We start from the raw sequence: 69,364 nt of genomic DNA on the forward strand, positions 1-69,364 counted from the left end.
TCCATAGGGCACTTGCGGTAACCCAGGTGAGACTCCAGGGCTCAGTTCAGCAGGAACTGGCCATTTATTAACCTGGGTATATTATGAAAAACAGCCAACGGAATTTCCTATTAGCCTAGACAGAAATAGAAAGTCGAGGATCACTCAAGCGTTCGAAGCCCAAGCTAGAAAAACCTTTAAGTACCCACAGGTGCTTTACATGTTGTCACATTTACCCTCACCCCCACAAATACGGGAAGATGGAAACCCTTCCCCCCACCAAAGGCAAGGCTCAAAGACACACACCTGAACCCTTGCTGTTCCCCTTCCTACGAGCCGCCGTCCCGATCTTACGAGTTCTCTTTCTTTTTTCCCCGGTTAGAAAAGAAACCCTGGTTTTCTTAGAGCCCACATTACCCCCGCTGCCGCACCCCGCTCCCCGTTTTTACTCTTCTTGGCGTCTCAGATTTCTGAAAAAGTTTTGAGACCTCAGGCCCAGCACACCACCATCCCTAAGGTCCCTACTGCTAGCAGCTATTTCCGAGAAACGGCGACTCCCCTTCTGTTATACTTTTCAAAAAAGGAAAAGGCACTCCCAGGTTTGCAAATCCCGAGCTTCTGCAAACACGGGGCGCCGAGAGGGCGGGAAGCGAGCGGCTTGGGCACGCCCGCTACGCAAACACGGGCACAAAAAAGGCTTCCCTCGCCCCTCCACCCCAGAGCGCTGGTGCCCTCAGCGCCCCCAAAGCTTCAGCAAACGGCAGCCGCCAGCAGCCCACGCTGCACCGCCCCCAGGACGCAAGGAAACCGTCCCCACTCACTCCCAAGACCCTTCTGACCGCGGGAGCGGCCCGCGCCGCCTTTTCACGGGCCCGCGTGGTGGCGTCACTTCCGGGGGCGGGGCGTCCGGGGCGGGGCCGCGCAGGCTCGCGGGGGCCGCTGCGCCGAGCCGAGCGCTTGACTATATATGGTCAAAGCTGGGGGCGAGCCGCGCGCGGGGCCGCGCTTCCGGGTTCGGCGCGTCCGCAGCGGCAGCGCGCAGGGCAGGGCGCGAGCGGACCTTGGGCCCCGGCCTCGGACCGCCCCCTCCGCGCCCGGCACGCCCGGCGCCGCCTCTCGGTCCCTATCCCCGGCTCGGCCTCGGCCAGGTCTGGTTGGCGGCGCGGGCGGCCCGGAAGGTCTCGGAGAGCGCGGCGCGGTAACAAGTGGGCGAGGATGCCGTACGAGATCAGTAAGCGCCGCGGCCCGCCGCCCCCGGGGTGGGCGTCTGCGCTGCCGGACCCCTCGGCATCCGCGGGGCGTGGGCGGCTCTAGGGGCGCCCGGGCGCGGGGGAGGGGTGCGGGCTCAGGCCAGCGAGCGCCGCGTCGCCCTCGGGGTCGCCCAGCGGGCACTCCAGCCCGCGGGGCCCCCAAAGTTGGCGTTGCGGGCCGGGCGCGGCGCACCCTTTACGTCCCCGAAGAGCCCCGGCGGAGACCGTGGACCAGGAAGTCGCGCGGTCCGTTGCGCTCCTTCAAAGTGGCGGCCGCCCCTCCCGGTGGAGGCAACAGGTGACCGGCTGAGACCGGTCCTGGGTCCCTGCTCTCCTTCTTCTCCTCGATTCCGTCCTCAGCGCGGCGGGGGACCGAGGCGGGGACCGCCCCTAACGTGCCCCGCCGGGTTTGTGTCTCCGCAGAGAAGGTGTTCGCCAGCCTCCCCCAGGTGGAGAGGGGCGTCTCCAAAATTATCGGCGGCGACCCCACAGGCAACACTTTTATTTACACCAATGGAAAGTGCGTTATCATAAGGAACATCAACGTGAGTACCCCCCTTCCCCCTCCCCCACCGGGAGCCGGTTCCGTCCTTGCGCAGTTCTTGGTTTAACTCTTCCCCATCCACCGGTTCTTCTCCGGCCCTGTGGCCTGGGCAGGGACAGGACACCATGCACCCTCAGCCTGATGACCACAGCTCAGCAGCCCAGGAAGACCGTTTCAGGTTTATCCAGGTCCGATTCTCTTCATAGGGAAACTGAGGCTCAGATCGGTTCAGTCCGTGGCATAAAGGCTCTGGATTTGAGGGATCAGACAGGCCGGTCAGCTGCTGCGTGACCTTGGGGTGGCTGGTTACTTGGGCCTCTCTGAGCCCCAGTTTCCTCATCTATAAAATGGAGATGATGAAATGAGGCTCCCCCTACTTCCCCTGGCTGCCTGGCCCACTGAATGAGATGATGCCTCTTTCCAGCCCAGCATGCCTGGCACACACCCAGCTCTGGGTAAATGGCCCTTACTTTAATCATTACTGACAGCCGGGGTCTCCCAGTGTGGCTGAGACCCAGTGCAAAACCAGGAACTGGTTAATTCCCATGAATCATTGGCACAGGCATCCTGTTCCCAGACTGAGCGTGCTTCTAGAGCCAATTCCTAGGGAACAACTTGCAGATTCCTGTTACTCCTCTGTGATTATTGAAATGACTCAGTCTGCTTGTCAGTCTTCCCACTGCGGGCATTGGGGATTGCAGGCCGAAATCATCTCCCTTCTTCAGTCTGAGTGACAGAATGGGGGATGGAAGTCAGACGTGTCAGCAGCACCATTGCGGGGGTTCTCCTGAGCCGGACTTGGGGTTGCGCCTTGTGCACAGTACCTAGGAAGATGATTTTGCTTGGCGATAATCCCCAGGGCTGTCAACTTAAAGTCACATCTGTCGTGGGTGATTACGCTCTCTGGGCTGGGATTGTTACTGATTAGATGCACGTGCCTTCAGGAACCTTATAGCTCGCTTTGGGAATGAAGGGGCTGTGTGGGCCTCGGCTTCCTGTCTGTAAAAGTAGAGCCCTCTGCAGAGTCTGCCGGCTGTGCCCCCCACCTCCCTGGTGAAGCCTGTGCTGGGAGACACAGCTATGTTCAGCAGCGCCTGCCCTGCCCAGGGTTGCTGGGCACCTCAGCTGAGGAGGTGGCGGGGGGGCGGGGTGTGAATGTGCTTCGAAGGTGCTAACAGCCAATCTGCTAGTCACACGGATTCCTAGAAAGTGGATCCAGTCTCACTCAGAACTGGGAAGACATTGCCAGGGACTTAGATCATGACAATTGGAGGTCTGCAGAGTGAGGGCCTGAAATTTTGAGAACAGTCGAGGTGGCCCTAAGGAGATCCTCACCTGTAGTTTGGCAAATAAGATGGACGAAGGCTTCTCGAGTACAGACCGTGGACCACGTGGGTTGGCCCTTAGGGAAGCAGGTGCATATCGTGGCCCTGCGTTCACGGCCCGATGCGGACCCCACATGAGGTACCTGCTGTGTCTGGTGCAGGGAACCACGCTTCTTACCTGCAGTCCTGCGGTGGCCATCCTGCTGAGGGGTCAGGCTCAGGAGGGAAGGAGGCCAGCAACTGGAGAAGTCATTCATGGTAATGAACAGGTGCCCCCTTTGCGGGAGGCAATCCCTGACTCGTGAAACGCGTGCCGCTGGTCCTTCCAGGGTCTTTATTTTTACCAGTATCCCAGAGTTTCCCATTCTCTTTTGAGGGTACATTCTCTTCCCTTCCCACCTGCTTGTAAGTTTCTTCAGGGCCAGGACAGCACAGGATGCCACTGATGTCCATCGGGCACGTGGCCGCTTGTCTGACTGGTGGGCCCTTGGTACATAAGTAAAAAGGTGGTACAATTATTCTGCGGGCAGAGTACTCCGGTGAGAAAGCCGGGAATCCTCGTGACCACGCAGGGACTGGGAAGGAAGGTGGTCGGTTAGCGTACAGGCTCGGGGACAGAAGAGACAGGACAGGGAGATTGGGACCAGACCCTGGAATGTCCAACAGGTGTCTGGTCGGCATCTCATACTTAACATGTTCAAACCACTTTTGGGCCTCCCACGTGTTCTCCAAGAATAGCAATGCAATTCTTCCAGCTGCTCAGGCCCCAGGCCGTGGACTTGACTCCCCCCTTCTCTGTGCCGTATTTAATTCTTCACAGAATCCTTTCTGACTCTTCATCAGAATTACTTCAGAATATGACAAGTTTTCACTGCTTGCTCTGCTTCCATCCCCATCCAAGTCCTCTCCTCTCTCCTGGATTGCTAAAAAGAAAGAAAGAAAGAACGAACCCAGGCAGGTCTCCCTGCTCATTCCCTGGCTCCTGCGGTCCGCTCTCAGCAGCTCCCTGCCTGGTTACGTTAAAGTGACATCCAGTTGCTCCTTTGCTCTCCCTTCCCGTGGCTCAGGATCTCGCCATCTAGCCTCAGTCCACACCTCATGCTCAGCTCCAGGCAAGGCCTGTGGGAATCTGTCCTCGCCATGCCTGTGGCCCAGCCGGGAAAACCAGCTCTCAGGAACTCTCGAGTCTAGACTGACACAGAAGAAGCAGAGGTGCCATGCGGTGCTTAGCACGGGAGGCTCTGAGCACCTGCGGGCTCAGGAAGAGGCCTGGAGGGTCAGGGGTGCCGCAGAGTTCAGGGTCTGGAGAGATGCTCGGGGCTGGAGGGGACCAGATGGGACAGGCAGGACAGGAGTGCAGGGCTCTGGTGGCGAGGGGTTAGGCAGCCCTAGTCCAGAGTCCAGCCCTGAGCCCTGATCTGGACTCAGCAGAACCATTAAAGGACAGTGTCCTGACTGATTCGAGAACAGAGGGCAGAGCCATCTGTGCCACAGAGAAGCGGGCCAGGCTGCTGGAGCAGGGGCACCGTGGAGTTGGGGTTTGGAGGATGAGGAAAAGCCCCCAGGAAGGGGATTGAGACAGAGACAGCAGGGATGGGGGAGAATCGAGATGGAACCCCAAGTGCACGGGGGCTGGAGGAAGTTTGACTCGTACCCCCTTGGTGCCATCGTGGCTCCCGCAGGGCGGCCTTATTAATTTCTCACCATGTTGATGGACAGGTGGGGAGATCCCAAAGCCTTTGGGGCCAGTGGAGAGGGGTCGTGTTTCGGGTTGGTTTACAGAAGTCCACCCTGCCTAGGGGTGGCTGGATGCGCTCACCCAGACCCCTGCCCATCTGGACCCTTGGAATGAGGGCCCCCCGACCCCCTGGGCCGTAACTGCAGGCGACGTGCAACATGTAGACCCCAGAGTGGAAGGGGCCCTTTTTCCTTCTAGTCTCAATGGCAGAATCTCCCCAGCTTCGTGGTGGTGTCCCCTGTAGAAAGGCCTGAAGCCTCAGCTTCGGTGGGCTGGCTTGCACCCTCTACCCACAGGTCCTACGTGCTTTCCGGAGCCTTACCTGGAAAAGGGCAGTTCTCTACCGTAGACTTGGTGCGAGCATCCTGTCACATGCTCTCCAGGCCTGCCCCGGTCTCCGGGCGCGCTGGCCGATCCAGTCTGGCACGTGATCGCGAGCACCTCCTCGGGCATCCGAGCTGGCCTTCGATGGGCGCGTCGTGTGCCGGCAGCGGCCGAGCAGTTAGTGTGCTGCTAGTTCTGTTCAGTTTCTGCATCTGTGAGAATAATGTTACGGGGTCAGTGTGAGGTTTAACGGAGTTACTGATAAGCGTCCCTGTAGGGTTGTCGGGGCTGTGACAGGTAAGTGGTCTGCCTTCATCCTCACGACCTCCCTGTTGGGCGATGCTGTACACTCTTCAGAGGTGAGGACACCGAAGCCTCAGGAGGTGCTGGGCTGTGAACCAGAGCAGCTGCCCCCAGAGTCTTCCTTCGTGACTCCTGAGTGGCCCCGGGCAGGCAGAGGGAAAGGGGAGAGAGGACAAGAAGGGAGGTGGCGGTGTCCTCTGTCCAGTGTGCTATGGCACCCCCAGGATCATGCAGGGAGCCTTCGAGGTTCCCGTTCTAAAGCTTGACTGGCTTAATTGGGAAGGGGCTGGGCTGGGAGGCAGGAAGGAAAAGGCTTTTGGGGCTAGGAGAGATTGTTTCCTGCTTGGAGCATCAGGGAAGGCTTCTGGAGGAGGTAGGCTTTTGCCTGGGTGTTAAAAGATAATTGGATGTCCCTAGGGGTTGGATAGAAGGGAAGGCATTCCAAACCAAGGGACATTAGGGGAAGCACGTCAAGTGATGTGGTGGTTCGGTAGGGGATAGATGAAGGGCATGATGGGAAGCGGGCTTTGGAGCATAGATAGGGCTACGTTCTCTGGGTGACAGGGCCTGGAAGGTGGAGCAGAGTGATGGTGCTCCTCGGAGGCTGTTCGCCCTTTATGTGAGGTCTTCGTTCACGGCTGGCCCCCGGGGCCTGTCCAGAGCAGATGTGAGGAGTGAGTGAATGGGCCTCACTTGGTGCGGCCTTGCCTTTGAGACGGTGGGTAGGGCTCAGCCTCTCTCTGGGTTCACACCTGCCCTGGAAGCACAGGGTGTGTAGCTGCTTTGGAGCTGGGTACTTGGCAGGAATTTGAGTTTGGCCTTAGTCACCAAGGGACAGGGGGCCCTGCGAGTCGTTAATACACAAGTCCACCACCAGTGGCTGCTTTCAGGAACTAGGAGTATTTAGACAGCCAGGCCACGCCCACTTTGCCTGGTCAGAGTTCGGAGGACACCCCGGGCTGTCTGGAGGCTCCTGGGGACCCTCAGCTGCTACAGAAGCGTGGAGGGCCCTGGGGTGCTGAGTGGAACAGAGTCCCACCGGCTGGTCGCCTTCGGGGTCATAGCGGGCCAGGACCTGGAGGGAAAGCTGCCGTGCCCTGTGATGCCACCGTCACTCTGACTTTACCTGTAAAATGGTGTGGTGATCTCTGACCACCTACCTCAGCACCCAGACCGAGGACAGGAGTGTGAGAGCGCGGGGGAGTGCGGGGTGGCTCAGACGCTGCCGGGCGTGGGCGGAGCTGAGTCCTTCCCCCTTCCGTGTTGTCACCAGCCTCCTCGGGCAGGACAGGCATCAGATAGGTGCCAGGGGAGTTTGGTTTGCTGATCCAGGGCAGGGTCCTGCATGGCTGGGCCCTGGACCAGCCCTCGACAGTGAGGGACATGGGCCGGAGCGCCCTTGCATCTGCTCTGTCTGCGGCTTCTCCTAGCGTCTCAGGGCCCTGAGCTCTGCCCCTCCCTCAGCTAAGTCACCAAGTGGCCCCTGGCAGGCCCTGGGCTGGGCCCTGAGCTCAACAGGGATCAGACACCTGTGGGAGGTTGTGGTGTGGGGGCAGCTCCTGGCCCCGAGGTGGGCCCGGGGAGCGGAGGGGCCACAGGGGTCTGGGAGGACTGGTGGCAGTGGGGTCAGGCCCTGCAGCTCCTGAGGGGAGGATTCCAAGGCGGGGATGAGGTGATTGGGGTTGGGACTAGAGGCTGGTGGATCGATTGGAAATAGAGATCAATCAGAAAGCTGTCATGGTCCCCGGAGGCACGGGAAGAACTGGATGAACTCTGCAGCGGGTACAGAAAGTGGGTGCGTTTGGGAGCTTCAGGAAGACGGCGGGATGGAGAGTGCGGGGCGGGGCGGGGCAGCAGGCGAGGCGGCAGGAGGTCTGGGGCTCTGTCAGCCTCTCCCACATCCGCTCGTGGCCCACAGGCTGCTGCCTCGAGTCTCTTGGCCTCTGACTGCGAGCGCTAGTGTCGCCTGCAGCAGCACAGGAAGGAAGTCCGGAGGAGGGGCTCCCCCGCCTCCGCACCCCTCGGGTGGACAACCGGAGCCCTGTTCTGGAGGTCTCGCGAGGAGCGAGGGAGGGGCCCGGCCACAGCAGCAGTGCCCCTCAGTGCTCCCGGACTCATTTCCCCGGCAAGTCAGCCCCTCACCCCAAGTCCTGCACTCCAGCCCCGAGCGGCAGGAGGCGGGTAAGTGGGGAGAGCTGCTGCCCCCCGTGAGGCTTGGGTGCGGGCACTGGGCCTGAGTCCTGGTGCCATCCGGACCTAGCTCCTGTGGAATGACTCTGACCTGTGGCAGGACATGGTGGGGACCCGGGAAGTGTCACTTCTGCCTCTAGTAGCAGGCCTCCCTGGGGAGAGCAGTGGCTGCTGACTCCGAGGCAGTCATGCTCAGCCTGGAGACTCCTGCCCCCGCCGGCCCAACTGTTTAGAAGGCAGACGACAGACAGTGACATCTTGTGCAGCCCAGGAGTCTGGTGCTGAGCCTGCCAGGGACTTCCTTGGGAGTGTCACACCCCTGCGCTGCAGATGCCACGCCCGCTTAGGGGGAGGAATCCTCAGGGCAGAGCTTGCTCCTGGGACCACCGCCTCATCTTCCCTCCCTTCCCCGTGGCAACCCCGGAGCCTGCCCTTTTTGAGGCTCTGCAGGGCGGTGACAAGGTCACCAGGCTGAGAGTGCCAGCGGGTGGGTGATTGCCTCAGGATGGCCCCCTCACCTGTGACGGTGCCAGTAGCGCTCACTGTGGGGGCTCTGAGACCCCTCCACCAGCCATGAACCAGACACCTGAGCAAGGCCCTCTGCGGGGCGGCCTGTGCACAGACCGCTTCCACCAGCCCCTCTGTGAGGGGACCTGTCCTTGTCTGGACATTAGACCACAAGGGGCCGATCCAGGCAGTGCGGATGGGCTCAGGCAGACATTTACCGGACACCAGGCGTCGTAGTTTATTGAAGTGTGATTAGGATGCAAGAAAATTCCTGTGATTTAACTCCACACAACTCGGGTTTTGACGAATGTGTGTAGCCCTGCAACCACCACCAAAACGGTGATGGAGAACATTCCAGGCTTCAGCAAAGGCCCCGCCCTGCAGTGGGTCAGCTCCCTCCACCCCGCCCCATGACAGACCTGCCTCCCGCCACTTCAGGTAGCCTTTTCCAGGGCGCATGGGAGAGGGGCCCTGCACTGTGTTGTCTTTCACTCAGCATGACGCTTTGGGGTTCACGCGTGTTGAGCGTGTGAGCGGCCGCTTCTCCTTTATGCCCGCTCAGAGCCCACCGGGCAGATTGCAGTTGGTTGCTCCTCCTGTCGGGAGACCTCTGGGCGGTGTCCAGTCGGGGCTCTTACGGGTAAAGCATCTCTGACCGTGCGTGTGACTTTTTGTGGACTTGTGCGTTTACTTCTCTCGGGTGAATACTCAGAGCTGAACGGCTGGGTTTTTGTATGGTACGTTTGACTATAAATAACCAGCTCGACTGTTTTCTGCCAGTTTCGCATTCTTCAGCAGCAGTGCATCAGCATTCCAGTATCCCGTCCCCCGCCCCCATCCTCGCCAGCATTTGGTAGGGTCTTTTAATTTTATTGGTGCTAATGAGTATGAAGTGGTATCTCATTGTAGTTTCAGTTTGCGTTTCCTAAAGGATTGATGACGTAGAACACTTTTTTATTTGCTTTTTTGCTGTTCATGAGGCCCTTTTTTTTTCTTAGATACCTGATATCTTTCTGATTTCATTAGCAAATGTTTATTCAGACATGGAATAATTTGTGAACCACATATTAAGTGCCTACTCTGTCACATAATAACGAACATTAAGTCTTAGGGGTGAACGAGAACTATGAAAATTCTTTTCGAAAACATGTATTGAGCACTTGTTATTTGCTAACTGCTGGGATGGCTGAAGAGATAAATGCACACGAAGCAGAAAAGTCACCGGGGGACTGGGCGGCGAGGGACCGCGGTGTGTGTCATCACCGCCTGTAGGTGTGCGGATGCTTGGGAAGCATGGGCGAGGGGGGACCAGCCATCACAGACAGCCTCGTGCGGGAGATGGCACTTAGCTAGACCGGAAGCGTAAGCAGGTGTTAGCAGACAGTGGGCAGTGTGGCTGGCTGACGGAACAGCATTTGCAGACTTGGGGCCACCAGGATCGGCTGGTGGCTGCTGGTTGGCGGGGCTAGGATTTAGGGTGTCCTGGTCTGGGTTGGGTGGGACGGGGGAGTGTGGCGATCCTGTGCCCGGGAGGCTGAGAAGAGCACAGACCTCCAACCTTGTCAGGGGAAGAAGGGGAGGAGCCTGCCAGCGGCCGGAGCACTTGGGGCTCAGGTTGAGGCGCCGCGGCAGCCACTCCGGAAGCTGGAACCCGATGTGCCCGCAGCCTCGCTGGCGGGAAGCTGCCTCTTTCCAGAGAGACTTGGTTCACAGAAAGCTGACAGCGAGTGTCAGGGTTCGTGGCCGAGTCTCTGTTCCCTCCTGGAGGCCAGCTCGGCTGCGGAGGTGAATCCTGAGCCCCTCGGTGTGTCTCAGGTCTGCTGGGCCTCGCAGCAGGGAAGGCGCTGTGCGCCCGATCCCCAGTGCTGGCCCCAGTTCTCATCGGAGTCCATCAACCTACCCATGATCTGTGCTGCGAAAGGGCGTTTCCTAGGTGGGGGTTTTGACAGGAGACGCTCCCAGCCACACTCTCCTCTCTCCCGCTGTGCCTCAGAGCCAGAGGCTCTGTGTCGGGTCATCCCTGCGGGGCAGCTGGGGACGGAGCTGCCTCTGAGCAGGGGAGGCCCGCTCTGGTGGAGTTGGAAGGCAGCTGCCCACAAACAGGAGAAAATCAGAGTCCCGGGTTTTTGTCATGAAAATTATGATTCCTGTACATATTTCACAAATAATGGGAAAGAAAATCAACTCAAATTTGATAATCGTAGACTAAAGAGAAAGAGTTAAAATTATCTGGAAGCCTATCACTGGAAGGCAGGCAGGCAGTAGGTATGTAGGCGGGTAGGTATACTTCTGGGATTTTCCTTAGGAAGGTTTTGACCTGTGTGTCTGTGTGTCATCCCCCGCCCCCCAGGTCCATTAGTTGGGCAGGCAGGAGGCAGTTGCGAGTGCTTCTGGGGGCTCGTGTTCACTTGGGTCTCCTCCCCACAGTACCCAGCCCTGGCTGACATCTACACAGAGCACGCCCATCAAGTGGTGGTGGCCAAGTACGCGCCCAGCGGATTCTACATCGCCTCTGGAGGTACCTGTGTGCGTGCACGCGTGTGTGGCTGCCGTAGCCCTGGGGCTGGGCTGGGCTCCGGCCTGGGAGGCTGTGGGGTAAAGGGAGGTGGCTCTGGAGGGGTTGGGGACGGCTCGTGGAACTGATGTGCTCAGTTTTGTTTGGGGCCGACAAGAAAAAGTATAAGCCACTGAAAAGCTCCATTCCGGAAGTTCGTAGTTTACAGCGTTCCAGCCAGTTCCAGCCTCAGAGGTCAGCAGAACTGCTCCCGTGAGGCCTTCGTGGGTGGCTGTGTCATGTTTGGCGCTCTGTGTGTGTGTGTGTGGGTGTGTGTGTGTGTGTTTCTGAATTGTAGCTTTGTCTTGTGTCACCTTTATCCGTCGCTCCATCCTGGTACCTAGCACAGTGCCAGTCTCCGCCTCGAGACCACTCACCTCGTTGGTGCGAGCCTTTGCACTCCAGCGGGCCGTGTGGCTCAGTAGGAGGCTGGGCAGCAGCCGGGGCACAAAGGTCTGTCTTGACCTCGTAGGCTGCTTTCTTTGTTCCCCTGATCCCGTGAGGCAGGTCGTCTGCCATTTACAGGCGAGAACGGGAGGCCCAGAAGTTAGCACCTTACCTTGCGTCCTATTCATTCATTCATTCATTCACTCACTCATTCATTGAAACATATTTATGGGCTGCTTTGCCTGTGCCCAGCCAGGTCTCAGGCCCCGGGGAGAGCCGGGCGAGTGAGCTGATGCCGGGATTCGTACACGCTGGTGGCTGCGTGGCCCGCAGCGCAGCGACGTGTCCCTCAGCAGCTCCCCCTCACTTGCCACGCAGCCTTCCTGGTAACCACCTTCCTGGGCCTTCGTTTTCTCCTCTGTAAATGCGGGTCGCTGGTGCCTGTCAGGTCGGCTTGGGGAGGACCCAGCATGTAAAATGCCTAGGACGGCCCTGCATAGTGGACAACTGATAACAGGTAACCACAGTGTGTCAAAACCAGGACACACCAGGGCAGCAGATGTGCTGGCTGACGGCTAATGCCGCCAGCTGGGCCTGCACACGGAGGGGCTGGCCAGCGGTTTGGCCCGACATGAGCATTAAACGATTTTGGGGTTTAGACCTACTCCAACTCCATCTGTAAAACTCTTGCTAATTTATATCCTATGATTTGTTTTAGCGCTGTGAATATTTTTTCGTGGCCTTGCTTGCCAACAAAATGCCTCTTTATTTAAAGCCCCAAGATTTGGCCCTGGTGCCTTTTAAAATTGTGTCTTCTGAGGAGGAGAAGAATGTATTTGGTGAGGGTGCCCACAGCCTGCTTGGCACAGCTTCCCTGCCCTGGTGCCTTGAGCCGGGAACCCAGCTGCTGAATCACCGGTGAGGCCAGGCCTGCCCTCTGCCATGGCTCCAGGCAAGGGCGTTCCATGGGCGAAGTCGGTGCCCTCGGATTGTGATGCAGAGTCCATCCAGAATCCGTGAGGAGTGCTGTGCTGGCTGTCACAGGGGAGCCCACACCAGTAAAGGATCAACGTGGTGTCTTACTTCGATGGAGGAACCGAGGGGGATCTGGGCTACGTGCAGTCTCAGGATTTGTGGGTCGGGGTCACCCTGTACATTTCCAGGACGCTGGTCCTTGCGCTAGAGCGAGACCACAGAACATTTACTGCAGAGCTGAGAGCCTTGAGCTAGAAAATAGTGCGGTGTGTAAGATCCAGGGCGAGGTGGGCTGAGAAAGTGCGGTGCCCTCTGGTTGAGTGGGTTCCAGGTCCCTTGAGTCTTGGGGTCCCCGTGCAATGCTGGATCTTTAGGTCTCTGTGAGTCTGGCTGGTCCGTGTCTGCTGAATGAGTGAAGCTTCCAGAAGGCCTGTTGCGTGAGGAAGCCCATGCCAGGGCCTGGGGCCCCAAGCCCAGAGAGGGTGTGAGGGTGCGAGGGTGCCCTGGTGGGGAATGTGGGCGGGGAGACCCTGCGCGGCCGCGTGAGCAGCTGTGTGAGCAGATGCCACCCTGGGCTGTGTGTCCTCTTGCACCGTGGCGCTCTCTCCCTAGTCCCGTGTCCACCGACACGAGTGGATGTGTGTGTGTGTCGTGTGTGCCCCTCATGACCCCAGGCAGGCGCTTGTCTGCTGTGCCCCCAACACATTGCACGGGGCTAGGTGCCCATGGCACTCCGTCACTCCGTGACTATACCAGGGCTGCTGCCCTATCCAGGCGGGCTGAGCACCTGGCCTCGAGCCCCCGTGTTCTGGCTGCTTCTGAAAAGAACGATGAGCGAGCTGGGCCCTGTGGAGGAGGCCCGGGGAGCCCACGGCAGTGCCCGGCCTGCGGTGGAGCCTGAGCCCTGGAGCAACCCGCAGGCCCCCCGCAGAGCCCCTGGGGATGCGGAAGCCAGGTGCCTATGGCTGGTCTAGACTGACAAGGAGCCTCGTCCCCACAGCAGCCCTCCAGCATCCCCGAAGGTGGCAGGGAGGCACTTACTCCTTGTAGGTGTGAGGCCTGCAGAGGCCAGGGGGCAGGGCCCGCTTCTGGAGGATGCTGCCTTAGGGCGCAGCCCTGTGCACCTGGGCCTCTTCCTCCCTCGGCTCCACCTGCACAGGATGAAAGTTGTCCTCACGGGAGCCAGCTGTAGAGTTCGGGTTAAATGCTTAAGTTGAGAGGGTCGTGGAAACACTGCACCATCTTGCCTGCTGGGAGGGCGTCCCCAGACCTCTGGGCCGAGGGTTTAATCTAAGAGTTAGTGTGTGTAAAGTGTTCCATTTTTCGTGCTAATCTGAGATTTCAGTGCTCGTGTGGGAAGGGGCGCATGGGGGTTGGTGCTTGGAACTTGGTGACAGGGTGGTGGCAGGGAGGGAAAGGGGCTGTTACTTTATCACTAATCTGAGGCGGATGCAAGGCCTGGCACTAGGTTCTGTCTGTAGTCTGATCCTCCCAGATCCACCCCGTGTGTGTGTCTCAGAGGCTCAGCCATGCGGGTGGGACTGTGCTGTGCCGTAATGAGTGGGGGGCTCTGGGCGCCTGAGGCGTTGGCGCAGAGCTGTGTGGGAGCAGGGTCTGTAGACCCCGATGGGGTCCACCGTGCGCTCCCCTGCAGACTGCACAGCCAGGCACCTGGCTTCTGTTAGTGACATAGCAGCTGTGCAGGAGGGGTGGGTGACAGTAGAATTGTCACTTTGTTCAAACGAAGAGCTTTGGATCTCAAGGAAGTTGCCCGAGGCCCATTTAGATGGAAAGAAATCCATCTACAAGGAAAGAAACGCAGACGTCAAATGAGGCTGCATCCTGATACCTTGATGGCCACCGTGCGTCCGGGCTTTCCACCACCATGCAGGCCTTGGAACTGGTCCCCGTTGGAGGGCACAGACCCAGCAGCGGCCCTCATGGGGGCAGCAGGCTCTGATCACAAGTGCTGGTGGTTATTTACCTAAAACACGTCCCTCCTCCTAGCCACGGCCTGGGTCATCTCCAGCGAGCACGAGCGGGCCCGCGCCCCCAGGCGGTGCTGCGTGACATTGCTCTGTGTCCGCACGGCCCTGGCCCAGTGGTGACCGTGGCTCCCACTGCCCCGTTTTGTCCACAGACGTGTCTGGGAAGCTGAGGATCTGGGACACCACGCAGGCGGAACACCTCCTGAAGTACGAGTATCAGCCTTTCGCTGGGAAGATCAAGGACATTGCTTGGACGGAAGACAGTAAGAGGATCGCAGTGGTCGGGGAAGGAAGGGAGAAGTAAGTGTCTGGCCTCGGCCCCTCCCTCCCCGTCTCCCCGGCTTTGCTTTCTTTCCCGGGTGCCCTGGTGGGCGGCGGGGCGGTGCACTGACAGTGTCAGCTGGGACTAGTGCGTGTTGAGCCCCATAGGCGCTGTGCTCTCCGGCTTCCTTCACAAGGGTGCCAGCCTGAGCCACTGGCTCCCTCGGGGTGGGCAGTGGGTAAGCCCCTCGGGGTTTGTCTTGGGGCCCAGGACCGTGTCTCTCTGTGTCCAGAGTCCTAGAGCTCCGGCCATTGTGCCCACGTCCCAGGTAGCTGTAAGCAGGAGAGGGAGAATGGGAAGGAGATGCAGCTCGTGAGGGCAGAGTTGGGGTCCCCCTGGCAGTTACCACAGGGCCATACCTAGCTGCAAGGAGATTGGACGCTTTCTCCAGCTGGGCACTTCGGCTGAGGTCCCCTTACTAAGGAAGAAGGGACAAGTGGACAATGGGTAGGTGGCCCTCAGTGGCTGCTCACTTATGCCTGGGTCCAGTGACCAGCGGGGCCAGTAGCACAGCCCAGGTTTTCTTATTCCAAGTGCCGTCAGGGTTCCTGCCACAGCCGCCGCCTAGCACTTGACCTTGGCAGACACACATTTATCCCCCTTCATGGGAAGCTCTAATGCGCGTTCTGGTGGGTGCCAGTTCTTCCGCAGTGGTCCAAGTCATTCCCCTCGGTCTGAATTCCTTCTCCATCTGGTTGCAAATAGTAACCAAAACTACATTTTCACCGATGCCAGCGGGGAACAAGGCCTCATCCCCCTCGTAGGAGCGCGCGGAAACTGCGTGTTTCCTGGCCCCACCCAGCAAGGCTTAGGAACCAGTGACGCCGCAGAGCTGGCCCTCGGGCAGGGCCCTTCTGAGGCACCTTCCACAGGGAGGCCGGTTGGCACTGGGCCGTGCAGATGGGGGCATCTGGTTCCTGCCCAAAGGCTCTTGTTCTCGGTGCTTTCGACAAACGCTGTGGAGAGCGGAAGTCACGGTGCCGTGTGTGTCATGCGGCGTGGTCAGGGCCGGCTGCACGGCCGGCACCTGCTCCCCATCTCAGAGCACTGGCGACTCGCCTGTCCGGGTCTCATTGACCTTCCAGGACTGATTTTTTTTTTTCCCGTGACTCCTCTCATCCTGTAAAGGTTTGGAGCCGTCTTCCTGTGGGACAGTGGCTCTTCCGTGGGCGAGATCACAGGACACAACAAAATCATCAACAGTGTGGACATCAGGCAGAGTAGGCCATACCGGCTGGTGACTGGCAGCGATGATAACTGTGCAGCGTTCTTTGAGGGGCCACCTTTCAAGTTCAAGTTTACAATCGGCGTAAGTGGACTTCTGCCTGTAGGGTGGTTTTTGAGGGTGAATGTTGGCTTTGTTTATGGAGCCAGTGGAGTCTAGACGTGGATGGCAGGTCATGGGCATGCGCCATCACCGGGTGGACGGAAAGCAGCGCTCCTGGGGGAGCTTCACATGGAGGTGGAAGGGCCCACCAGTCCCCAGTCCACTTAGGCTGGCGTGGACGGCCCAGCAGGAGGGGCCCTGCACAGGGCGGGCCTTCGCCCTGGGAGCTGCAGGTATTCCGGGGTGGGGGTGGGGCATCTCTCTGAGCCATGTGACCAGGCAAGCATCTTGGCCTGGAAAGTGCCTTGTTCACAAGGCGGGGCCCAGGGCAGGTGTCTGTCAGCCTTCTCTCTGCTTGTGCCACTTTGAGACCTGCTGAGCCACCAAAGTGGAGGAGGAGATGAGCTTCCAGGGACCTCCAGATTTGTTTCCAGTGCCTTCCCAGGAGCGACAACATGACTGGGCACACCTGTAAAGTAATAGGCAATGAGAAGAATTAGACGTTTTCCCGGGAGATGCGTAGTCTGCGTGCCCTGGTGGAGTGTCGCAGGCTCTAGGTGTAAATGGCTCTGTGGCCTCAGCCCCAGCTCTTCACATGCTCCCGACTGGCCCAGGGGCCGACCTTCTCCAGGCCTCTGCTTTCCCATCTGCAGGACGGGTGTGGGGGCCTCGGCATCAGAGCACTCCCACCGTGAGTGTGGGCTGGCTCCCCCCGCCCCACCTCGGGTCCTGCCTCCTTGGGGATTAAGTGAGATAACGGCCTTAAAGTGACTCTGAGGACTCCTGTTAAGTTGCACTAACTATAAGGACAACGCATGGCTGAAGGGTGGGCAGGGCCTAGCTGGGAAGGGCAAGACGCTGCCTCCACTGGTCCCCAGATGGCAGGTCCTGAGCAGTGGCAGAATTTCCAGACCCAGGTCTTGGCTCGGGTCCAGGCGGCTCTCCTAGGGTTCCCTGTTCATGGTGACATGGGCTTCGTTTCGTCCCGGGGCCGCTGAGCAGGGCCTGACTGATGCCTGCGTGGCAAGTGCCACGTGGGTGGTGTGCCCTCCCCCCAGCACCCTGCAGTTCTCAGGGCCAGCTCCTATGGCCACTGCCTCATGGGGGCGGGGGTGGAGGGAGTTGCTGGAGGCCGGGTTCAGGATCCTGCTTCCTGAGTGGGACAGGGACAGGAATGAAAGGTGAGTCACACTGAGTCACTTAACTGAACGTCTTGCTCTGCACCAGGTTTGGGAGGGAGGAGGTGAGGAGCCCAGGAGGCGGGGCAGGGCTCCTCCCCCTGCCTGGGAGAGGTCAGATCCTCTCTGCTCTGTGACTTCAGCCCCGCAGGGCAGCTCAGCGGTGGTCAGGGGAGCCAGGATCTGAGCCCAGAGTCAGCTCTGACTTGGGCCCTCACCACCCTTCCGTCCTTCGTGTGCTCACTTAGCCAGACTGTTCTTTCTTTTTCTGTTCTTTCTAAGCTGAGAACACGGCCCTCACCCCAGGCCGCAGCCCCGGAGCACTGGGTAGAAAGGCTGGTCCTGGCCAGCTGTCCCCCAGGTGGGCTTGCAGCTTACCCTCGGGTCTTCCTGCGGAGCCCGTTGCGTGAGTCCTGTGTTCAGACCTAGGAGAGATCAGAAGGGGCTGTGAACCAAGCACGGGGGACACTAGGTGGCAGCCCTGTGCTGCAGCCAGGGGGCTGTGCAACCTTCAGGCTGGTCGTGCCCCTGGGCCTCCCTAGGAAACAGGGTGATGATAGCCATTCTCCACTGGCCCCAGGGCTATGGGGAGGACGTGAGATGTGAACAGCTGAGTGTCCACGATGAGTTCCATGGCTTCCACTGGCAGAGGTTCTGTCGGGTTTAGTTGGCCTCATGTAGAAAGGACGGGAGGGCACTCGGGTCTCCCACAGCCCCCCTCATTGAGGTGTTGATGGCTTTTGGGATTAGCGTGCGACTTTGCTGTGCGTATGTGCCCTAGGCCCTCGCAACCCCAGAGTAAAGCTGTGATGTGGAGGATCGGGCAGCGGGCTGCCCGTCCATCCAGGTTCCAGTTCCTGCCACCTTCCTCTTGACTGTGTTTATCAGGACTGTGGAATAAGGGGTGGACATGTGCGGAGCACAGAGGGGTCAAGTTCAAGTTGCCACCTTGAAAAGGAGAGTTGTGTTCACTTCAGTTTGTGCCAAACCAAAAGTGATGCCTTATGAACCCATGGAGAAGAGAAAGCGGTTCTTCAGACAAAGCAGAGTGACCGTACGTACTTAAGTCGGGCCACGTGCTGGCCTGGTGTGGGGGTCACGTGCTGGCCTGGTGTGGGGGTCAGTGCTTTTTTTTCTGTTCATGCAGTCATTGGTTTGCTGGGGCTCTGTGATCTGGTTGGGACTGGAACCTTCTGCCGCCTCTACCTACGTGTCTGAGAACAGGGGGAGCCCACCCGTGGCGGAGGGCGTCTGGTCCTCTTGGCCAAAGTGTGTGGTGCCGTGGCTAGTGGCTCTAGGACAAGCTTTTGCCAGCCACCTAAGTGTGGTCTTTACACGTCACAGCCAGCTCTAAACAGGGGTGTCCTACTTGCTTTAAGTAATTGGCAGTGAGTTAAACTAGAAACCTCAGTCTTGGCTGTTGTTAGAAACGCGGCCCTCCCAAACAAGTAAGTTGCTCTAACGTGCAAGGTCTTTGGTGTTTTTATTTTTCTGTCTCCTTAGAGTAGGACAGAAGTTTCGGTTCTTGTATTTATCACGTGCCCGCTTCGCAGCTGGCACAGGGCTGGGCACTCAGAATGCCCTGGCCACATCCTCAGCCAGCCCCCTACCCCTTGCGTTGGCTGGTCTTGCTTTTCAAAGAGTGCTTTGGTTATGGTCACACTGGGATGTCAGCAGGGTGAGTAACCCGGCCAGGCTCCTATGGACAGTGAGTGGGCCGAGGAGGAGCAGAACGAGCCTTTTGTCCCTTCGTCTGGCCGTCTCTCTCTGGGGGAAGGTGGTGACGGCCAGCCTAGCCAGGCTGACGGGGAGGCAGGCGGAGGGCAGGCCTCTCTCCTCAGCTAGGCTGAGGCAGCTGAGGGTGCCACGCTGCCCCCAGGTACCTGGAAGGCGTCGCAGGGCGAGGAGGGAGTCGGGCTGAGGCGGGCGCGGGTGGTGGACTGAGGAAAGGCAGCCAGCATTCAGGTCGGGGAGCAGACCCCTGTCAGCACCGCAGCCACGGAGGTGCGTGCCGCGCTCAGGGAGGCGGGAGGGGCAGGGTGTTTCAGCAGGAGGGTCGGAAGTGTCCTGTGTACCAGGGACAGCTGAGGCCCATGAGACCAGGGAGGGCTCCCAGAGGGGACACCTGAGCTGAGTGGCTGGTCCGCCTGTGCACGCTGGAGTCAGGCCATGGAGCCCGGTGGCACTCTGTCCCTATCGGTGACACGCTCAGGTGCCTGCCTTCATCATTAGCTGATTGCTTCATGTCCTGGTTTTCTCAGTGGTGGCAGGTGGAGGGAGGGCAGGTCATGGTGGTGGGGCAGGTCCTGACAGCGGGGGTGTTTGGGAGCTTCCATGAGTGCTGGCTGTGACTGAAGGGCAGGCAGTGGACCAGCTGTCTAGGACCCTCCACGTTGGGGGACAGCCTGACGGTGGAGGCTGGGCCTGCGGGATGGTTCTGTGGCCCTACTGAGACGGTCGAGGAGGAGCAGGTCTGAGCCCCCGAGTTCGAACCCCCATGTGCTTCCCCAGACTGGTCCTTCTCTGTGGCTGGCCTTGCCTCCCGTGCACCTGGCTATTTTTAGCCTCCTTCTTCCGGTTAACGTGCTGCTCAGCCTCCCTCCCTCCAGATAGGTTATTTCAGGAGCAGACATCAGTCTCCTGCTCATTCAGACGCTTGGCTCGAATCGCAGGAAAAGCTGACAGGAGTTTCTAAAGTCACTCAGTGAGACATCTGTCTGTCCATCCAGCCCCCATTCGGCCCTAGCCAGTCCTCTCCGCCCCCCGAAGCTTGCCTTGTTCTAGGGCCTGGGCGGGGCGTCCTGGTGGGGAGACAGACCATAGACACGTCAGCACGTGCTGTGCGCTTTATGTGCTGTGTCCCTGTGACGTCGGGCTGCTGAGCGCTGTGACTGAGGAGGCGGATCCAGAGATGCGACAGGCACTCAGGAGGTGGCAGCGTCGTGACAGGGTCACTCTGGCCGTGTTGAGATGGGCGGGTGCCGGCCTTGGCGTCCGGGGCTTCAGGGGGGCGTCCTGACTGCTGCGAGCCGGCTCGTCCAGGGGCACGGGGACGCTGCAGTCTGAGGGGAGTGGAACAGCGCAGCGTGTCTGGGGCTCGCAGCCCGTTCCTTCTGCCCACCGTAGCACCCCTGATAGCCCCGAGGTCTGCTCCACTGGGGGAGCTCTTACGGCACTCCACTTCTTAGGGAGCCCCGCCTTCCTGGTCTGCCCAGCACAGGGTCCTACGGGGGAGTGGAAAGGTCGGGGCGAGAAGCAAACACATGCAGGGGGAATGGTGCCTGCCTGCCTCGCCCAGGGGGGCTCTGAGGGTCGAGAGGGCACGTGGATGGCCTTGTCCCACTGGCTCTGAACCACCGCTGGCCCCGGGGAGGGTGGTGTGGGCCCTGGTGTGCAGCTGGCTCCCTTGCAGCCTTGGGTGACAGCAGAATGGTGGCCGGTTCCCGGGAACTTAAGGGTCTGACCTCTGGGGAGCTTCTCCTGGGGCCCAGAGCCGGGCAGTCGAGAGCTCTGGCACAGAAACTGGAGGCCAGCTGCTTATAGCCCAGCCTCTTGGGCCTGGTTGTCTCGTACTGGGCGCCTGGAGGCCCCGTGGCCCCTCGTGGACAGCGGGCAGTGGGCATGCGGCAGTGGCGGAGGCGGGTGGTTGGGGGGGTGGGGGGCCTTGGAGCCAGGTTGGAGAGTCGACTCGTTTTCACTCTGGGTCACCCCTGCTGGGAACACTGGCCTCCAGACCATGTGCCCAGGGCGGCCGAAAACGGCACATACCTGAGAACGAGGGTCGTCCCGCCAAATGGAGAGTGACACAGGAAGCCGGAAAGGCCAGAGCCACAGCCGAGCTGGGACACTGGAGGGGCCTCACGGTCACCTGACCTTACGGACTTGCCTGTCACTCAGTGGAGCCTCAGCACTGGGAAGCGGTGGGTGGCAAAGGGCTGGCCCGTCAGGGTGCCGGTGCCCCTCAGTTCCTGTCCCACAGGGCTGTGGGGCGACGTGCTCACCTACCAGGTGGCCGCCCAGCTGTGCATGTCAGCAGCGATCGGTCACCCTTGTTTGGCTGCGTAGAATTCTCAGGCTTTCATCTTCCTCAGCAGGCTGGGCCTGACCCCCTGTGGGTGGGTGTGACCCTGAGGACGGGTCCTGGGGCCAGATGAAGCACAGTTGCCTCTGGCCTTGTCATTGGAGGAGATGGTTTAATAGGTGGTGGGCGGGAGACCCCAGCTGGCTCTGTGCCTGGGCCCTGGGGTCGCATCCCCAGGCCAGAGAGGCTGCGTGCAGTCTGAGCTGCCTGGGAGCACCTGGCCTGGGGGTCTTGGCAGGGAGGGGGTCTTGGCAGGGGAGCAGCCCTGGGCTGAACCACGTGCTTCTGTGGGGCCAGTGCCGCCTGCCCTGGGGAATCCCTCGCTCACAGATGGTGGACCCTCACCCCGTTTCTCCTTCCCGGCCTGGGTTCCTCACCATTGTAAGGAACACGGTTTGCTTGAAGGCCATCAGGTCGACTGTTTCTGGGGGCAGCCGTAACGGGACTGCCAGCTGGGCTGATCACACAGCGGGAATTGGTTCTCCCAGTTCTGGAGGCCAGTAGTCTGAAACTGCGGTGTGGGCCTGGCCACGCTCCCATGAGCCCTTCCTCATCTCCAGGTGCTGATAGCGGGCGCTCTTTGGCTCGTGGGCGCGTAACCCCGGGGTCTGCCCCGCCTCCACATGGCTCCTTCCCTCTGCCCGGTCAGCCTGTCTCCTAATGAGGACTCCGGTCATTGGAGCAGGGTCCACCCTCGCGACCTCACCTTAGCTCAGTCACATCCGCAAGTCCCTGTTTCACACTGGCAGGTGACAGGACTGCGGTCTTTTTGGATCACGACGTAACCTGTGACATCACAGGCCCTTCCACACGAACACCTTGCATTTAGAATTCAGTTGCACTTTTTTGTATGTTTTAAGAAACATAAATAACATCATCAGTTCTTGATGTTGGAGGGGACTGTGGGGGCAGGCGACAGGCGAGTGCTTTTCCTGAAGGTCGGATGTGTAGTTCACCCCCCACCCCTTTAAGAGAGTCGATGCTGATGCACACTTGCAGCCACGGCGGGAGGGGGGCCTTTGCGTTGGGGGTTTTTGAGGATCTTTCTCTGACGCAGACGCTTGATTGAGGAGGAAATGAGTATTGCTCAGGCGAGGGAATTGCCTTTGGAGGTCATTTCCCACGCAGATTTTTATTCTTCATGAAGGTCGTCACCACTGATGAATTTCTGTGAAAGCTCAGTAGTTCCCCCAGGAGCACCTGCTGTGTGCTGGGCCTGGGCCAGGCCTGGGGACTCCAGGAGGAGCAGAGGGCGGCTCAGCTGGGGACGGAGAGCCTTCCAGGCAGAGAGGCCTGGGCCGGGGCGAACGGGCAGGCGGAAGCGGCGCTCCCAGCTGTCAGGAGCCGCCTGGGACTTGCTGAGCTCCGGAGTCTCCCTGTGCCCTGGCGGTTCACACTAGTAGCGGCAGCTTCCGCAGCAGGCGTGCGCATCATGCAGGAGTTTCCTGAGCCTCCTGTGGCCAGAGGGATGACTGTCTGCTTTCCCACAGGACCACAGCCGCTTCGTCAACTGCGTGCGATTCTCTCCCGACGGGAACAGATTTGCCACGGCCAGCGCCGATGGCCAGGTGAGGGCTGGGGCTGGGGCTGGGCTGGGGGGCCCTGCAGTGAGGGGGCTCATCTGATCGTCCTCTGCCACTCAGAGCAGATGGACCTGCCGAGCCAGTCTCCGTGCTGCACATAGGTGTCACCCTCCTCCTCGCCCCAGAACGAGGCTCGGTCGCCGGGCTTCGCCAAAGCACAGGAGACGCGGCTCCTTCTCCCTGCTTTTAAGTGGAACTCAAATCTCATCTGTGGGCGCTTTTTTCAGATTAACTCTCTTGAGTCCCAGTTGGGAACTCCATTATCGCCGACAGGTGAATAAGCGCTCGCTTAGCCAGCCGACTGCTGAGAGCGCTCACACACAGATAACCCACGCACGCCTTTGTTTCTTCAAAGATATACGTCTATGACGGAAAGACGGGCGAGAAGGTGTGCGCCCTGGGAGGAGGCAAGGCTCACGACGGAGGCGTTTACGCCGTGAGTGTGGCTTCGGGCTGCCCGGTGGCTGTGGCTGGGTCCTATGGGTGTTCGCAGTCATTTGAACGGCTTTTACAGTTAGAAGCTTTAAAGTAGGTGTGGTGGGACAGAGCTTCAGGGTCACATAAAACAGGTGACGTGGCCTGGACGCGCGTCGCATTCTCACCCACTGTCTCCCGGCTTCTCCCCGCTCAGATGTGGGGGCCGGGCACAGCTGCTTTCTGAGGCCCCTTCCCACTGAAACTGTCTGACGTGCGACGCGTGTTTCGTCTGAGCAGATAAGTTGGAGTCCTGATAGCACCCACTTGCTTTCTGCTTCTGGAGACAAGACCTCCAAAGTCTGGGACGTCAGCGCGAACTCTGTCGTCAACACGTTTACGATGGGCTCCAACATCCTGGACCAGCAGCTGGGCTGCCTGTGGCAGAATGACCACCTCCTCAGCATCTCCCTGTCTGGGTACATCAACTACCTGGACAAAAACAACCCCAGCAAACCCCTGCGGGTCATCAAGGTGAGGAGGTGCGGGGGGCGGGCCCCGCCATTAGGGGAGGCAGGGGGAGAGGTGCGCCCGCCTAGGAGCGGGGCGAGCCCAAGGGCGTGCGACAGGAGGCCCGGCCCTGGGGGTTTTGAACAGGCAGCAGGTGCTGGTTGCATTTTGGGCTGTGAGTTGAGCAGAGGTGGGTGGGAGGCCAAGGGCCCTCGCCCTCCCTCAGGACCTCGCAAGTTGTGACATGCTGAGCCCCAAACGCGGTGAGTGGAACATGCCGCAGATGTGGGCGGCCAGCGAGAGCCTGGAGCTGGGCCTGGCCGTTGTGGGGTGCTGGAGCCCGGCAATGAGGGGGGGCGGTCCTCAGGTTCTGCAGGGGTTGGGGAGTGTGAGAATGAATATGGAGCGGTGACGGAGGCCTCGGGCGCCAGCCAGGAGTCTGGGCAGCAGGGAACAGTTGGAAGGATGGGAGGACCTGTCTCCATCATCCAGAACGCTTACTCAGGCCATACGATGACCAGGGTGTGCACTGGTGGCTCCTGGGTGGGAGTCACGCCCTCTCCCTGTCAGCCCTGGGGACTCTGTCATCGCAGGAAACAGAGCCACACCAGGAGCTCCTACGTCCTCTGGGGCCCTGGTGCCACCTGTTGCAGACCCCACCTCTGCCAGGGGTGGAGGCATCATCTGAAGTGGGGCTCACCTGCTCTGGGGCCTCCAGTGGGTGACCCTCTGTAAGGACTCTGAGCCATGATTTCGAGAGAGGGGTTTCACAGCCAGGCTTCATGTGCACCCCGTCCTGGCAGCTGAGGGTCATTTGAAGCCACTCCGGGTGGCAGGCCACAGCACTCCCCACCCGTTGCCCTCCCAGCTGCTTTCAGCTGTGTGACTGGCTCCTGAGCCGTCAGCTGGGTGCTCGCTGCATCCCGTCCAGGATGGAGGCACTGGTGGCAGTGGTGACTGGACAGGCTGATCCAGTATGGTCGGCCCTGAGGACACGAGGTTCCCAGTCCACTGCAGTGAGGGTGCGGTGCAGGCACAGCAGCCTGAGACCGCGGGGGCCGGGGAAAGTCACGGCGCTGGCCCTCAGCTGTGTTGCGGGGATCCAGGCCTTGCCGTCAGCCGACCTCCTCTGTCCAAGGAGCAGCTGCCCGTGGGCTGTCACCCCACAGGGCCCCAGGCGTCCATCCCCGGCCGCACCACCTCTGTCAGCCCCTGGGCCTGGCTGCTCTGTCCCTGCCGCCCAGGACAGGGCTGTTGCTTCCGCTGGTCAGCTCAGGGAATCTCGTGGGCTGTTAACCGTTGTCAGAAAAGAAACGTGTCCTCTCTCCCACCACAAGGGTGTCTCCCAAGGGTGCTTGGTGCTGATGCCGCTGCGTGTGAGCCAGAAGGAGGCCGGAGTTAGGGCAGTGGCACACAGCGCCTGGGTCTGTGGGGGTCTCCTGGTGGCCGGAGGCCCCTGTCTGCCTCTGCGAGCCGGGCCCTCCTGAGGCTGACGCCATTCCTGCTGCCCACCCCACGCCTCCCCCTCGCTCAGTTCTGGGCGGGGCTGGTCCTGGCTCTCTAGTGCGAGCAGCTTCTGGGGTCCGGGCTGCCCCATCAGTCTGCTTAGAGGGGGTGCTCAGCTGCTGGGGCTCTGATTAGACCCCTGTCCTTGGCCTGGTGGGCGTTAGGTGCCTTGGAGGGAGGAGCCGTGTGCCTGGGACTTGCCAGGTGGTCAGTTAATGGGAAAACCTGCCGAGACCTGATAGGTGTTTCAGGCCCGTTGGGCTGCGGGGTCTTGGCACACAGCAGCTGGTTGGGGGCCTCCTGCTTCTCCTTCACACCCAGGCGTAATCAGTAGAGTGTGGCAGGTCACAGGCAGGCTGGCACGTCCTCAACTCACCCTGCCCCGTCTGTCTTCTCTGCAGGGTCACAGCAAATCAATCCAGTGCCTGACGGTGCATAGAAACGGTGGCAAGTCCTACATCTACTCCGGGAGCCACGACGGGCACATTAATATCCTTTGACTCCCAAAGCTGGCTTCAGGCCACTGGCAGGAGAGCCGGGGCTCCCTTTCCCACGGGCTGGAGGGGCGGCCAGCCGGCTGGCGGAGCCACTGCAGCAGCCACGGCTGCCGAGATGGGCCCATGTCCATGCCCTGGCCACGCCCTTGACCTGGCGGGTTACTTCTCACTGCACAGCCTTGAGTGGTTGCTGAACTTCCTGACCTTGAACTGTTGCTTCTCCCTGGTGACACTGGTGCTGGCTCTGTTCCTCTCACAAGCCGTAGAATCGTTGGCTCTTGGATTCAGAGGGACTTGGACCCTTTTATTTCATTTTGTTTTTAGGTGAGGCAGCCTTTGGTGGATCTCACAGATTGCAAGGACCTTGTCAGCTTACAACCCTTATTTTTTTATTTTTTACGCTTACAGCACTTGGTCTTCCTAGGTGGTCTCTCATCCAAGTACTAACCAGGCCCGACCCTGCTTAGCTTCCGAGATCAGACAGCATCGGGCTTGTTCAGGGTGGCGTGGCCGTAGACTGGACTTGGACCCTTTTAGTGGAACCCCCTTGTTTTGAAAATGGGAAACAAGCTCAGATGGTTCGGGCACCTTCCCCAGGTCACAGGGCTCGTCGGTAGTAGGGTGGGGACTAGCACCCAAATCTTCCTCCTGGTCAGGTCCTTTGCAGTCCCTGAGACGGTCCCTGGAGGCTTGTGTGGCAGCCCCTCCCCCTGCCCCCCGTGCGTGGTCCAGGGCTGATAACCCCACTTCCTAGGACTGTCTTAAACAGTGGAGCAGCGTCCGTAGGGTCTCGGCACTGGTGCCCACACAGGGCCTGGCTCCCAGCGGGGCGTTCAGCTGCCTCTGTGTACGCTGCTTCCTGGTCCCCGTGCTGCTGGACCTTCTGGAAGGATCTGTGTGGGAACTCCCCGTTTCTCACACCTTCACAGGCCTGCCTTGTCTCTGTGGGGCCTCTCCGTTTCCAGGAGACCCAGGTCTCCCCATGGGCCTGAGAGGAGGGCACGTGAGTCGCCCTCCGCCCCGTGAAGCGTGAGGAGACGTAGGGCATAGTCGGGAGACAAGGCCCCAGGCTGCCTCTCCTGGAGGGGCGGGCGCGCCCGTCCACCCACACGGGCTGCAGCTGGCCTGCATTGCTCCTTCCCCGGCTGTGCCCAACCCCAGCGTCCGTGCACGGGGACGGTAACCTCCAACACCCCACACACCCTTCGGTGTCAGTGGCCGGGGTCCCCAGTGTGATGTGACGCCAGTGGGATGCAGTGACCTCAAGGGGACAGCAACCTGCACTGGAAATGAGATTATTCACTGATGCAGAGGAAGAATCTCTTAGCTTTGAACATACTTCACACCCAGGCGCCTGGAGCACATGCCGGCCCCCCCAAGATGGGTCAGCCCGGGCGGCATCACCTGGTGGGACCTGGGAGCCGGCCACTGGCTGAGTGGCAAGGCATAGCCAGCCTCCTGCTCCCAGTCATGGGCTCCTCGGCAGGGTCCAGAAAGAGTCCGGGCAGTGTTGGCCCAGTTGCACAGCGACTCCTGCAGGCTCTCTGGGGTGCCGGTCCATCACCGCTCGGCCCACCACCCCAGGCTGCGGTCTGTCTGCCTCGTGAGCTACGCAGCCTGCGATCTGCTTAGTTGGACTGTGGGCACACCGGGTTCTAATCAGCCCACTGCCTTGGATGTGCACAGGGAGTTCGCCTCGCGCCCAGCGCTTGCTGTCCTGTCCCTCACGTGCCGCCCAGGACGGGGAGGGCCCACGGGCTCCCTGGGGGGCGCACAGCACGTCCCGGAGGCCTGGCTTTCCTTGACTGCTCCCCACATTACTGGGATTCCGAGACGGGGGAGAACGACTCCTTCGCTGGGAAGGGCCACACGAACCAGGTGTCCAGGATGACAGTGGACGAGTCCGGGCAGCTGGTGAGCTGCAGCATGGACGACACGGTGCGCTACACCAGCGTCACCCTGCGGGACTACAGGTGAGCGGGCGGGGCGGGGGCCCGCGGGCATCACCACGACCGCCGCAGACAGCGTGTTCTCTGCTCCTCTCCCTCCGGCCCTGAGCTCGGCGACACGGCGACGTGCTCTTTTCTTGCTGAGTTAGAGTCCGGGTGACTAGCAGAGACGTGACCAAGTGTAGACGGCCTGGGAAGCCAGGCAGAACGGGTCTCACCTGCAGCCCCGCCCGGCTCTGTTCCTCTTCAGTGAGGGAAGGGGGCAGTGGAGCCACGGAGGGCCCAAGGGCGGCCGGCACCAGGAGATTGGGTGAAAGGCAGTGTCGGCTGCAGTTTGCCCTGGTGTCATTGACGGGCACTGGCACTGGGATACGTGCCTTCACGATGTGCAGTGTTCAGACAAGGGGTCAGGAGGGCAGTGTCCACGTTCCTCCCTGTGAAAGGACAGGCTCCGCCTCCAGCACCCACGGCCCGGGCTGGCCCTTGCCGGCCTCACTGTTCAGTCATTCAGACCCTGCTGTCCTGCTGCAGGTGGCAGACTCTTGGTGACGCTCACACCAGGCATAGCACCTAACTGGGGAACACGTGCTGTGTGCGCCCCACTTGCCCAGCACGACTAGGTGGTGTTCGTCACGTCTCAAGAAAAGTGCAGAAGCCGCCCAAGGACCCCAGTGTCAGGCCTCGGCCCTCTCTTCTGCCCCACGTGACCCCAGCGCTGTCTTCCCGCTGGGGGCTGTGCTGCCACCCTCGGCTGGTGAGCCACGGCCTGGTGACTGAGTCGCAGGGGCCTGTTTACTGAGCCTCTGGGGCTCTGCTCGACCCAGTTATGTGGGGTTTTTCTCGGTTTACCATTTTCAAAAGTTTTTGTGCACAGATATTTCTAGGATGGTTTTTCATAAGCTTAGCCAAAAGTAAAAACGTAATTTTCACCCGTTAAAAATAAGGGATTATTATTTTTAATTACTGGCTGAGAAGATGGGTTATGACCATGGGAGTGTGGGGAGCAGAGCTCAGTTCTGCCTGTACCCCGGAAACGCCAGGGTCTTCGGCTGACAGACGCGGGGACAAAAGCAGTGACTGGGTGCCCTCTGGGGTGGCAGGTAATCCCCAGGCCCCAGGCCTAGTCTGGTTTGTGCTGCTTCTCCCAAGGTCTAAGCTATTTTTGTGCTCCCTCCCCTGCCCCACGTTTAGGGGTCGCTCCTGCAGGGGGCGCCCTCCTACACCGTCCGGTGGCTGTGGGTTTGCAGTCAGTGTGTGACACCTGCGCCGAGCCCCTAGTAATGCGTTTTCCCTTCTCACAGCGGACAGGGAGTCGTGAAACTGGACGTCCAGCCCAAGTGCCTGGCTGTCGGCCCTGGAGGATACACGGTGGTGGTCTGCATCGGGCAGGTACGGCCCTCGTTCTCACCGAGTACCATCTGTGCTGGGACTTTGCGCACACTCAGGCCGCGTCCCATCAGCTACGCGTGGCGGCCCCTCCCCCAGGAGGAAGCGGGCACGCAGGGGGCAAGCTGCCAGCCAAGGGCAGAGCTGGGGTTCGAACCGGGCGTCAGGCCACCTGTGTGTCCGCCGGCGTCAGACACAGCAGGAGCCTTGGGCCTTCGCTCATGGTCACACCCCAGCCGTGCAGAGCTGGAGCCGTGGCCACCTCTCCCTCCGGGCCGCCGTTCTCTCCCCTGACCGCTCACGGGAGGGTCACGAGGAAGAACACGTCGAACTCCTGGCTCTTTTGTAAGTCCTTCCGTAAACGAGGAGCCTGGAGCTTAGAGTGACCTGGTGACTTCCCCAAGGCCGCATGATGGCGGAGCCCCAGGCCAGAGTGGGGTTTGCCGTCCCAGCTCCACAGCCTGGTTCTCATTCAAGACAGTGAGGCCTCCACATCTTTCTCTGGGGATTTCTGGAGCAAAGGCCCTTGATCAAGACCCCTGCCTGACCCACTTCATACAGGATTCTGCTCCGTCTGTCAGCAGACCTGGGCGTCTCGGTGTGTAGATCAGAGAAGGCAGGGGTGACTGAGCCCCCGTTGGCACAAGTGACAGACCCTGCTAAAGAAAGCTGCCGTTCAGGACCCACGGCCCCTCCTCCCTTCTGTGAGCTTAATTGCTTCGGGGAGAACAGATTCTGTGTCCTAGATAACGCGAACCTCCTGCCAGGCAATTGCCGCAGACGGCCTGGGCGGTCAGTGGAGTACAGAGGGACAAACGGGGAGAGACCAGAAGGTGGGGTCTGTGGGGCGGGGCTTTGCAGGTGAGAGAGAGTGGGCTGTCTCCCAGGCGAGAGTTCTCGCTCTGCTCAGAGCTGTGGGGCTCTGGGCACCTGGTGCGCCATCTCTGTACCCTGTGTCCTCTGTGATGGGGAGGAGACACCACCATCCCCAGGGGTTCAGCACCCCTAGCAGGGGGTGTGGCTCCCGTTCCGGGGACTCTGGATGCCGGCTTCGTTGGCTTTTATTAGTACCCACCCTTAACCCTGAATTCCCTCTTTGCGATGGGTTTTACACCCTGGGAGGCTGAGTCTCAGGCCATTCGTGAGCTGTCCCCACAGGTGGTGGCTCAGCCACACCAGACCCTGGTTTTCTGCCTCCAGAGCCCTTTGGTAGGGCCTGGATACCCAGGCACTGGGCCCCGCCTGGGGACTGTCCTGCCCCCCGAGTAAGAGTCCAGGTGGGTGCTGGCTGAGGAGCACGGGAGAGGTGCACAGGGCACTTTCAGGGCACGCCTGTGAGCCATCTGTGCCGTCCCCCGCCCTTCCTGGCTCTGGTCTTGCAACAGGAGAGCGGGGAGCCTCCTGGGCCCCGGACCCCAGCCCTGTGGCCCGCCTGCCGGCACCAGTCCCCAGGGCCGTTTTCTCTGTAAGATGGGGTGCCAGTACTGGCTGCTCCACAGATGGCAGGTCGGAGCTGGGAGGGGTATTTCCTTGGCTCGCGGGAACCAGAACCCGGTGCGCGTGTGCCGTGTCCCGTGTCCGTTCCCAGGGCCGGCTCCGAGCCTGGCACTGCCAGGCACTCTTGTCCTCCTGGACCTCGTGGGAGCTCCGTCCATCATGCTCGCGTGACTGTAGGAGCTATGTTTGGTTCAGGTGCCCGGCTTCCCAAGAAGCCGATGCTGGCGGTGGCGGTGGCATAGCGGAGCGATCCCATGACGGCAGCAGCCGGCGCTGACCGTGATGCCACGACTCGCGGCTGTCCCTGTCCCCGCTGGCTGATGAGGGAGGAAGCACAGCTCGGGGTCACGGGGCTGAGTCTGGAGCCCTGGCCCACCCTCAGCAAGGTCCGGGACGGAGCCCAGACCGGGACCGAGGACCAAGCGACGGTTGCCCGGGCCCCTGCGTCACCTGGCTGCCTGCGTGTGTTTCAGATCGTCCTGCTGAAGGATCAGAAGAAGTGCTTCAGCATCGACAGCCCCGGCTACGAGCCCGAGGTGGTGGCAGTGCACCCCAGCGGCGACATGGTGGCTGTCGGGGGCACGGTAAGGCCCTTCTTCCCCACGCCCTCTCTCCTAGGTGCCTGGGGAATTTGGGGGTGACATGAGCTGTGTGAGTGTAGGACTGCCTCAGGGAGGTGGGACTGGGTTTCTGGGAACCAGTTTAGAGCACCCCCTGTCACCCGTTTGACAGCCTTCATGGGTGACGCTCAAAGCCCCCAGGGGTGCCCAGCCCCTGGCAATGCTCGTCCTGGCCAGTGCAGCAGTGTGAAGGGGCACGGGGCCCCGGACAGTGAGGTGGGTGGAAAGGATCTGCTGGATGCAGCCCGGGGACTCGGGCTGGCAGTGGAATGTGGACGCTCGGCTGCCCAGAGAGACGTGGCTGGTCCCAGGTGTGCCTCCCAGGGGGGCCTTGGGCAGCTTCAGGGACACCACTTCCCACTCCCTCGTGGTCCATCCCGTCTGCTCGCCCTTAGCCCGCTCACTGATTCATTCCTGCGAGGGCCAGGCTCTGGGGTTAAAATCCTGGGTCCCTGCCCCGGATAGCGGTGCCCAGGGTGCAGCACCCTAGTAGGTACCCCGGGCACAGGAGAGAGCGTCCACAGAGGTGCCCCGCTCCTCCAGAGGCTGGGGCCGAGAGAGCTGGGCGGAGGTGGCCAGAGGCATCCCTGACCCAAGCGCCCCTGGGGCGAGGCGACAGCCAATGGCTGAGTGGCCCGAGCCTTCTCTTTCTGTCTGTCTGTCTCTCTCTCTGTCTCTCTGTCTCTCTGTCTCTCGGGAGTGGCTCATGGCCCCTGTCCTCTGCAGGACGGGAATGTCCGCCTGTACTCCATCCTGGGCACCACGCTGAAAGATGAGGGCAAGCTCCTGGAGGCCAAGGGCCCTGTGACTGACTTGGCGTACTCCCATGACGGTGCCTTCCTTGCCGTGTGTGACGCCAGCAAGGTGGTCACAGTCTTCAGCGTCGCTGATGGCTACTCGGTGAGTGGGTGGCCTGTCCTGTGTCCCCATGCTAGGCAGTGCAGGTGATGGGTGGCGGCTGTGGCTTCTGTCCAGTCGTCCCCGACCGGGTAGGGGCACAAGACCACGTGGCTTCATTCCTCTTAGAGCACAAACGACGTCGGACCAGACCCCGCTGCCCAGGGGCTTGAGGTTTTGGTGCGATAGGTCAGTTGCCAAAAGGTCAGGGTCCTGGGCGGCGGTGGGGCTGGCTGTGAAGATGGGCTCGTCGTTTCAGCTGGGCAGCCTGCGTGAGGACGCCTGGCCTCCGAGACCCTCTTTCTCCTCCGTCAGCTTAGGCTGCGTGTCTCTTGTCTCGTTGCCGTTTGAGGTCTGGTAAAGAGGGGTGCTGACCATCCCCACGCTGCCCTGCACTTGGGGAAGGGGGGCGGGGCCAGTTGCCAGGGCACCTGGGAGCTCGTCCTGCTTCACAGAACAGAGTACAGGGAACAGCAAGAGCACCTCTCGAGTGAGGGTGAGAGCTCCTGTCCTGCCATCAGAACTGTGTCCTAGGCGGCGTCACAAAGGAGAGACTGTGCCTTGGAGGGATTCGGTCCTTTGCTGGTGTGACCAGAGCAGGCAGCGCTGGACAGTGCAGGGTCTCCTGTCCCTGGTGGGCCCTCCCACCGCCAGCCAGCCCTCACCCTCAACTCAGGACAGTTTCAAAATCTGCCGCAGAGTTGACATAATTTACTAGCTAGACTCCTACTAACATTTTACCACGTCACGTTGTCCATCCATTCAGTAATCCAGTTTTTGGTGCATATAATTTTCCTTTAAATGTCTCAGCTTACAAATTGTTAACTAGGGTTTAACCATTTTTTAGTTTTATCTTTTGCTGTAAAGTTTACATATGACAAAAGGTGGACATGGAGAAAAATGCGCGTAGCGGGTGCTCTTCTATAACCCACACCCCCGTCGGGACGAAGCGCCCCCCACCCCAGGGCGCCCTTCTGCCTGGCACCGCGATGCCGGTGTGAGCGATTTCATTGCGCGTAGCGAGCCTCATTTAAGACGTCCTGAGTAACCTACAGAAGCAGAGTCAGCAAAGGGCATGGAAAGAAAATCGTGGGTGAAGTGACTTTAGGGACTGAGACAACCGTTCTCGAAGTGTTGGAGGCCCCGAGGTGGGCAGGGTTTCAGGGCTGGGACACGCCCTGGGGGAGTGGCCGCATGCGGAGCCAGTGGCTCAGCCGGCCGCCTCGACTCCACGGTGGAGGGGCGCCGTCTGGGGACCGCGTGCTTTGTGTTCCTCTCTTCCGGCATTTCTGCCTGTCCCTTCGCTGGAGAGCTCTGTGGAGGGCGAGCAGGACACGTGCTGTGCTTGAGGGCATCCTGAGGGGATGCTGGGCTTCACCTCTGAGCAGCAGGCACCTCGCGGTGTTCTCACGGCGAGGCTGAGGTTGCCTGCCCCTCGTCACCGTGGGGCAAGGGGACGGAGGGGATGATGCCCGGCCCTGGCTGGGCCTGACCTGCTGCCTCTGTGTCCACCCACGGCTAGGAGAACAACGTCTTTTACGGACACCACGCGAAGATCGTCTGCCTGGCCTGGTCCCCGGACAACGAGCATTTTGCCTCAGGCGGCATGGACATGATGGTGTACGTCTGGACCCTGAGTGACCCTGAGACCAGGGTCAAGATCCAAGGTGACTCTCGCACCCACCTCAGCCCCCCACGCAGCTCCAGTGAGACTGGCCCCAAGCATCCAGTGTTCGTTCTCTGCTTCTGGGGAGGCCGCCACATTCTCGTCCACCCAACCCTGGGCTCTGCTGGCCACAGAGCCTGAGAGCCGGTGGTCTCTCTCCACAGGACAGTGCTGCGTCCGGGGCTGCTTTTGACATGCCTTCCTGCCTTAGTCTGTTCGGGCTCCTGTAACAGAATCCCACAGACGGGGGCGCGGAAAAGCTGCGGGGAGCAATTGCTCACCGTCCAGAGGCTGGAACCCGAGATCAGGGGAGGGCCCTCCTCCGTGTCCCCACGTGGTGTGGGGCTGGGACACTGGTGTCTTGTAAGACGCTTCTCATACTGTCTCCCCAAGCTAACTTAGGTTTTTAACTAAGGAACTTTGCGGGGGACACAAACACTCAGACCATGGCCCCTTCCCTTCCCACTCACCACCCTCTTCAGCCCTGCGTTGCCTGTGACAGCGGTGTCCAGTAGAGGCACACATGGACTTTATATTTTCCTAGCAGCCACATTTAAAAAAACAGATAAAGTTATTTTTAATAGTAAATTTTATTTAACCCAACTTGTGATTTCCACGTGTGGCAGCAGCTCGCGTCACAGGCTCATAGCCCGAGTAAGGGGACAGCGCCCCGGCTGTCTGGTGCCATTGTCGAGAACGCCTGCTCCCACGGCCATCATCCTCGGCTCTGGTCCTGAGAGAGAGGGACGGGGACTCGTCACCAGGGACCCTGTCGTCGGTTTCGGCACGGGTCGTCCCATCTTCCTAGCTCGACGTGTCCGTAGGAGCAGAGAGGCCGGCTTCTCAAAAGCGTGTTCCTTTTCCTTAGATGCGCACCGGCTGCACCACGTCAGCAGCCTGGCCTGGCTGGACGAGCACACGCTGGTCACCACCTCCCACGACGCCTCTGTCAAAGAGTGGACAATCACCTACTGAGGACCGCGTGGCTGGACCGCATCAGGGACTAGCGCTCAGCCGCAGCAGAGCACGCCGTTCCTCCAGCCGTTCCTGTGACACCCCCGCCCCCATCAAGAGGGGCCCCTAACTCCTGATGACCCCCCTCTCCGCAGGGTGTTCGCGTCTGTACCCATCCTCCGAAAGCTTTAGACAGTGACAGTTTGCACATGAAAGCAGAGCGGGCCCTTAAACAGTGTGTGGAGCACGACTCACTCCCACCGCCCAGCGCAGCCGAGCGCGGAACATTCCAGAGGCAGCGCCTCGAAAGCACACAGACCCACCCCCGTGGCTCCTGCCGCCCGTCAGGAGGCTGTGTCCCACCCACCCCCCCGCAGGAGGGGGCTGCGCTGGGCCCGGGGCGCACGCGGCAGGGCAGCACGGCCGGGGCGCCGCGCGGCATAGATGTCACGACCCCAGAGCGTGCGCCCTGTTGCACAGACACCTCCAGAAAAGCAGAGCAGCCCCCAGAGCAGACAGGCACACCGTGACCCTGCGCGTCACTGTCGGTGTTGGTGCTGGATTCTAAGAATGGAGTCGTGAGGTTTTTTTCCTTTAATGTGTCTTAACTGTTGCTTGTCATTGTTTACAAGCTTGTGGGTTGAGGGCGCTGTCTCCAGGTCTTGGAGCCCTTGATAGCCAGACTGAGGTGTCTTGGTCACCATTTCACTGTCATGCTTCGATGTTTTTCTGTCTTGCTTTCTCCCATATGCCCCCAAGAGCAAAGGTTAATTTAAAGGTAAAGGTGAAGTTACTGTATAATCATCATTTTCACCTGCATTTTCTTTTTCAGTGCAGAAATTAAAAGTAAGTACAAAGCACGTGATCTGGAGTTTTGTCGTGTGTCGGAGTCACTGATAAACGTTGGCTGAGAGCAGTCCCCACTGCCCCCTGCACTTGTGAAGACACTTTGACCACTTTACGAGGCTACACAGATCATTAAATATCTCTTTTCCTCACTCAGGATCGCTGACTCTGGGGGGGGGGGCACGTGGACCCCCATGGCTCTGGGTGTTTCACCACCTGCAGCCTCAGAGGGAGACAGTTTAGGATCCGGAGGTCATCAGACCCACTTTTTTGGTGGGAGGGAGGCCCCAGGGAAGGGGCTGGGACCTCTGGGTGCGTTCCCATCACCGCGACCTGGGTCACCTCACCTGCCTTCCCTGGACCCTTATTCCATCGTCCCCGAGGTTTCGTTGTCAGCACAGCAGAGCCTTCCTTGAGCCGACTTAGACAGGGAATGGGGTGCATGTCGGGTGCAGTGTACATCGGTTTGCACATCTTTAAAGTGGGGGTGACGATGGTATGTGTCTCACACGGCTGTGTCGGGATCCCATGGCGCACCCCGGGTGAACCCTAAGTCGGTCTGGCCCGCAGTGAGCGCAGAGCGCGTGAGACGTGGGTACAGAGTGAAAGGCGGGTAGCGGACAGGAGCGGTGTGCCCATGCGGGTCAGCGCTGTGATAAGGGCACACGACGAATACCATGACGTGGCTAAGCATGACGTGGAGGCCCACGCCCACAGGGACCCCGAGGGCTCGGAGGAGGGAAATCGGGGCAGGCTTCCCGGAGCAGGCAGTGCCTCAAGATTGTCCAGGCCACACAAAGCTAAACAGATGGGACGTGACGCTGCTCTCGAGTGTCCAGGCAGGGGTTAAGGCCACCGGTGTTCTCGCTCGGACTCCTGTGGAGATGAACAGCTGTAACCCCACATTCTTTAGAAACATCTTTTTCCTAGAAAGTCCTCGATTTCTGTGCGTCTGCCCTTTCCTGGCTTACCCTCTGGCACACCGCTTCCTCCCATCAAGCTTTCCCGGCCCCAGCCCTGGCCGACAGTTCGGACAAGACGATTCTTTCTTGGGCAGCTGTCCTGTCTGTCGCAGGAGTTTGCCGGTGTCCGTAGCGTCTACACACTAGGTGCCAGTGGCACCCGCTGCCCCGGTTGTGACAACCAAAAATATCCCCAGACATCGTCAATTCAGACAAGAGGTCTCTTACTTTGAAAGCTAGGGTTTTCGTTTGTTTCCAGGTAGAAGAGCATTATCACTTGGTGACCCTAACAGTTTCTTTTTTTTTTTTTAATTTATTTTTTTAGTTGAAGAAATGATTTAAATATTTCCCCCCTGTCTACCTCTCCCCTCTTCCCTCCCCACTCTTAATTCTCTCTAAAAGACATGATAGTCCACGGCCTTGCCACCCTGAACGTGCCAGGTCCCGTCTGATCTCGGAAGCTAAGCAGGGTCGGGCCTGGTTAGTACTTGGATGGGAGACCACCTAGGAAGACCAGGCGCTGTAGGCATAAAAAATAAATAAAAAAACAAGGGATTGTAAGCTGACAAGGTCCTTGCAATCTGAGGTCAACCAAGGGTTGCCTTGCCTAAAGATAAAAATAATATAAAAATTAAAAAATAAAAGATGGTCATTTGGCTTCCTCACGTCATTCGTCAGGCAGTCCACCCAGCCATTCATGCACATGACTCGTTGGCTCTGTTCCGCACCGGACACCACAGTAAGATCTGGGGACACTCAGCTTTGAGATCATGGTTTGCCTTGTTTCACAGTGTCTTCGGTGTACTGGGGGACGGTTTACACGAGTGATTCCAGCACAGTCGTTATGGCCAAGGACACCCGGGGCTATGGGAGCCCAGCGAGGGACATGACACCCAGTCTGGGGAGGGTGGGGTGGTGGAGACCACGTCCTCACACTCCCTCCTGCCTCCGTACTGAAGTGCTGCACCCATTTCCAGAAGCCTGCTGTCAGGTGTCCGAGGCCCCAAGTTGTAGTTCTCTGCTCAGAACGGCCGAGAGCAGCTTGCAGTCCCAACTGGGCCAGCCGAAGCCCCTGAACCGGGACGGTACCTGGCTCCTGGCAGAGTAGCCCACGAAGCCAAGCGTGGCCGGCACGCCAGGCAGAACTTCCCGGCCTCCGCTGGCACGAGGCCCTGGCCGGGAATGACCTCGGAGAAGTGGGCTGCCTCTGTCGAAATGGCCAGAGTTGACTGGCGAGGACGGGAGGATGGTTTCCTGGCAGCCGGCCTTCATCGACCCTGCCGGCCTCAGCAGGACGAGCCCGTGTCGGGAGCGTGAGGAAGCTGCTTTGCAATTAGCCGGTGTAACACGCGTGGAAGGGACAGTAAAACCCACAGGGAACCAAAGGGCCCACGCGTGTCCGTGTCACCGGCGAATTCAGTGAAAGCACTCGACCTTATTTTAAATGGACATTATTCTAGTCAGAAGTTGGGATGGCGGGGGGCTGGGCTGATGGGACACAAGGGAGGGGGCACCTGGCTTCACCTTCCCAGCCCGGTCAGAGCTTCCCTGTTCTCAGCGGCTTCTCTCGGGCAAAAGAAGTGAAGTATAAGGCTTTGTTCTGAAGAGATGCTGATGGATAAAGTTGATTTAATTTCTCATCCTCTCTTCCCCCAATCACCTAGCTGGTCTCTCGGTGTGGACAAGCTGGTGCCCACTCATAGCCCAAGAAAAGGCAAACTAAAGGGACTATGCCCACATGATGGGGCTTCTAGCTGAGTCGCACTTCTCAAAGTGTGGTCCAGGGCCATCTTCACCGGGAACTCCTCATGCAGATACAATGTCCACGGCATTCATGCATCTGCCGGAGCGGAGCGCATGTTCGCCCCGCGGCCCAGCAGCCCCACTCTGGACCACAAACAGGACAGCGAGGCTCGCACGTCCAGTGGAGGGACATTCAGTAAGAACCTTTACGCAGCACTGTTCAGAGGAGCCTCGAACTGGAGCCAACCCTAACGCCCATCAACAGGAGAAAGAAGAGACGCACTGTGGTTTCTCCACGCTCGGCGGTAAGGCGGACCAGCTCCCCACGCAGACAGCAACGCGAGGTCCGTCGCCCCAGCTTGGTGCTGAGCAGAACCCAAAGGCACAGTTCCCTTGCTACGAAGTTTAAGTACAAGCTAAACAGACTAATGGTTACCTGGAGTGGGGGCAGGGGGTATTGATTGATCGGGGGCGTTTGGGGCGTTGGAACTGTTCTATATCTTGCTCTGAATGATTGTTATACGGGTATATACATATGTGAAAAAATGTGCTCGTACAGGTACATACTTAGGTATATACCTGTAGTTAACGTGCCAGGTGGTGTGTCACATAAGCATAGATGTATACATATGCGCTGAGCTCTGTTTTAAGGTTTATAAACTTAATGTTTCACGAATTTTTTTTAATATTTCCCAGCTTCGTTCCAGACCTGCCAGGTCAGAACCTCTCAGTACGGGGCCTGGGAATCTGCGTTCTACTTCCTCGATGGGGTCGATGCACATCGAAGCCTGCCTGCCAGTGTTGTAGGCTGTGTCGATTGTGACACAAGGACTTTTGTTGTCCCTGCAGTTCACACCAGACCCCATTTCCCACTTGGATTGATAAGGTTTTTCATCAGTCGGTCACTAGGGAATAAGATTGGTGTGAGACGTCTCACCTGTAAGATGGGGCAGGACCCTGTGAATAAGACCATCACTGGCTCCGCCCAAGACAGAAGCCACAGACAGACGACTCTTTTCCGCTTATCTTTAAAAACTGAAAACTAAAACCAACTGTTTTCATTTTCCTAAGCCTTAGTAGATAAATATGTATTTTATTTTATTATTTTTTAATTTCTCTCTTTTTTTTTAATTACGGTGACATCGCTTAATGAAATCCAGTAAGTTTCAAGTGTGCAACTCAACGGTAAATCATAAATATGTACTTTAGACCCACGATCAGTCCGTACGTGATTTTTGCTTCGGCCCCTTTCTGTGTGCCACATAATCCCCACATTCCGCATTATCAACAAGAGGAGGAGCAGGTGACTGTCATCCAGTGTCCAGAATACACAGGATCTCACTAGAGCCTTAAAACAGATCTGAACTGAGGCTCCCGAGGGTGCAGCATCCTTCCAGAGGTCAACAGCAAACAGGTGGTAGAGCTGGGATTCGACCCGGACTGTCCAACCCCACTGAAAAGTTGCTGTTGCTTTGGGGGCGGAAGAGTCTCCTACAGTCTTGGTTTTGTTTAACTTAACAGCGTAAGAATTTATCATTGTCCTTAAAAGCCAGAGTCAACATCCTCTTAACTATCGGCATTTATCCAAAGAGTGGATTAGTTTGCTTAATCATTCGCCTATAGTTTGCTTAATCATTCCCCTAATATTTATTCTGTTTCCGTTTTTTGCCGTTGCAAACATCTCGGTGAACTTTTTAATAGGCACCATGGCATTTAGGATTACTACTTGGGGTAGATTATTATCAATGGAATAACTAGAACAAAGACTATGTGCATTTTTAAGATACGGGAACAAACCGAGCCAAACTGCTCTCCAAACGCCACCTATCATTCTGCGTTCTCCACAGTCTCATTCCGCCCTTGCCAGCGTTCAGTCCCACAGCCTGAAAGCGAGTTTTGCAATACGGCGCCCCAATTCAATTGCACTAAGTGAGGTGGGTCATTTTTAGTGTTATTTTCACTTTTGCTTGTATAAATTTCTTAGTCTTTGGTGTGTGTGAGCTCTGGCTATAGATCTCAAGAAACCAATACTGCTTCATATTTGTTGTGAATATGTTTCGTGGATTATTCTTTGTCTAATTTTGTCTAGGTTGCCTTCTGATAAAATGAATTAAATCTCTATGTAGTCAAATCTATCAATAAATTACTTCAATAAATTACCTATGGTAGGTTTCACAATTTAAAAAATGTTTAACTGGGAAGGAATTTTTTTGATAAATTAGGAAATGAATGTGCACAGATACAGCCAAGTGATGAGAATCTCACTGTCTTAGGCGGCAGAATCTGAAATGAAATCTAGGGATGACCCAAGTGGCCAGGGGGGCTGGCTCTTCACTTCTGAGGTAGCGGATGCTGCCGTGAACTCAGAAGGCACTCTGCGTCACACCTGAAATTTTTAACTTGTTTAGAAATTACTTCGATGCCTAATTTTGATATGAAAAAAGAAGGAATTGTTTTAACCTCTAGCTAATTCGCAAAAGAACTGACATTTTGACAGTATCTGCCATGTGCACAGAACTTCTCTCTAAAGTCCCACTAATGCAGGGAGGAGGCGAGAGAAATAAAATGTTAATCAAGCCACAATCAGAGACAGCAAGGTGCTGATCAGCCCTGCGGCCAGGCCAGGAAGATACCTTCAGAGCAAAGGAAGATTTCTGCTGGATTGCTAACAGCCCATTCCCCACACCGTGAAGGGGAACCAGGAACCCAGAGTCATGCCCTAGGGCTAAAACCACGGGGAACCTGTGGATTAAAGGCGGGAGCGGCCAGCAGGCCTTTGGCTCTCTATATTCTACATACTCTTCCCCTTCCTCACTCTGTGTCCATATCAAAGGAAATGGGTTAACAGAATCTTTTAAACTGTAACTCACAGGAACTAAAGAATGACTGAATTCCCTGGATCCTCGGCCCCCTCTACTCACTGTCTTTCCAAGCCTCTCTCGGTCCCTCTTGCTCTCTGCCTGAGAGGAGACCACACTCTGTCTGTGGAGTGTGACCCCCAGGATGCTTTCAAAAATTCTTAAAAGAAAGATAACATCTACTATATGCTAAGCCCACGTGCCAGGCACTGTTCTAAGGATTTTACAGGTCGGTGTCAGTTAATCTCACGGCAACCTCGTGAAGCAGGCAGGATGTTTCATGTCTCTGCTTCACAGATGAACAGACAGCCAGAGAGGTTAGGTGACTTGTCCAAGGTCACACACCTGAAATATAAACCCAGGCTGTCAGAGTCTGGGCTCCATGCTTCCAGCCATCCCAACTTTGGGGGGCCGTGCACGCTTGGTTCGACTCCTGCTCTGCTCCCTGCCAGCCACGTTTCAGATGGATCTTTAGACCGCCCTCAGCCTCAGTGTTCTCATTGTAAAGGGTGGATAAGAATAGTGCACCCTGAAGGTCAAGGCGTCTGTAGGCTGACAGCTCCAAAATGTATCTGTCGATCCGGAACGCTCCCCTCAGCTCCAGATGTGCACGTCCAGCTGTGCACCTGACGTGACCACCTGCTGACTCACAGACTCTCGGGTTTTTCCTCCAAGCTTCCCCCACTCCCCAGTCCCGTGAGTGGTAGTATGTAGCCCACCAGCGTCCTCGGTTCGCTAGGAACCTCGACAGCATCCTGAGTTCCTTCTGCTTCCTTTTCGACGTCATCGATGCATCAGCGACATTACCGATTTGAGATTCGAAGTGTCTCTCGACTCCCTCTCTTCTCTTGCTGGCGCCTCTCCTGCAGGACCATGGCACGTAGAGGAGAGACTGCATTTCCCTTTATTCCCATCCAGCCCCTTGTTTGCATCCTTCCTGGTACTTGTCGCCCCTCGCGACCATTCTGTCGGCCGATGTGACGTTCCCTGGCTTCCCCAAGCAGGGAACGTCTGTCCCGAGCACCTGCACACCCCAGCAGCCAGCATGCTGTTGGGCTCACAGGAAGTTCTCAATGAAAGTGTGGTGACTCAGTGTCGAGGGCGCCACTGAAGGCTGGCCGAGCCCTCACGGGAGCAGGTTCTGGCGCTGAGACACGGACAGTGCAGCCCATGCCCAGTGGTAAAGCACTTACTTGACCCCATGTTTCCAAAACATCATTCGATGAAGTTAAACACAAGGCTCAAAGGCACTGGCTTGAAATCATTGACGGCGTGTATCCACCCTGGAAACCGGAGCAGTGCCGAATGCGGAGCGCAGGGCCTCAGCCTGCAGATTCTGCCCTGATTCTTCTGTGCAAATCATCCACTCCAAAGCCTCAGGGAGGATGCACAGGGGGAATGCCAACTTTTGTTGAAGCTAACCCCCGTCCCAGGCCACCTTTCCTCCTGTTACTGCTCCGGGCGATATGAAGTCTGCCGTTGCCTTGGCAACATTGGGAGTATCGGTTCTCTCTGCTGATGAACAGAAGAATTCTAAAGAACTCCAGCTCAGCGAGACTTATGAGAGGTAGGATTTATTAAAGGCATGTTTTGAGATAGAAGCGGGTCACGCCTAAACTGGCTATAACCACATGGAAACGAAAATATGCTCCAGGTGAGGAGCAGGTTACAGCAAAGAGGGCTGTAACCCCGCGGTCTGTATGACATTAGGGCCACCATGGGGTGTTACAAAGGCTTTCCTAGATGATTGGCACGTGAGGTCATTTCGATTGACATTTGCCCGTTATATCACTCCCTGCCTAGTGACCACGCAGCTACCCAGAATAGTCTGTTATAATTAGATTCATGAACTTCAGGACGTAGGCATGATATTACAGTGATGGTATGATGAGGCTGAGTTTGTAGGCAGGTTAGGGTAGTACTTTCTGCACAAACATCTGTGGCCGGACTAAACCAGCTGTAAGTTTATGGTCCTCCAGTCTCTCAGGATGTAGAAGTGAATATTTAACCACCAAGGGGTGTTCTTTGGGGGGTCTCTGGGCTAGGCCTTCATTTGTTTGTTCCCCCTTGTCACTCATGTCTGTCTAACTACCTAGCATTTCCCCCTCTCAAGTATTAGTGACCCCAAATCATTCAGGTTTTGGGGTAATGACTGCTCTAGCTACTTCAGGATGAGAAGGGATGAAGGTGGAGGTTTGGGTCCCTATACTTGCTCTCTGTCGACTAGGGACAATGGTTGTCGATGCCTATCTCGGGGATCACAGTATGGTATGGGATCCATGGACTGGATTGATGGAGTGATGGTTTCCTCGAAGGACCATCTGGAGATGAATTGTCTGGACTGTAGAAGAAACAAATTGAACAAGGCGATTTAGATAGTGGTGGCCCCAGGATGAGGAGAATAAAAAGGTGAGGGGAACAACAGGCAGCTGGAGAAGAGATCGTGACCGTGATTGTCATTTTCCAGTAAGAGTGCCTGCGTCTATCTGGTCTGTAGATTTACGTGTACTGTGGATAAATGTGGAAACTTGTCCTGATCAGTTGACTTAGAAACAGCATTTTTCTTCGAGATAAGAGCATGTTCCTCCTTGTCCTGCTGTCAGAGGATCTAAGGCTCTTTGATTTTGAAGTGCGAGGCCTGCTGAGGAATCCAGTCGTTCTTGGATGTGGGTCGGGCAAAGGCCATCTCTTTGATGGCCTTGGCAATTTCCTCCGCTAGCTCTCTTCGAAGGCCGAGTGCAGTGCTGCCTGTAATCGCCTCTGCAATACAAAACTTATCCTGGTTTTTCTTTTTTGAAGAGGAACCTCAGGTCCTCTGTTGGTTTTCAGCTCTTAGTAGAGTCCGCCGTAGGGGCCTCTTGAGTTTCAAGATCAGGTTGGACTCGAGAGTGGTGGATCCAACTGGAAATTCCGGGGACCTTCACTGCCGTTGGGGAAGATTAAAAGACAGAGTAAAATCCCTTCCAAATTGGCTGTAGTTGAGAGGCTGGAAAATTATCCTCATAAACCTTGATTAATAAACTGATCGCGTGGCCGGACGTAAGAGCCTAGGGTCGCAGAGCTGGTGTGGCAGGAGAACAGAGAAGACCGTCGATTTGCTGTAAAATGGGTCCCCCTGCAAGTCGTAAATCTTGTAAATCACGAGCGAAGGCTTAGCTAACGATGGGAGGCCTGTCCTGGAATCCCTGAGGAAGCACTGTCCGAGTCAGTTACCAGCGGACTCCCTCAGGGGAGCCCCACTTAAAAGCAAAAAGAAACTGCGACTGTGAGCTAAGAAGAATCTTCTCGAGAATCCAGGTATGATGAGACAAGCTTAAGTAAAAGCATACCTCTCCTGCGGGCAACGTAGAGGTAGAGTAAAATATGGAGAAACTGGCTTACCAGTGACTCCCTAAATGGTGTCGTTTCGGGAGGAGAAGGGTCCGGGGAAGAAAGTAAGGACAGAGTGGATGGCCCCTCTCTCCAAAAGGAAAGGAATTGTCCTACCTGCCGTGTCCCTTTGCGCCCTTAGCGCCGGTCCAGTGATGGAAATTTCTTGCGATGGGGCCGACTAGAGGGGGCCCCTTCGGCCCTCACAACCAGTTGGAAGACTGTGGGTGGGGTCCTTTGATCCTTGGGGCAGAGGGGGCAGCCCAATGACCCAACTGCTGATATTTGCTGCAAGCAGATTTGGGATGCTTGTCCCCGTTGGGACACATTTTGGCCCAATGGCCAGGCTGGCAGCAGGTGACGCACTTCGAGGAATTCTTCACAGTTGGGAACGGGGCAGCCATGGATGTGGGCTGAAATTGGCCTTGAAAGGCCGCTGACATCTGGGCTTGCCTAGCCTCTTTCCTCCCTTCCTTTCCCTTCTTCTCCTGAGCCTCTAGCACCTGGTCCAATGTCCGTCCCAGAATAATCATGGTGTCCTTCTAGGTTAAGTTATAAACAAGCACACTACGTTCGAAGGTATCAATATACCCATCCGGGTTGCCAGAACAGCTCCCTCAGTCTGCTTGGATCTGTCTGAGTTCTATAAGTGATAAAGGATCATACACAAGTCGGGGTATAAATTCTCCGAGAGCCTCCACTGAGGGGGCGACCTTGGGGAGGTAGAGAAGTCTCAGACCATGGAGGAGATTTTCGCGGGTATGGGGGAGGTTTTGGATAGAGAGGGAGTCGTTTGGAGGAGTGCAAAAAGCCGACAGTTCAGCCAAGGAAGATTCACAAGAGAAAGAGGGAGACTCGTTAGTATTAAAAGCTAAGGCGGTCGGTTTGCCTGTCTGTAAAAGGAAATTGTTTTCTCGAAGTCAGAAGAAGGCTTGAACATAAGGCATCTCTGACCATTTTCCCTGGCATTGGCAATAAAAATCTAATTGCAGTTACGGTCGATGCTCCCGTTAATAGGCCAGGTTTCCCCATTAAGGAGTTTATACAGTGGCCGTGTGGTGTGGCGGAAGGAATAAGTCTGTTTCTTCAGAGTCACGGGTCATTTGAGCCCAGAGGGTTAGAATACAACAGCCAAGAGGCCTTTAGGGTAGTACTGCTGGTCGGTTTCCCACCTGTAAAGGAGAATAGAGAGCTATAATCAGTGACCTGTGCAGACGCCCCCACTAGCCCCCACGTGGCGGTGGGAGTGGGGATGGGGGCAGCTTGTGAGTCCAGTCGCTTGTGTTTTAAAAGTGCCCTCCCCTTTTTTTTCGAGTTGGGTCAGTTTCACGTGGTGATGACTGCGCTTACATTCCAGGCTATCTGTAAGACCTTGAAAGTCCCTGAGAATTAGGGGGAAAAACCTCAGAAGGTCTTTACTTTCAAGTGATAAATAAAAGTGAGCAATTAGCATTTTTTCGATTGGTCAACGGGCGACAAATACAAAAGAAAAGAAACGAAACTCAGACGGTGAAAAGAGTGGCTTCAGAGAGCCTGACTGTAAAGCCGTAGACTTTCCCAGAGGGAGCCGGCTCTGGGAGGGGACCTAAGGACGAGATGGTGACAGCCTGGTGCCTGAAGACAAAGGTGATGTGGGAGGAGGGCGGGAAGAGTCCTCCGGCCTGGAGACTGCCCTGCGGCTTCGTGGCGTGAGACAGCCGCCCTTTCCGGCCTGGAAAGGCCATCTGGTGGCCCTCTGGCACGAGAAGAGACCAGGGGACCTGCCACAGGGCGTGACCTGCTGGCGCGGGAAGATCCCTTTCCGGGATGGGAAATGCCACCTCCTCCCCCAACCCCGCTAGCGAGAGGAAGGTAGGGCTGCGAGCAAAGAGATCGATGGACGATTGACGCAGAAACCGATTGGTGCTGAGTTGGCTTCTAGAAGCGTGTCCCGCGGCCCCTGGAGCGGGGACACCCCTGTGCCATTGTTGGGGAGCCGCTGGAGAGGCGGAGTTTTGCGGGAGTCATCAGCGGACCAGAGTGGAAGCACCGCCAGCAGGCACCGGCGTCGGCGCGTGCGGACCCTGGGCCCCGGCGCCCGGCCCGCCCTGCAGTTGCCGGACCTCGCCCGCGAAGGGAAGCGCCCGCGTCCCCCGCCTCGGGAGAAGACTAGAGACGGCCGCTTCGACGGCCGCTTCGGGGAAAGAGCTGGTGGATAATATAGAGGGGGAAGTAGGTGTCGACTGGCTTCCAGCTAAGAGAGCGAAGCCTGGGGCTTCACTGGGACTCCCGGGACGCGCACCAAAACCTGCTGCCCTCGGGCATCCGAACTCCGCCGTTGCCTTGGTAACACCAGGGCGTCACACGGGGCGTCTAGGTTCTTCTCGGTGGTGAAGAATCCCAACTCAGCGAGACTTATGAGAGGCAGGACTGATGCAGGGCACGTCTTGAGGTAGAAGCAGTTGGAACTGAAAATATGCTCCAGATGAGGAGCCGGTTACAGCAAAGAGGGCTGTAACCCCGTGGGAGGGGGCGGCGGCCTATATCAGGGCCATGGTGGGTGGTTACAGAGGGGTTCCTAGATGATTGGTGTGGTGAGGTCATTTTGATTGACATTTGGCTGTTACATAACTCCCTGTCTAGTGAGCGGGCGGCTACCCAGAATCAGTCTGTTATAATTAGATTCGAGAACTTCCGGGCATAGGCATGATATTATAGTGATGGTATAATGAGGTCGTGGGCAGGTTAGGCTAGTCCTTTCTGCGCAAGCACCTGTGGCCAGACTAAACCAGCGGTGAGTTGATGGCCCTCCAGTCCTCTGTCTCAGGACGCAGGAGTGAATACTTAACCCCAAACGAGTGTTCTCTGGCTGGTCTCTGGGCTGGGCCTTTGTTCCTTATGCCCCTTGTCGCTGTGTCTTTCTAACTACTGGACGCTCCCCCAGTGCTTCATGATCACCCCTTCTTTTTCTTTCTTTCTCTCCCTCCCTCCCCACCCCCATTTAAACACTCATGTGTACAAATGGAAGACTGGCTACCTCTCGGGGGAAAAAGGTTGCCAGGGCCCCAGAGAACCACGGTTCTATTTATAAGGTCAGTTGAAAATTCCTCTCACAATGTCGGTCCTTGCAGTTAAGATTTCACTCCATAAGTCAGCGCTGCCTTGGAGGAGGGACCTCGGCCCCCTGCCCCTCAAGCCACAAAGGTGGGAGGGCTTGAAGTCCGTTTCACCACAGGAAGGGATGTATGGAATTGAGCTTTGTCTGTGGCTAAGCCGAGAGCCACCACTATGAACATCAAGAAGCTTTGTGCTTAAAGTGCGTTCAGAAGGCTCCTAAGAAGCACAGGGCAAAGACCTCAGGGAGAGAGAGCGTAGTGGGTGCAGGTTAGTTTCCTCTCTCTGGGGAGCAGCCCCGAGTGGGAAAAGACCGAGCATAATCGGTGCCACTTCTGGCTGTGTGACCTCGGGCACGTTACCTGACTTCTCCAAGCCCTGTTTGCTCGTCTGTAACCTGGGGTGACCGCAACACAGGAGAAAATGAGATGACTCAGGAGGCACTTTACACGGAGGTGTTTAAAGCTCGCTCCTCTCCCCGGGGAAGTGAGCAGGTGACCCGCAGAGCAGGCCACTCACCGGCAGGGCGAGGCGCCATTTCCTTTCCAGTTCCTTTGCGTGGCATTTGGCACCCACGGGCTTACTCGAGGATCGGTTTTGAAGAGCCATCGCTTTGGAAGGGTCCTACAAACGGACAATTGTCGTTAAATCCTGATCAGTATCAGCTCTCCAAAATGGAAGCTCATTGACATTTTTCCACTCAATTTCTGGGTGTCCTTTCTGGGCCTGGCCCCAGGCACTGGGATTAGGCATCCTGGACTCCAGAAGGTAAGTAAGCTGTGCCTGACGTTGTCCCCCAAAGGCTGCATGGGAAAATTTGGGCTGGGGGCAAATCCTGAAATGATAGGTAGGAAGCGGTCAGGTGAACAGAGTGGGCCCAGGGCACTCCCGCATGCCTGGGGGGCAGCGAACGCAAAGGCAGATCCGTGCCTGGAGTGGGGCCGTGTGTGGGGCAGGTGGCAGGAGTGAGGTGAGGGCCAGGGCAAGGGTCCCAGGGCTCTGTGTGTCGGGCCGGGGGCTGGGGAGTAGAGAACAAGGACTCGGGGTGCTGCTCGAGTCCTTCGCCCTCTCTTTAAACGGAGGCTTAGTCTAGAAGCAGCTGGGAGCCATCGAAGGCTTTGGAGCAGAGAGGCGATGGTCCTGTTTGCCTGTGAGAACGATCTCCCCCAGGGGCACTGTAGAACTGGACTGGAGGCTGGAGATCGGCTGCAGGGGAGCCGGGCCGCGGGCTGACGTCCAGGGGCACAGGACGAGGGCCTGGCTCGGGGGAACGGCAGCACCGGTGGCGAGAACTTTTAGAGTCACTTTCTGAGATGGGGTCACCTGGGTGTGGGATACGGAAGGACGATGGCAGTTTAGCTAGCTGTCACCTGGCTCGGGCAGTAGGGGGCATTCGGTGCTGTTTCTCGTGGAGACAGAGATGGGCGAGGAAGCATCTCCATGGGAACTGTGGGTTTGGGGGGAGCAGCCTTGCACCGCGCCTGTTCCCTCCCGTCCTGTGCCCACGTACTCGCCCACCTGCCGCCCATCCTTCCCGGAATGGCTTGTCGCATGAGGATGACGCTGCTCTCCTGGGCATTGCCCGGTGCGCGTGACACGTCATCTGGGGAACAGTAAAGCGCTTCTGCTAAGAATGGTTCTAGTGCAGGCCATTTCTGCACTAAGCATAAAGTTAGCAATGCAGCGAGCCTGCATAATCATTCCAGCGCAGAAGGAAGCAAACTGTGACTCACGGGCCACCTCCGGCCCTCCATCTGTCTTTGTAAATAAAGTTTTATTGTAACACAGTCACGCTCATCCGTGAGCATGTGGTCTCTCTGGCTGCTTTTCTGCTTCAGTGGCTGAATCGAATGAGGGTAAGAGACTGTATGGCTAGCGAAGCCGAAACCCTTTACAGAGCATGTTTGTCAACCCTGCTCTCGAGCGGCCGCTCCTTTCTCTGGTGCCCTGAGGGGTGTTCGATAGTGATTGGGGGCCTGAAAGTCCCGTCCCCCCGCTTCCTCCTGCCTAAGAACAAAGCTCAGGAACCTTCGCTCGTCCTCCAAGGCTCCCTTTGGAGGCGAAGGAGACGCCCTGCCCACTGTGGCGTGAAACGCTGGTGCAAACCGCCAACGGACTCGGGAGAGTTAGAACTGTCGCTCTCGTCCTCGGCTTTGCGTTTCGACACAGCGGCTCCCATCCTGAGCTCCGTCCTCGGGGAGGATCCGAATGCCGCAGCATCTGTTTCGCTCCTCGGCCCGGCTGCACGTTCGTCCGGCCTCATTTTTGAAATGCGTTCCCCTCACGGACACTCCGCGGATAAACACGCAGGGCGCTGACAGCTGGCGATAACGGTTCAGGAAGGAAAACCAAAGTGGGGAGCGGCCAGAGGGTCCCAAGGACTGTTTTTCAGAGAACGTGGGGGTGAAACGTGCAGAGTGAAAGCAGCGCGGTAACATGGCAAGCGACGAACTCGACCGTCGACTCGTTTTTCCTGTGCGACAGCACCGTGATGACATTCTCGCGCGCTCTCTCTGTCTGTCTCTAAGGTGCGGGGCTCAGGCAGGGCGGAGGGCGTCTGCGCAGCTCTTGCTCCTTCTGAAGGAGGAAGGAGGATGTGCCGAGTAGATAAAATCACGAGTTACTACACTTTTTTCCCTACTTCTCCACATAAGAAGCGTGATCCTTCCTTCATTCCTATGCCTTTCTGACTAAGCCTTCCTTTGTCTTGGCTACGAGGGCTTCGTAATTTCTTTCTATGCTTTCTTTGCCTTTTATGTTTGTTTTAGAGGATTTGTCGCCTGGCCTTATAGGTACGGCTGTGCACGCCTTTCCTGACAGACTGCAATCTGTCTGTGGCAAGGGACTGTTTTCTCCTTTTTAGAATCTTCATTTATTCATTCACTCCGTCATGCATTCATTCAACTGATGTTTATTGAGTCCTTACTTTGTGCCAGACACTGTGACAGCCACTGGGCAAACAGCGGGCACTCAATAAATGCCTTCTGTTTTTTTTAATTGAGATATAATTGACATAGGACGTTGTATTGGTTTCGGGTGTGAAGCGTAATGATTTGATCTGTGTGTATACCGTGAAATGATGACCACACTCAGTTTGGTTTTGGTTCACATCCGTCACTACATAGGGTCACGTGTTCTATTTTTATTTTCCCGCGATGAGAACTTTAAAAATCTACTCCATTATCTCTTTTAATCTCGATGCAAAGTGTGTGAGTTGGGAATTACTTTTCCACTTTTACCGATGAGGAAACTCAGTCTCAGATTCAAGAAAATTCCATGCAATTTGCAAGAGGCGGAACCCAAACTTCGCTGGCCGGCACGTCTGTGCTCATAATTGTTATGCTGCGTTTCTTTTCTTTATTACAGAAGCCGTGAAAATGGAAAGGATCGGGTTCTTTGCGAGGTCCGGTTGAAGAGCGACAGCGAACGGCCCTCCACAGCGCTGTCGCAGGGGACTTCCCAGGCCTCCGAGCAGCCGAGCCCTCCCGGACCCGTGAGGGAGGGTTTGCCGCTTTCACTCCCCTTTCACGGACACAGATGCTGAAGTGCAGAGAGCCGCGGTGACAGCTCAGGACCAGGCAGCCAGGCGTGGAGGAGGCCGGGACCTGCCCGCTCACCTCCCCAGGAGGGCGGGGCTGGGAGCGGCTGAGGGCCAAGGGCCAAGGCTGGCGGTGCCCGGGGCGGAGGACGTGGGTCTCAGGCTGGCCTGGAGTCGAGTCATTGGAGGGAGGAGTTGCAAAGAGCAGGCATCATGGCGACACAACAGACAAAGCCCAGCCGGCGAGCAAGTCACCTCTCTGTGCTGCCCAGGCCCTGGGCCTCAGGGGGTGGGGCCCAGGTGACAAAAATCAGGCGATAAAAAGTGGCGCCAAGATGACACAAAGGAGGCAAAGTGGCCCGCACTGGATGCCAAGGATTTGAAGCTTAGTTTCTCCATTCTTAAAACAGAATACTGTATCCAGAAGATTTCTGGGTAGATAGGGAGGGTTTCTTGGAAAAGGCGAGGCTCAGGTTGAGTTTTGAGAGGTGAGTGGGATCCAGGCCAGCGGATGGAGGGAGGTGGGTGTTGCAGGTACAGCGTCTGGGGCGGAAGGACACAGTCCCAGCCCAGGTGGGCGCGTCTCTGCAGAGCTCCCCTGGTGCAGACGGTGGGGCTGGGGGACGGGGTGGAGTGACATGAAGAAGCATCTAACTTCCTTATCCCATCTGTCCAAGACCATCTCAGTTCTTCCCAGCAACGTTATGCGGCGTAACAGACTCTAGTCCGTTATGGTAAGCCACTGAGAGCGAAAATTTGATTTTCACAGAGCCCAGGACAAAAGGGGGAAACTGAGTCAGGCATTCAGAGTCCGTGGTACTCGGAGAAGGTGGAGACAAACGTGTGCGCCACCCGAGCAGGGGCGCTAAGGCTCCTGAATTGCCCTATGGCGCCCGACTCTACGTGCATCTTACTTCGCTGTGGCGCCCAACCTGCCAAGAGATACTCAGGTTTTCCTTTCCCAGAAGGAAATCGTGGCTCGGCGTGGTTACACGACCTGCCCGCGTCACACGGCTGCATCATCAGAACTGTGCTCTGTACGACCGCCCATCCCACTGCGCTCTCGTCCCGCAAGACCTCCTGAAGGGAGATAACGATGGGGCCTTTCCAGCCCGGTCTGAGGGGCTCAATAATGACAGCAAGCGAGCCAGGCCTCCCGCTGCCCACGTGTCAGGCCGTGGGTGCGGGACTGAGCGCTGTCTCCTGGGATCTTCGGGACCACCTGTGAGAAGTTCTCTGTTCCCAGCCTCCTCGTGGTCTAAGCCTCCACCATCTCTCGTGTGGACCAGACGGAGTCTTCCTCCTCCTACTCGGCCACCATCTCCCCACCTCCCCCAGGGCTAACGGCCCAGCTTCACCCGTCTGCCCAGGAGGCCTTCGTAAAGAGCCAACCTCATCATCCCCCTCAACACCCTGCCAAGAATTAGAAACCTTCGATACTTCCCAAGACTCTCACCATTTAACCCCACGTCTCTAACCTCGTGCCCAGCCCCACAGCTGTGGGCTTCGGCCGCGCTGCCTCCTCAAACCCTCACACACCGGCCCCTGCCCACGCCGGCCCTTTCTGCCCCTTCCACCTGAACGGACAAGCCACCCCCACCCACACCCCCAGACGTCAGGTCAGAATCTAATGATATCGCCTCATACCACCTGACACAACTTTCTAGAGTTTTCCGTACTTGTACCTAAACACCTATTCAAGCGCACGGTGGTTTAATGTCTGATTCTCCGTGTAGCATTCTGCTGTGCCCGTAGAGACGAGGCTTTGGACCGCCCTCAGAAAGTCGGCCTGCAGACCGAGCTGGCAGGCTGCCAGGAGCAGAGAGGCCTCCTTCCTCGCTTTGGAAAACACAGAGTGCATCTCACTGCTCTTTAGCTGGTCAGGAAATTTGAAGCTAATTAGAGCAGATCAGTCGACAATGCAGCCTGTTTTCAAACTGTGAACGGCTTTCATAGAATTAGGCTTGGCGGGAAACCAAAGGTCATGGGCCAGCCTGTTAGCCACACAAACGACCGAATAACGAACGTCAAATCTGATCGTATGATGCCCAGTAACGCCTGGCTTCTCTGACAGTAGTGAAACTGTATCCCTTTTTCTAATCTTAGAAGAAATTAGAGGAAGCTAATTACGGGGGCGAGCACGGGGGGTGCGTGCAGAGGGGTGCGCACGTCTGATCCTGACCTCCTTTCCGAAGAGGAGGCCTTCGGAAAGCCTCCTCTTCACAGATGTCTCCACAGACAGAGCCCCGTCACCCCTCAATCTACCCCCATCAGAAGGAGGGTGCTCGCTTCTCTGCCCCTGAAATGGGAAGGAGTTGACTGGCTAGAGTTGAATTCCCTGCAAGTAACTTCCTAACTCCAGAAGAGTCAACCTTTGGGAGCCTCTCAGCCTCAGTTTCCCAGTCTGTAAAACAAGCGAGATGATGGCCTTCCGCCTCGGAGTCATGAGGTCACAGGTGCAGTGGCCTGGGAGGGTCTAGTACATACGAGACACTCAGTGAGAGGGATTCTGTCTCTTTCTAGATGTGGACCTGAAGACTGGTGTGTAAGGAGGTCTCATCTGGTCCAAGGTTTCTCAAAGCATGGAACTCAGGGTGCTTGTTGGTTGTTTGTGGACAAGCACGCTCACTTTAGTTTTCATGCGTATATTTTAATGTCTGTTCGATTTCATGCACATCGTTGCTAAGGCAGTGGTCCTTACCTGTGACCACGCCTTTCAGTTGTCCAGGGAGCTTTCGAAACGCTCTAGCCCAAATGGGCCTGGCTTTGGGATTTTATACAACACTCTCCAGGAGGCATTAATCAACATCCAGGCTGAGAATCACTGGCTTAAGGCAAAGCTAGGTAAAAAATGTAAGTAACTCTACTTAAAGGAAGGTGTTGTCAAGTTGGCGAGCCAAAGCTGACGTTCAGGAAACACCGATACGCCTCATGGTCTGTTTAAAGGCCGCACATCAGGCTTATCGGGTTTGCAATGAGGTTGGTGTACGTCAAACTTCAAATGTCCTGCCCCGTCTCAGATCTATTACACCCAAACCCCAAAGGATGAGCCTGAAAAATCCCCGTTCTCATCAGCCAACCTGGCCCTGGTCTCCTCGAGAGCATTTAGGAGCCACTCATTTTATAAAGGTCAAGGTGGATGGTCTGCCCAACAGTGGAGATGGGCAGGATGCTGGCCAGGCCGTGTCAGTCAGTCACACTTGACACCTGGGAGGCGTTGAGCCAGCAACCATCCAGAGCAGCAAGGAGCACAGAGGCTGCAATTCTGGGTGCACCGGGGGCTCTTTGGGGAACCCCTGTGCTCAGTGCGGGAGGAAAAGCTTCTCCGAGCATGTCTGGCCTGGTTTCCTGGGACAGGAAGAAGACAGAGAGGCAGGACAAACGCCCAGTACAGGGCCACGGTTTGAGAGTGTGTTTGGCAGAGGTGTTTTCTGGGCGGTAACTTCCGGGAAGTTGATGGTCAGAGAGGTTGCACGACAGTGAGTGACTCCAACATTTGCTGCCCAGAAGGTGATGCTGTGAACGTCCAGAGACTCACACCTACTTATTCCCACTGTGCCCACAGCCTGGTTGCAGGAGGTGATTCTTGACTGCAGAAGGGTTAAAGAGGGGGAACCCCTCTGCACCCCAGCGACACCCCCGGCAAAAGTCTCCATGTAAAGACAGCAAGATGGTTTGGCAGCGGGTAAGCCGCTTACCTCCCAAGTCTCAGAGACGATTCGGGGATGAAATGTGAGAATTTGAGGGCCTAGCACAGGATAGGCTCCTAATAATAACAGTCGCTTGTTATAAGACACAATACATTTAACGATTTCTGTCTTTGCTTCTGTACCAAACTCCAGCGTAGCTGCAGAACCCAGCTAATTCATTTCAGTGGCTCTCTTCAGTGCCCTCGAAATGATCCTTTTGATTCAATCATCCGACGTATTCCAGCTTGAGAATTTTCCAGATAGTGATGGTCTTTCGTAGCTGGAAGGAAGCCATGTTAGAGAGGTGATCGAAGCCAGTAATGGGGTTTGGGGGGTGACCTCTGCTCCTTGTGGCATCTTCTCTCAGGGTCCCATAAACCCCACTTAGCTGGGACGGTAGTAGCTCTTTTTCCCGCCTTCCAGCCTTGGAGATGATACTTGCCAAGGCTGTTTCACAGGTTATTGAAAGCAGATGAGATCATATAAATTAAGTAGTAACCAGAATAAATCATTTATAATTGAACATAGCCATTTACTTCCTTAAATGTTTACTGATTGATGGATGGATGAATAGACTGATGGATAGTGATGAGTTTGAGCCTCACTGTCATGGGACAAGTAAGGGGCATCGGCCTGGGCTGAGAACCAAGAAGCTTGGCTTAGTCCTGACTCATTTACGGCTGACCACATGACCTCGAGTAACCTCCCTGCCCTCAGTTGTCTCTTTGTAGGTATGAAATGTGGCTTAATCCACCCCACAAAGTCCTGGGGAAGAGTGTATCTGACAACAAATGTGAAGGCGTGTAAACTGCAGAGCCTGACAGAAATGTTATTTGTTCCTGTTATAATTTAATTGGCGTCACTCTGGTTTTCCACAGTGACCTGCGGAACAGGCTCGGGGAATCGCATCTCCAACCCGGAAGGCCCAGAAGACACATTCCCATGTCACCAACTCTCTCTTTGCTTGAAGGGCTTCTCCCTGGGCACTGGGCCGCGTTCCCACAAAGCTCACTCCAAGTGTGAGAACTTCCCCTGGGGAGCCAGGAGTCCAGACACTCAGCTCAGTGTGAAGCAGTCCTCGGTGGCTGCCAGCCGCCTCCAAGCAAAGTGTCTGTCACAGTGAAGTCCCCTCTTCCACTCTGTGGTTCTTAGTCACGACGTATTATTTCATACACTAGTCCTTGCTTCATGTTTTTGAGTATAGTAGTTATACGTTGACTTGAAATTAGAGCGGGGGAAACACAGCACCCCTGGTGGGTGGCACCCCTCACCACTGAAGCTTCCCACGACCAGAAAGTCATTCAACTTTCCAACTTTTTCAATGATGAAATTCTGAGGGTGTCTCCAGTGCGACATTTGAGTTTACTGACTTTTTTCATCAGAAAAGACTCATTTTTTAAAATTGTTTTTCCACCTAAGTTGTCAGGCCCACACCCAGACTGACCCAGGCAAACGTGTTCAGTCCTGTGGGCTTCCTGGTCGACCTTCCTGGTAAGCGGCCTGAGTGTGGAGAGTCCTAAATGCAGCAACGAGGAGCCAAACAAACCAGGTAGAGTCCTGACGACAAACAACTCAGCCCCGCTCTGATGGACTTGGGTAGGAAAGGAGTTTACTAGGTGGAGAGTGAAAGCTCACAATTGAATCGACGGAGACACTATGGGTCCAGCTTCCTAAAATACGCAGAAAACGTGGGAAGCAAGCAGCAGGAGAACCTCCCGGGCAGGAGGCCCCTGAGCCACCAGTGCCAGACACTTGGTGCCATCGCCACCAGACTCTGACGGGGCTGTCACCTCTGCATAGAGAATGCTTCCTCGGTGGTTCCTGCCTGTGTGTGTCAGACTCAGGGCTCCGTTGATGGGACCACCGCCCTGACATCGAGGACCTTCGTGACCTGCTTAAGTCACACAGCTGGGTGGCAGCGCTGTCTGAATTTGAACCCAGGTTGGGGGTGACAAAGCCTTGCTCTGGCTTTGTGTGAAGGAGGAAGGAGGAGGGCCTGCGTCCGGGCCAAGGGAACAGCAGGCTGGGATTCGATGCCAGGAAAGCCGCAGGGGGCCTCAGCAGGGTGGGTCACCTGGTCTGCTTTTGGCTATGGGAAGTCAGTCCAGATGCCGCTGGGTGGAACCGTCCGGGGTGTGAGGGGTGAGTAGGGACAGGCGTCAGAAGGCTGCAGCAGGCAGTCTCCTAGGTGAGACGCGATGCCATCTGCCCCAGACAGAGCCAAGAGCAGGGCTGAGGCACGTCGTGGTGACTGGCGCAGGCGCGAGGACGGAGAGACTTCTCTCTCTGGGCTGAGAAACTGGGAGAGAGGTATAGAGAGTTTAGCTTCGGACTGGCTGTTTTTGAGAAGCTTCTAAGCCAGGAGAGGACACCGTGTAGGCCAGTGGACATATGAGTCTGGGTCTTCGGGGAGAGGTCTGAGCGGGGAAGAGCTTTGGGAGTCAGCAGCATGTCAGTGGTTTTAAGGCTCCCAGTCTGTACGAGGTCACTCATGGAGAGTGTGGGTAGGACAGAGGAGGGCTTTGGCCTGAGTCCTGGGGTGCCCCACAGCTGGGGGTCCGGTAGGTGACTGGGAACAGCTGATGGACTAAGAAGGAGTGGCCAGGGAGGCAGAGGGAAAGCCAGGCCGTGTGCTGGCTAAAAAGGAAGTTTCTAGAAGTCGAGAAGGGTCCGGAGGAAGAGAAGTGGTCACTTCGTCAAAGCTGCTGGGAGGTTAGAGAAGTGACTGTTGACTTTGAATTATTACTATTTATTTTTTTTAATTTTTGACTTTGGGTTATCGAGGCCCTCAAAAGAGCACCCTGAGTGGTGTGATGGGTCACGACCCTGTGAGAAGGAGCTGAGGAGGGAGTGGACCGTGCCCAGGGCAGACAGTGAATTCGCTTTGGGAAGATTTAGCTATAACGAGGAGCAGGGGAAATGAGCCTATAACAGGAGGCCATTGGGTCAAAATAAGTGTTGTGGTTTTTTTTTAATTGAGGTGAAATTCACCTAACATAAAGTTAACCATTTTATCTTATTTTTTGGTCAACCGTTTTGCAGTGAACAGTTTAGTGGCATTTGGTACCTTCACAGAGTGGGTCACCTGGGTTGTGCAGCCATCACCACTATCTAGTTCCAAAACATTTTCATCATCCCCAAAGCGAGTCCCCTACCCACTAACCAGCTGCTCCCACGTGCTCCTCCCCCGGCGCCTGGCGACCGCTGGTCTGCTTCCTGCCTCGATGGTTTTACCTATTCTGAACATTTCATTTAAATGGAAATATGAAACGTGACTTTTTGCGTCAGGCTTTTTTCGCTTACATAACGGTTTCGAGGTTCCTCCACATCGTAACGTGGATCAGAACGTCATCCCTTTGGATGGCTGTGTAATATTCCATTTTACGGCTGGACCGCAGCTGTTTATCCTTCATTAGTTGATGGTTATTTGGACGATTTCCACCTTTTGGCAGTTGTGGACAGCTCTGCCTTGAGCATTCGTGTACAGGTTTTTGTTTGGTCGCCTGTTTTCAGTTCTCTTGGGGACATACCGATGCTGGATCGTGCAGTAATTCTGCACTTTAATTTTTGAGAAACCAGCAAACTCTTTTCCTCGGTGGCGAAACCAGTTTACGATCTTCACGGCAATGTACGAAGGTTCTCATCTTCCACATCCTTGCCGACACTTCTGAGTCGTTTTCTTTTAAATCGGGGATGTTAAGATGTTTTTGTGCGTAGCCTGGCTGATCCGATAGAATGGGGGACACTGAGCATGCTGAACAGAAATGAGGTAGTTGCTGGAGGGGGATCCTTGAGAAGGTGAGAGGGATGTGCCCACAAGACCCGTAAATGGGAGGTCCTCCAACGTGGGGTGTCTGGATGCGGCGCTGCCATAAAGAGACAAGCAATGTGTCTGACACCAGGGCCCCGAGGCTCACGCGAGGGCCACGTCCTGTCTGGTGAGGCATTTCCCCACAGAGCAGCAGTGGGGAGTGGAGGCGGGGGTCGGGGCACGCAGAATGGGTGGTCTCGCTTTAAACCTCAATTCTCATTCACAGGCCATGGTGCTTTGGGCAAGCGAGGTCACCTTTAGGACCTCGGTATGTTCAGCCATGGAATGGAGATGGCGAAATTTCAAAGACTGCTTTTAGGATTAAGCGAGTCTATATACAACCGGTGCCTGGCACATAGTAGGTGCTTATTGAATGTAGGTCTCTTGCATTGGCTCATCCTTCTGACTAGATTCTAAAGTCCCTGAAAGAAGTAACAAGTTTACCTTTCTCAGTATCTAGTACTGTGTTGGCCATATAGTAGGTCCTTCGTAAATATTTGAAAAAAAAATAAAGACACGAGAATAAAAATAATGATCGAGAAAGATTTCTTAAGAGTAGTAGCAACAGTGAATATTTACTGGGTGCTTGCTGTGTGGCAGGCAATTCCAAGGGTAGTGTCTTATTTGATCTGCACAACCTGACCTTACCTTGAGCTGGGTACACCCTTGTCCCACTTTGCGGAGTGGCCTTGTCCGGTGTGACGTGGCTGGGAAGCAGCAGGCTGAGGAGTTGAGGTCTGACATCATCATCTTAGACTGTCTGTCTAGGTGCTGACAAACCAATGGTTGAATGATCCTAGCGTCAGAGAATGATTTACTGCGGCTAAAAATGTAACCAAGTTCAAGCTCATACTACTCACTGCAAGAAGGCTAATACATCCAGTGACAAGGTGTCGGGATAAAGAAAGGACTTTATTGGGAAAGCCAGCGAGCCGAGATGGCAGACTAGCCTCCTAAAGGGCCATCTGCAGAAAGGACAGAATTCAGTCTTCCTTCATGTCAAGGCAAGGGGTAAACAAAAAAGACAGAGATCAGGTGGTGACAGACAACCCCAGACAACATCTAGGTACTAGCAAGGGACCGAGAGGTGAACTTTGTTCTTGGCCAACAAACATTGGTGTCTGTGGTTTTGATCATGGTGTTTCTACAGATCTTTGCCAACCACTCACTGTTTTGGTATATATTTCTTATCTCCTCAAGGGACCCGCAGTTTTAGGAGCTGTTGTTTGTTGGGGTTTTTTTTGAAAACTTAAGCAGCAAGCAGAATCCTCTGATGATTATCATGTCTACGTGCAAGACTCAGCAGCCAAGCAGAAGCCAGTAACCTGAAGGTTGTGGGAACAAGGCCGGCTTGAACAAGATGCAGTCAGAAAGGCAATGCTCTCAGTTACAAAAGACATCGAGAGAGGTTGGGGGACCCCTCGGGGAAGGGGGGGCACCAGCGAGTAACTGTGAGTTGCAAAGACTGGCAAGCAGCTTCCATCTCGATGTGCTTGCATCTCCCTGAGCACAGCCGAGATCACCCGGGTGCAGAAGTTAGAGAGTGTGCAGCTTGAGTCAGGACATCGGGAGTGGGTTGGTAAAGACGCCTTGGGCAGGTGCCTCTCAGGGACCAGGTGGTTCCCTCCTGTTCAGCAGGCCACCCTTTTGTCAACGCCAAGGCACCGAGGAAGCGAGATGAGCCACGGGAAGGTCGTCCGGTCGCTCTCAGTCGACGCCCAGAGAATCAAGTGGGCTTTTCCAGGTTCTGCACACGGCCCTGTCCCCCAGGGCCCGAGTACGTACAGGAGCCAAGCACGGCGTCCCTCGCCCATGGTGGGCAGGCTCCACTTCGGAACCATCCTTCGCTTCCCACGCCCTCACCTCTCTCTGTGACCGGTCAGGAGGAGGCTTCTGGTGCCCTTGGCTGAATTTGGATCTTGCCCTGGCTGCCCTGGCACACTCTCAGATCCCTGACATCTCTGCCCCTCCAGCTCTCCCTTTATCCAGAGCTCTGAAGACAGAGCAGGCTTAGCACGTGTGCATCACTTTCGAGCTCGAGCGACAGGTCAGGACAGCGGGGCGTTCGTGAAGTAAAAGGGTTAGAGACCCTGGGTGCGGCGCTTCCCGGCCGGTCGGTGGCTCTCACGCATTTCTCCTCTGGCTGATTTTACTCCTGCACCAACCGAACAGCACGAGCGAACCCCTCATGCTGCTCCGGGCTGGGTTCAGGCCTTGCTCGGCTGGCATTCGTTTGTGTCCTGCTTTGCAAGCCTTGCGTGTCATTTCATCTGACCCTAACCACGGGCCGGGGCAGGTTGCTCCTATGCTGGTTGCATCAACCTGTTAGCGAGAAGAGGTCCGACACCCACGAAGGCCAGCCGGGCGGTCAGCACGGCCTTCGCCAGGACACCTCCGCCTTCGACTCGCGGTCTGGAGCCCGTCCACCCGCGCCTCCGTCAGCTGAGCAGGCCGTCCGTGGTTTGCCATTGATGATTTATCGCTCGTCAAGATGGGCATCATGGGATGTGTAGTCACAGCTGTACCCAGCTGCGAACGGATGCCGATTCACCATTAACACTATTTTCTTCCCTAATCTCCCAGGTGTCTGTCTGGTTGTATCAGAAGGTGGTCTCTCTGGGAAGCACACTCCGTTTGCTCTGCAGACTGGAATCGGTGAGGGAAGGGCCAGGAAACAGGTCAGCTCTGCTCACAGACGCTTGTGGACTTCGGGGACGGTTTCAAGAATGACAGAGACTCTTACCGAGCAGCTAGAACAAGGGATTTGAAAACTGAGGGATCCGAAAATCAGCTTGGTGAAGATTAAGCGAGAAAATGCACCAACGGTGCTTAGCACACTGCCTGAAAAATGTTAGCCTTAAAATGAAATTGATTATGAGCGATTAAGGTCACGGTTATTATTCTAATGGCTGCTAATCCAATAATCGCCCGCCCGCCCGTATATGCGCCTTACCCACCCACCCCGAAGCTGCTCGGTTTTCCACGTTCCTTTTCAATATCTTGTTTTAGGATTACCTTTCGCTCCATGCCACAGTCAGCAGAGAATTAATCCTGAAAATTAAGAATAAAGTCACGGTGTTACTCAGACAGAGAACTTGGGGACCAGGGTGAGTGTGGCGTTTCCTGTTCAGAGCCGTCAGCCAGCGGCTGGCCGGTTAGACCACTGGGCTCTGTTTGGCAGGGTGGGCGGCACATGAGCCAGCTTGGGAGAGCAAACCCTTCCGCTGTCTGCCGACCATTTGCGCTTGGGGCTGTGAGTGCCTGTCCATGCTTTGTCTTTGTCCTTCCACCCAACACAGGCTTAGGAGCGAGGGTCTGACCATAGGCTGTGTGACCTCTGCTAACAGGTCGGGTAGGTAAAGACACTTCTCCAAGGCTTATATGCTTTGTTTCTAACACGGCCGACCACTGTGTCCAACACATGGTGCCCACGAAAGTTTTATTATCAAGAGAAGCAGCGACAGTAAAAGCAAACTTGAGCCCCTAAATATTGAACCCCAGCTACAGCCTAGGTGGGGGCCAACCAAATTGCTGGGAGCAGAGGCCTGCTCTCTGTAGCTGCTGAGTTATGGCTGGTGGGCACTCAGGGGCTTGGGACGTGGTTATTCACCAATGGGTACAGCAGCGTTTTGACCTTTTAAGAACTGGCATGGCCACTGGCAGGCACTAGCAGAGTATCAGATTTGAACAGCAGCAATATTAATATTGTTACTGCAGATCAAAAAGACAGGGAGCTAGCATTTTTTTGAACCTTGTGAACAGACCTTGTATTTATTTTGTTATGTTAGTTTTATTATCCTGTTTAAACCTTAGAGAATTATTCTGAGGCAGTTTCGGGTTCACTAGTCAAACACCAAATGGTTCCCCTTCCTTTTTTCTTAACCAGTTCTAAGACGCCATCCGTTCCACGTGGCCCTTGCCAAGAAGAAGCACCTCACTTGTTCTCCGCAGAGGCCATTGGTGATGATGATGATGATGATGATGACGATGATGTTAGAGTCTGGTGATGATGCCGATAGCGCGTGCTCATTCAGCATTTACTATGTGCTTCCTGCACAGTAACTCATTTAACCTTCACAATAGCCCTGTGAGGTGGATCCTGTTATTCCCCGCTTGGCTTGAAGCAGTGGAGGTCCAGAGAGGTGAGGTTGCTTTCTCTGAGTCACACAGCTACTGAGCTGTAGAACTGGGGTTTGAACCCCTGGCTCCGTGCTGCCTGGGGTGCCAGCTATCTGCCCTTGGCCTTGCACTGCTCCGGCGGGCAGCTTTCGACCTGTGCGTGACATCTCAGGGACAGCGAGGTCACCCTCAGCTCTGCGCTGGTCTCTGTAGGGTGAGGTGCACGGTCTCAGATCTCTGCTGTGTACAGCTCCCCTGGGCAGTGGGTCCTTATTGACTTAACAACCCTCATCCTTCCCGCTGCTGGCCAAGCAGTAGACGATCGAAGTTGGCTGTGACCCCGAAGGAAGCAGAACTCAGCACCCACACGTCGTCCTGGTACCAGCGACGTTCCCCGTTCGGAGCGTGTTTCCGGGGAAGAATGCACAGGTCACCCCATCCTCGCCTGGGGCACACCTCACCTCTCTCAAAACGGAGGATTTATTCAGCCTGTCATTTGGGATCTGCTGAGCACACTGTTCACCCCACCCCGTGCCATGTTCCTTCGTTCCATCCCACGGGAATATTTGACACGTGCCGTGATTCGTTGGTGTCCACTCACCTTCCTCCGTATTCAGGATTGTCATCAGCTCTGATTTGATTTCTGGGAGGTTCCAGCTTGACGGACAGTGTACATCCCAGGAAGCTCTGACTGCAGCTCAAATCACGTCTTTTCTCATTTGTTCTCCAATCTAAGCCCCCAGGGGGAGCTTGACATTCTCCCTTAACTGCCTGTCCCTCCTGTTACTCACCCCGTCTCTCCCGCATGAGCACACACTGCTAGCGACATCCACTGGCTTCCTTCTCCAGTAGAAGCCACGAATGGACTGGCCACACCATCCCGCCCTCTGACCAGGCTCGGTTTTTAAGGCTGCTCCCCAGGTGCCCCTGGGGACTCTTCCACAGCTTCACGAGCCTGCCACCCACCGCCCGCCCTCTTCCCTTCAGGTCATTTCTTGGCCTTGTGCTTCACAGAGAGTGTAGATGCCATTAGACAGAAGTCCCCGGATCTGCTGCGCTGGCCCTACTTTACCTGCGTGCCGTCCCCTGACTCCAAACCCCCCTTGCCTGCCACCTCACGACCATCGTTCCAGGAGGCCTTGCCTCCACGAGCTTCCCCTTCCGGACGCTCCACGCTGGGCCATGGGGGGCCGAATCCAAGAACAGGCAGCTCTCGTGCAGACTTGCTTCGATTCTATTTTTTATTTTTCCATTGCAGTTGACATGCCATGTTCTTTTACATTAGTTTCAGGTGTGCAGCATAGTGGTGAGACATTTATATAACTCAGTGGTCCCCCGGTGAGTCTCGTACCCACTCGGCAGCATCCATAGTTATTACAGTATGGTCGACCATCGTTCCTACACTTACTTTACATCCCGGAGCCTATTTTATAACTACCTCTTGGTACTTCTTCATCCCTTCGCGTTTTTCACTCAGCCGTCCCCGACCCCCACAATCTGGCCGCCATCAGTTTGCTCTCTGTATCTATGCGACTGTTTCTGGGCTTTTGTTCATTTATTTTCTTTTTTAGATTCCTCATAGAACTGAAATCGTATGGTAATTAATTCTCTGTCTCTGACTTATTTCACTCAGCCTGACGGCCTCTGGATCCATCCGTGTTGTCACGAAGGGTAAGATTTTACCCTTTTTATGGCCGAGTCCTGTCCCGCGGTATACATGTACCATTCTTCCTTATCCAGTTGTCTATCTGTGGACACTGACTTTGTTTCCCCATCTCGGCTATTGTGAATAGCAGTAGTGAACGCAGTGGGACACATATCTTTTCAAATCAGTGTTTTGGATTTCTTCAGATAAATACCCAGAAGTGGGAATCCTGGGTCCTAAGGTAGTTTAATTGTTCATTTTCTGAGGAACCTCCAACCTGTTTTCCACAGTGGCTGCACCAATGGACGTTCTCCTCGACGGTGCACGAGGGGTCCCTTTTCTCCACATCCTCACCAACCCTTGTTTATTAATTTATTGGTGATACCAGTTCTGACGGGCATGAGGTGACATCTCATGGTGATTTTAATTGGCGCTTCTCTGATGATTAGTGATGTTGAGCATCTTTTCATGTGTCTCTTGGCCATCTGCGTGTCGTCTTTGGAGAAGTGTCTATTCAGGTCCTCTGACCTGAAGTCCAGTTTTTGAATTGGGTCATTTGAGCGTGTGCGTGTGCGCATGCGTGTGCGTGTGCACGTGCGTGTGCATGTGCGTGTGCGTGTGTGTGCGCGCACGTGTGCGTGCGTGAAGTCGTTTGAGTCCTTTATATGGTTTGGATGTCATCGTCTCACCATGTCTCACACCTCCCTCTACAGCTCAGTCCCCTTTGCTGCCTCCCATCCCCCACCTGCTCCTTCCAGGCTGGACTTTCCCAGGCCTCTTCTCTGTCTACTCGCCCTGGGCGAACTTAGCGGTCACGTCCACTGCCGTGTGAATGACTTCCAGCCCAGACCTCTTCTCCACAGCACTCTTGTGTCCAAACGCCCAACTGTACTTGCACGTGGATGCCACACGGACATCTCAAGTTCACTTCCTAAACACAACTCTTTATTTCCTCCCATCCCCAAACCCGCTTCCTTCTGAGTCTGCTCTAGCTCAATGATAGGTACCATTAATCAGGCCCCGGGGATTTGCCAGGCATCTCCCGACCCCGTTGTCTGCGTCGTCCCTTATCTAACGGCCGTGGTTCGACGTGGTAACTGACTGCGTGGGAAGCAGAGTCAGAGGTTGAGCGACTTGTCTCACGTCATAGTGGGAAACCGGGACTGGGACCCAGGCTCGCGACTTGGACAGGCTCGCTCTTTCCACTCCGCTCATGCCGCTTCGAATCCGGGCTCCTGCCCGATCGTGTGGAGACTGTCTTCTTCCTCCGGTACCTGCAGGGCCACTACGTGGCAGAATTCCAGAGGGACGTTTACTGCGTCATCTGTGCGAGCGGCCCTTCCTGGAGTTATGCCATTACAACCGTTCACTTAAGCCGGGACGAGAATGTGGCCCCTAGAGGTGGGCAGGTGGCGGCCATGGCTGCCTTCATTCTGGCTTCCTTTGTCCCATCTCACCCCAGGGGACCCCATTCTGAAGCTTCTCTTCCCTCCCCTCCATCCCATCCCACCCATTCTGTTTACCAGGCACCTCTCAGGCCAGGCACCCTGTCAGACTCTGCAGACGCAGAGACAGATCAGCTGTGGTCCCCACGTGTGGGAGTGTGTAGGTCAGGGCTCACCACAGGAACAGACGTAACAGGATGTATATCTACATATTAGAAATAGAGATATGTATAGGGAGAGAGAGAGAGACAGACAGACAGAGAGAGAGAGAGAGAGGGAGAGATTTTAAGTAATTGGCTCACACAATTGTGGGGGCTGGCAAGCCCTAAGCCCATATGGGCAAACCAGCAGGCTAGAAATTCCAGCAAGAGTTGATGTTGCAGTTTTGTTCTAAAGTCTGAAAACACAGGCAGAATTTCCATGTTGTCATCTTGAGGCCAAATCCTTTCCTCTTTAGGGCACCTTTGTCTTCGCTCTTAAGACCTTCGACTGATTGAATGCGGCCCACCCATATCACGGAGGGTCATTCACTTTATTTAAAGTTGACCGATTGTAAATGTTAATCACCTCTGTAAAACAGCGGCAACACTTTGCCTGTTCTCCAGGTGTCCAACCACATGACTGGGTACCACGACCTAGCTGAGGTGACACATGAACCACCAGGAGGAGGTCACGGTCACTGACAAGAAGAACACAACTCAGTGCTTGCTAGGCTAGTGGCACATGCTAGGGGATGCACAGGAGGAAGTAATTCAGATTTTCCAGAAGGAACAGGGAGTGGAGTGGAGCGGGTGAGTCTTGCAGGTGAGACGGGGAGAGGAAGAAAGACACTCTAGGCTGACGAGGCAGCTCAGAGAGCACGGGAGAGGCCTGAAGACAGAGGCCAGGGGGCTGGAGGGTCCCTGGGCATGTGTGGGCACGAGACAGGTGGGGTCCCTCAGTGGGGTCCTCAGATGTCACACTTGGGCATTGGTTGCATTTCGTCAGACCAGGTCGATGACTCCTGGACCTCAGAGCCTGTCATCCTAAAGAACTGTTCTTTCTGTGTCTCCATGGCTACTTGAGACCTCAAGGGCTTGATTCTTCAAAAAAAAATTTTTTCTAATTTAAACAAATTTTAAAAACTTGATTTTCTAGTTGTAGAAGTGTTTTTTTTTCTACATTGTAGAAAATTGGAAAACTATAGAAAAACAAGAGAAAAATTGGCTGAAGTACCACGTGGTGACTGTTGTTACCTTTTGCTGCTTCTGGGCGGTCTGTTTTCCCTCCGTTAAGAAGTGATCTGGCCTCTGCTTCCGCCGTCACCTTCTGTGCTGGGACAGGCCACTCACCTTCCGTGCGCTCGTGAGCAGTCTGCTCCCTCTTCCTGAGCCGTCTCCCCTGTAACGTAAACTCTCCGAAGGCACGGCAACGTCTGTCTTGCTCAAGATTGTGTCACCATAACCTCAATACGACGGGTTTAATAAATATTTACTGAAAAAATAACCGAATGCATACATATTTTGTTTTAAATTTAATTTTAAATTAGAAAACACATGGACATAGTTTAAGTCCATATGTTGTTTAAGAGTATGACTCTATTAATAAGTATATCTATTTTTATTGTTGACTAATGTACCTTCTTTTATGTATCTTCCTATTTTTCTCAAGTGAGACGATGTCATGATCATTTTCTCATGACATTAAATGTTCTTTAACACAAAGGTTTAAGTGCTACATGCATTTTCATCCTGTAGTTGCACCATAATTTATTTAAACTTTCCTGTTAGATTTTTTTTCTATTGTGAATATCATTTTTTTTCTAACATGAAAGATTCTGCAATGACAATCTCAGGCTTGAATCTTTGAGAACCTTTTGATTATTGCTTTAGGCTAACTTTTTATAAATGGGGTAGTTGGGCTAAAGGGCCTAAATATTTTTATGGCTCTCAGAACATATCTCTGAACTGCAGAAAAGCTGTACGATTTTCTACATCTGTCATGCCAGCGACTCTTACAATTTCGGAAATTGTTTTCTACTTGACAGGGGAGAGTGACACTTCGTTTTAATTTGCACAGCTTATGTTTTCCCGTCTTCGGGACAGAAAGGCCAGTGTTTGCAACGTGTGCCCCACCACGAGAGTGACCGTCTGAATGAGAATGCGCCGGGAGGGGCCTGTATTTAATAAGCAACGCGGCCAGCGAGGGAACACAGACATAGTCAACCTGACCTCTTTGCAAATGGAGAAACGGAGGCCAGAGAAGAGCAGGAGGGTGCCCGTGTCTCCAGGGGGGCTGGGGTCCCGCATCCCCATGTTCTCACCCAGGCCGCTCACCCACCGAGGGCCACCTCCCCTGAGTTACGCATCTGTGACAGCAAGTGTCTAATGGCTTCTTCCTTTTTTCCTCTTTCTCAGGAACAGAAAATCCCAGTCCCAGATCAGAAAGACAAACCCCATGAAGCCCAGTGAAAAGGACCCAGCAGATAACGGAGAAAGCGATTTGGCGAAGAAGAAATTGGTCAGTTCGGCTTCCTTACGTTTCTCTCGTATGTGTTCTGGTGACTGGGGCAGCCCCTGCCCTCCCTCCAGGAGAAACACGGGCTAAGGTGAGGTCAGGCAGAGAGATGTGCCCAGGAGCCGTGTGAATCGTGAAGTGTATGCAGGCGGCACAGCCCATGGATGGCTTGGCTTATGCTTTGGTTGATAATGCTATCCGCTGGTGACCGACTGTCTGAACTCTGCAGGGGATGGTGTCTGCATCCCAGAGGTCACTTCTCAACAAGGGGACGTTGATGTTGAAAGCGACGATGCCATCATCCTTAAGAGTATGCCGAAACCCATCCCTCGCCCCACCGTAAGTCCTGGTTCACCTGCCCCCTCCTCCAGGAAGTCCTCGGCACACAGACGCCCTAGGCCCTCTCTTTAAACCGGACGCCAAAACCAATAGAGAGCACCGCTCTGTGCTGGCCCTTTACACGTGACTCTCATTCGGTTCTCCTGGCCGCCCCACAGTGAGGGCATCACTACCCACCTTTTACAGGTGAGGCTCTGAGCCTCTGAGAGGGCCGAAGCCACTTGTCTGAGGCTGTGTAGCTAGTTCAAGGTGGAGCCGGCCTCAGACCTTGACCCATCTATGCCTCGTCTCCTGCGATGAGTGTAGAAGCAGCCGGGACTCAGAATATGGCCGTATTTCTAATAACTTTTATTTAGCAGGACAGAGATCAGTACTAGGACATCTGCCAGGTTGCCGGAGAAGTGTGCAATCCGCAGGCTGAGCTCCATTATCCCCATTTCACAGGTACGAGGGGGAGATCCGGGAGGCCGGGCCACTCGCCCCCCCATCATCCAGGGACACGGCAGCGTTACGTTAAGCAGATATTCCCTTCGCGCAGACACTGTCTGCTTTCCCGGGGCTCACGTTCGGTGAGTCACGGCTCCTTTCGGGCTTCTGGTGTGACGGGCTGGTGTCTTCCCGCCCACGCTTTAGGCCCCAGCCACACTGGACGGCGTCCCTTTCCCACGCACCCCAGGGCGTCCGTGTCCGTGGCCCTTGGCTCAGCGCCCCTCACCTCACGCCCTTCCTCCAGGTCCCGCCTCTTCCAGGAAGTCTTCCATGATCCGGCCCAGGTCGGCTCAGCGCCCCTCCGTGTTTTCCCGGGCGCTCCTCAGCCATTGCGTGTCATGGCGTCCCCGAGAGCTTCTTCGTCAGCGTCCTGCTCTGGACCACGGCTGGCTGCAGTCAGTTCCAGAAAGAGCCGGTTCTCCTGGAGCCCCCTGCGTGGTCCGTATGCAGAATGGTCACTGCCCTGAGTGC

General features: G+C 56.2%; 2 protein-coding genes and 2 pseudogenes across 2 annotated transcripts in view; 3 read left to right on the forward strand and 1 right to left on the reverse strand.

Moving 5' to 3' along the window:
* The first annotated feature begins 1,000 nt into the window (after positions 1–1,000).
* WDR1 (WD repeat domain 1) lies at positions 1,001–35,311 on the forward strand. The gene is made up of 15 exons (XM_039838186.1): positions 1,001–1,210; positions 1,653–1,774; positions 10,588–10,678; positions 14,217–14,364; positions 15,515–15,695; positions 22,463–22,540; positions 22,911–22,991; positions 23,270–23,503; positions 25,387–25,474; positions 27,299–27,455; positions 28,733–28,820; positions 30,788–30,898; positions 31,661–31,834; positions 33,354–33,498; positions 34,366–35,311. Exons 1-15 carry the CDS (start codon positions 1,195–1,197, stop codon positions 34,470–34,472), a joined length of 1,821 nt encoding a protein of 606 aa, XP_039694120.1. The 5' UTR covers positions 1,001–1,194; the 3' UTR covers positions 34,473–35,311.
* Positions 25,882–26,000, reverse strand: LOC120582983 (uncharacterized; annotated as a pseudogene).
* Positions 35,312–36,669: 1,358 nt separating the features above from the next.
* Positions 36,670–36,788, forward strand: LOC120583019 (uncharacterized; annotated as a pseudogene).
* Positions 36,789–68,005: 31,217 nt separating this feature from the next.
* Positions 68,006–69,364, forward strand: part of SLC2A9 (solute carrier family 2 member 9) — a 96,284-nt gene continuing 94,925 nt past the window's right edge. The window contains 1 exon segment of the mRNA XM_039838187.1: positions 68,006–68,068. Coding sequence (XP_039694121.1) covers positions 68,006–68,068 — 63 coding nt within the window.

Source organism: Pteropus medius, unplaced genomic scaffold (genome assembly GCF_902729225.1).
Source record: "Pteropus medius unplaced genomic scaffold, Ma_sr-lr_union100, whole genome shotgun sequence".
Taxonomy (NCBI): Eukaryota; Metazoa; Chordata; class Mammalia; order Chiroptera; family Pteropodidae; genus Pteropus; species Pteropus medius.

Bases quoted from the DNA above. Each gene is read 5' to 3' on its own strand.
- WDR1 (XM_039838186.1), top strand. The intron at 23,504-25,386 runs GTGAGGAGGTGC...TCTTCTCTGCAG, and splicing joins AACCCCTGCGGGTCATCAAG to GGTCACAGCAAATCAATCCA. The intron at 30,899-31,660 runs GTAAGGCCCTTC...TGTCCTCTGCAG, and splicing joins TGGTGGCTGTCGGGGGCACG to GACGGGAATGTCCGCCTGTA.